General features: G+C 38.8%; 1 non-coding gene across 1 annotated transcript; it reads left to right on the top strand.

Moving 5' to 3' along the window:
* Positions 1–60,166: 60,166 nt before the first annotated feature.
* Positions 60,167–60,337, top strand: LOC138066954 (U1 spliceosomal RNA). Its single transcript, XR_011140663.1, has one exon. It is a non-coding gene; the product is annotated as a U1 spliceosomal RNA (small nuclear RNA).
* The last annotated feature ends 11,752 nt before the right edge of the window (positions 60,338–72,089 follow it).

The following is a 72,089-nucleotide window of genomic DNA, read 5'->3' as shown; positions in this document are numbered from 1 at the left end:
GTGAGGATTAATAGCTATTATTAACAGGATCTCCACTGGATCTCCTAGAGCTATAATTCTGAGTTCCCTCATTCTCTTCCATGAACACAGCTACATATCAGTCAACTCTCCTAAGACAGAATGACATCTCCAAGAAAGGAGGTGCTGCCTCACCAGTGATGTGATGTCGCTGACAAGAACGGCCAGCAGAAGACAATGGGACATACTAAGACATACAGCTCTCCAGTTTGTTCAATAGCCTATACCACCAGGGATGAAGCTTGATGTACATATTTCCCAAATTATAACAATAATTTTAGAAAATGTTTTGTTTTCATCTAAGCTATAGAAATAAAGCAATTTCAAAATGAAAATTTTTCAGATATTTTTCTGATGAATATTTTCCTATATTAGGCTTGATCATGTCCCAGTTTGGGACATGATCGTATGTTAGTTTTGGAATATCCACCAGAAGGGAAATCTTATTTTTCATTCAGCAGTACGTCATTGTAAACTTAATATACAGTGAGGAAGTAATTTTGTATCTCTAACAAGTAGTCTCTACAGTTATGGAATTTAGAAATTTTCCCTGCTGAATTTACACAGAAGATGCATCTTATTCAGTTTAGCTTTTAAAAGGAACTATTTTTCTGAGTCGGCATTTCCTGGTATGAATTTTCAAATGCCCCTTTCTAAAATCCATAGTACTGCTATGCATGAAAAGATCCCATGCACTGTAGCAATATAAGTGCATATCAGCCTATGGACACATTTATCCAACTTTCATTTGTATATATAATGTTGTGAGTCCCAGGTCTGCTTTGGCCTACGATTTTTTTTCAATTTTATTTTTCTTGTTTGCTCCTAACAAATAAGAAAGTCAAAGACTAATTAAAGTGCAGAGCAGAACAGAAATAACCTCATAGTAAACAAGTGTGCTTGAGTAATATAAATGATCATTTATTTTACAAGCATAGATTAAAAGAGCTTGGCTTGCTCAGCTCCTCAAAACAATGGCTGAGAGGGAATATTACTGTTTCCCTATAAATGTATCTGGGTATGTAAACATGAAGAAAGAGAAAAATTATTTAAGCAATACTAAAATATTGCCACAAGAACAACGAATATAAACTACCAATGAATTAATTATGCCTAGAAATTAGGATAAGTACCTAAAAGTAGAAGTACCTGTGCTTTCAAGTTGGGATTTTTTTTTTTTTAAGGAATGAATCACCCAGTTGTTCTGTATCAAGCCTGAAAAGGAATATGTTAGTTCTATGCCTGCTATCAAAGTATGTGTGCATGCTTGTGAAAGCACAAATAAGCGTACATGTGTCTCTCAACATTTACTAGATAACTATAAAAGCTTACTTCACCCTGCTTGTGGAAAAGTGAATCTCCTTATATCATCTATTGTTTTAGAAATAATTTTGAATTTTTTGGGGTAAGACACTTGCCAGCCTTCCCATAATGGAATCATGAATAAGGAATCTGTCACTATATTCATGCAGCCAATGGAGTAAAACCCTACTCTGTTAACACTCTTCCCCAAAGCTGAGAGAATTTCCTTCCCCAATGTAGAAAACTTGCGCCATTGAAAAAAAAAAAAAAAAGGGTAAAAAATGTATCTTGGCATACCTGAGAAAATTTTAGAGATATTGTGTTGCCCTAAGATAGTGCAAATCCTTATTTCCGCTTTCATGAAGCATGTTTGAGCCTCCTTCAATAACTAGAAAAATCATTTTTCTCAACAAATATTTCTTGAGCTTGATTATCTATTCCCCATTTATTTTTAAACTGTATGTAAACAGATTTTAAAATGTCTGAGTTCATCCTATACTTGAAATTATTCACAGAAATGTCTAATAAATAATTCTTGTTCTGCAGACTGTTTGTAAAATGCATATTTATCTGGAATTGAAAAATTCATACTATGCAGCTAATCAGCCTTCACAGACGGCTTAAGTAGGCCTGAAGGGTGCCTAGGGCTTGTGCTAACTTTCTGCGCAGGGATGCATTTCTCCTAGTAAAATTTACATTTCTAAATTTCTTGGACCCTTTTATCTGGAAATCAAATCATTCCCCCTCCCCCCTCCAACTTCCTACTTGGATCTCAGTACAATACATGTTTGTTTTTAGCAAGTCTTTTCTAGAACAAGTGAAATATACTCATGCTCCCTCACTAAGTTGAAGCATACTCAAAAATGTACTTTCACGACAGTTTAGAGACAAGTTAGCCAGTAGTGAAGAACATGTCTTCCACTTGGATTTCTTGTCAGAGATTCATCTTCTATTTTTTTCCTGTGAATTTGATTTTCTCCATACTTACCACTTTTAGCTTGGATTTTTTTATTTCTAAGTGTATTGTGCATTGTTTAACTGTGTAATATTTAGACCTCTCCAAATGCAGAGACACTTAGCCGATATTTAGCACGACTATTCTTTTTCCTATACTAATCCCATTTCCAGATAATACCACATTAGGTTACAATGAAAACAAGACAGATAACATATTAAAAAATGAAAGGAAGTTTTTTGGCACCGTAACCTCACTGATCACTCTCTGCCTTCAGACAACCATTGCCATTTTTGCTTGCTAGTAGATAACACACATATAAAAATGAATTTCAGGTTGTGTCTCCTTCACCACTCTCATCAATATTTAGATAATTCCTTTGTCAACTGCTTTTACTTTTCATGAAAATGTAAATACTTTCGATAGTCAAAATCCTGGTAGAACAATTTTGGCTGGAATATTTTTGAAAAGCCCTGGATGGTGTTTGAGTTCAAAGATCTGGAACTTGTCAGATCGTCTGATTGTGTTGTACTTCCATAGTGTGCCAGTATCATGAAAATCTGAGTGACAGTACTGAAATAGGTCTCCACTGCACTAGATTTTGGACACTTTCAAAATTACTGGCTGATATTTAGAAGCAACCATGCTCAGTGGGGCATGCAAATAAGAACTATTAGTGTTCAGAGAAATCAGAGGCCACATTAAACAAATGGCCATATACACATCTAACTAATCTAATAAAAGGTATCAAAAATGTGGAAATACAGACATAATCAGCACAGCATGCAGTGCTTAATTATATATTTAAAAAAAATAACCTTCATCAAGTGAACCTATATTGAAACACATTACTATTAAATCTGAGTTCTACTCTCCTGAGTAGGGTCAGATACATTTAGAAAGCCATAGGTAAATCTAGATTTAGGATCACCTTTTCAGCAGTGTGTGTTAATTGATATTCCTAGAAGTACTGAGTTGCCTGTGAAAACATAACTTTTCAAGACAGAATTGCTGACTAGTAAATCTTGTGTAGGCATGCCTAGAATTAAACACCTGCTTTTAAAGTGGCACTTTTAAGGAATGAGTCACAACATGGAAGCTTAGAACACCTGAATAATGTAATTACTAAGAAAGGGCATGTCAGGTAGAGAGAGTCTTGACTTTACCTCATTCTGTTTCTGGGTCTGATGAAGGCTGCAGTTTGTTACTTAGTTAAACCTAACAGATTAATGACATATGAAATTAGAGATGCTGTGCACTGCCTCAAAGTCACAGCTAGATTATTCAGATCCCTCACCTTTTAAATCAAATCTGTAATTGAGTGAACAATATCACTACTGAAAGCATTCCCTAATGTTGGGATATTAATCAATATCATCATCCCAATCAAGGATTTCATTACACTGAAATTCTGTTCACACAGAATAGCTATGACAGTGCAAAGCCTTATAGGTGGATAATTGCTTTGGTATAAATATGCTCCATAAATATACTCGATTTGGTATAAATATGTGATAATCTGTTACGCTACTTAAAGAGACTGGGAAATAATCTGAAACTCATGACAATGACCTACTCAGAATATTAGAATACTAATTATGAACTCCACAAAAACCCTCAGTACCCTCATCCCAAGGTACCAAAGTTGTAAAATGCAATCAACAAATTATGCTCTCTTCTGTATAGCAGAGGTGCACGGAGTTTGGGACAGCTGTTTTGAGACACCTACTTTTACCTTCCAGAGAAAGAAGTGCCAATTTTTGTGTAGTTCCATGTTTTATACTTCTCACAAGGAGAACAAGTCACTGACTTCCCACACAGATATCCTAGTAGTCAAGGTAGAAGATGGAGTCATACTGAGTTATCTTGGATACTTTTCTGGTCTTCTTATGATAGTGCCTGAACACCCTATAGCCTTTCAGATCTCTTTATTTTAAACCACTTGGGTAAGGTAGAGAAGATTTAGTATTCCTTTAGTACATATGGTCATGATGCTCGGTAAGCAATGGGATATTTTTCCCCTAAGTTAGTTCAAGAAGTCTGCTGTGGAGTAGTTGAATCCATTCAGAGCCTGGTCAGCACTCACCACACCTGATTATACATAAACATGTATAAAAGATAGGTGTAGATCTTGGAATAAAAGGAATAATAGAACAAGGATGACAGAAATAAGGCAGAAGTAATAGGAGTTTACAGCCACTTAACTATACAAGAACATGCAGAATGTTACGTAACTTCTTCATGAATCATTGCACTGCTATTATCTGTACTATATCTGCCAATGGTTAGATGCTGGTATCTATAATCAGAGATGAAAGTGAAGCACAATGATATTTGGACTCCCCAGCTAGACTACCACAAGGACATGGGTAAAGGCCGGTGTTGGAACCAAGAAATAGACAACCAGATGTGTAATCAGAAAAAGGACTTGATTAAAATTTTTCCCTATAAATGAAAAGCCTGAAAAGCATTCATGTTCTGAGTAACTTTGCTAAAAGTCCTTAGAGATTACAGTATGAAATGCTTAGTTCCGAGTTTCAGTAACCATTATGTTTCTTCTTCGTAGACACTAATTCAGAACTCAGACAGGAGGAGCCAGTATGAGCAGCCACAACCCAAAAAGCCCCAAGTATTTCTGTGAGTTGGTGGCTCTATGCTAATTCACTAGGAACAAGTCCCCTTCATTTCTCTTCCCCATGTCTCAGGGAAATAACCTACAACGAAACTCATTTCCAGAACACACAAGCTTTTTGCATATGTTAAATAATTGCTGCTGCAGTGTACTTGCTGCAGCTCTGCTACATGTTTCTTCCCATGAGCTCTAGAAATGCATTTAGATGATAGGGCTACTCGACTTGGGACTGCATATATCTGTGAGTAAAACCACACTGTCTCTATCAAAGGACCGAGATTATGCAGATCAAACATATTTGAGAGAAAATAAGGCTCTGCTGTGAAAGTCGTTTTGTGTGGGGAAGGGAAAGATGAATCTGTAGTTCACTTCCCATAAGGGATGATGCTGAAGTGAGGAGAAGGTAGGGGTTTTTTTCTTTGAAAATACGACCTGCACAGAACCTTATAACAAGCGTATTTGGAAGGAGAGTTCTGGAAGAACAATTTCCAGGATTTAATAGTTAGATACAATATTAATACTATGGGCTTAGTCTGATTCCTAATTTTTGACTTGGACTTACAGATAGGCAATTAATTTAAATTAGATTGTATCAGAAAGGATGCTATTGTAGCAGATTTCTCTTTTGTTAATTCAGAAGTAGCAGCAACGGTACCCAGTCAAGTTTATTTTAATTTATGGGGCATAGTCAATCTTCTGCTCAGAAAGATCAGTATAGATATATATATTTTATCCTTTTAATTCTGGGACCCTTGCTCCCAAATATCTGGCACACAAATAAAAATTAATGGCAAAAATTAAAAAAAAAAAATTCCCAGATTTTTAAAATTGATCAAAAACTCCTAGACATAGGCAGAGTTTCTGCCCCTTAACTAATGAGTTTTCTACAGTCTACAGGTAGGGATCTGATTTGAATACTGCTTAGAATAAGTACGTTCTGCTGCGTATAAGGATATGTCCCATTATTTGAATAGTACTTGAATTTTTTTTCAAACCTACGTATCATTTCAGCAAAAAAAGTAACGTTAGAGGTGAAAAGTGGATAGTGCTATCATATTTATTTTGCAGAGAGTCACATCTACTCCTAAGGATTCATTCTACCAAGGAAAAAAGTGTCCTGCCTTTGCACCTCAATCCAAAAGACCAATTCACTTAATTTACTTCAGCATCTTCAATGCAGAACAAAAAACTTATCCTAGCAGCCTGCCACGTTAAGAAGGGATCTTCCTATCTTGCACTTCATTTTTGAAAAACTGTGTTGAATCCTGACTGTGGAACAGCTTTTAATTTGCAACATTCTAACTCCCCTTACTAACCCACAGAATCACAGAATCACAGAATGGTTGAGGTTGGAAGGGACCTCTGGAGATCATCTAGTCCAACCTCCCTGCTCAAGCAGGGTCACCTAGAGCATATTGCCCAGGATCACATCCAGACGGGTTTTGAATATCTCCAGGGAAGGAGACTCCACCACCTCTCTGGGCAACCTGTTCCAATGCTCTGTCACCCTCACAGTGAAGAAGTTTTTCCTCAGGTTCAGATGGAACTTCCTGTGGTTCAGGTTCTGCCCATTGCCTCTTGTCCTGTCGCTGGGCACCACGGAGAAGAGGCTGGCCTCATCCTCTTGACACTCCCCCTTCAGATACTTGTACACGTTGATGAGATCCCCTCTCAATCTTCTCTTCTCCAGGCTGAACAGGCCCAGCTCTTGCAGTCTTTCTTCCTAGGAGAGGTGCTCCAGCCCTCTAATCATCTTGGTAGCCCTCCGCTGGACTCTCTCCAGGAGTGCCATGTCTCTCTTGGACTGGGGAGCCCAGAACTGGACACAGTACTCCAGGGGAGGCCTCCCCAGGGCTGAGGAGAGGGGCAGGATCACCTCCCTCGACCTGCTGGCAGCACTCTGCCTAATGCACCCCAGGAGACCATTGGCCGCCTTGGCCACAAGGGCACACTGCTGGCTCATGCTTAACTTGTTGTCCACCAGCACTCCCAGGTCCTTCTCGGCAGAGCTACTTTCCAACAGGTCAACCCCCAGCCTGTACTGGTGCATGGGATTATTCCTGCCTAGGTGCAGGACCTTGCACTTGCCTTTGCTGAACTTCAGGAGGTTCCTCTCCACCCAGCTCTCCAGCCTGTCCAGGTCCCTCGGGAATGGCAGCACAGTCTTCTGCTGTGTTAGCCTCTCCCCCCAGTTTAGGATCATCAGCAAACTTGCTGAGGGTGCACTCTGTCCCTTCCTCCAGGTCATTGATGAATATATTGAACAAGACTGGACCCAGGACTGACCCCTGGGGGACACCACTAGCCACAGGCCTCCAACTTGACTCTGCGCCATTCACCACAACCCTCTGAGCTCGGCCATCCAGCCAGTTCTCAATGCACCTCACTGTCCACTCGTCTAGCCCACACTTCCTGAGCTTACCTAGGAGGATGGGATGGGAGACAGTGTCAAAAGCCTTGCTGAAGTCCAGGGAGACAACATCCACTGCTCTGCCCTCATCTACCCAGCCAGGCATTCCGTCAGAGAAGGCTATCAGATTGGTCAAGCATGATTTCCCTTGGGTGAAGCCGTGCTGACTACTCCTGATCCCCTTCTTGTCCTCCACATGCTTAGTGAGGACCTCCAGGAGGAGCTGTTCCATCACCTTGCCAGGGCTGGAGGTGAGGCTGACAGGCCTGGAGTTCCCTGGCTCCTCCTTCTTGCCCTTTTTGAAGACTGGCGTGACATTGGCTTTCTCCCAGTCCTCAGGCACCTCTCCTGATCTCCAGGACCTTTCAAAGATGATGGAGAGTGGCCTAGCGATAACATCCGCCAGCTCCCTCAGCACTCGTGGGTGCATCCCATCGGGGCCCATGGATTTATGGATGTCAAGTTTGGACAAAAGATCTCTAACTCGATCCTCCTCCACCAAGGGAGAGTCTTCCTTTCTCCAGCCTTCCTCTCTTGTCTCCAAGGTCTGGAATTCCTCAGGACAGGCCTTAGCAGTGAAGACGGAAGCAAAGGCAGCATTCAATAACTCTGCCTTCTCTGTATCCTTTGTCACCAGGGCACCCGCCCCATTCAGCAGCGGGCCCACGTTTTCCCTAGTCTTCCTTTTGCTATTGATGTATTTGAAGAAGCCCTTCTTGTGGTCCCTGACATCCCTTGCCAGATTTAATTCCAACTGGGCCTTAGCCTTCCTTGTCGCATCCCTGCACACTCTGACAACGTCCCTATGTTCCTCCCAAGTGGCCTGTGCCCTTTGCCACATTTTGTGTACTTCCTTTTTCTGTTGGAGTTTTGCCAGGAGTTCCTTGCTCATCCAGGCAGGTCTCCTGCCCGCTTTGCTGGACTTCTTCCTCAGAGGGATGCACTGATCCTGAGCCTGGAGGAAGTGACGCTTGAATATTAACCAGCTTTCTTGGACCCCTCTTCCTTCTAGGGCCCTACCCCAGGAGATTCCCCTAAGTAGGTCCCTGAAGAGGCCAAAGTCAGCTCTCCTGAAGTCCAGCGTTGCAATCTTACTCATTGCCCTGCTCCCTCCTCGTAGGATCCTGAACTCCACCATCTCATGGTCACTGCAGCCAAGGCTGCCCCCAACCTTCACATCTCCAGCGAGACCGTCTTTGTTTGTTAGTACAAGGTCTAGCATTGCACCTCTCCTCGTTGGCGTCTCCACCACCCGAGTCAAGAAATTATCATCAGTGCTCTGCAGGAACCTCTTTGACTGGTTGTGCCTGGCTGTGCTGTCTTGCCAACAGATGTCAGGGTGGTTGAAGTCTCCCATGAGAACCAGGGCCTGTGATCGTGAGGCTACTTCCAGCTGTCTGTAGAAGGCCTCATTGACAACTTCCTCCTGGTCAGGTGGCCTGTAGTAGACCCCCAACAGTGTCGCCCATGTTAGCCTGCCCTTTAATCCTTACTCATAGGCTCTCAACTTGCTCTTCATCCACCCCTAGGCAGAGCTCCACACATTCTAGTTGCTCCCTCACATAAAGAGCAACTCCACCACCTCGCCTGCCTGGCCTGTCTTTCCAAAAAAGCACATAGCCATCCATGACAGCATCCCAGTCATGTGAACTATCCCACCATGTCTCTGTCACTGCAATGAGATCATGGCCCTGCGACCGCACACAGATCTCTAACTCTTCCTGCTTATTCCCCATGCTGCGTGCATTGGTATACAGGCATTTCAGAGAGCCAGTCAAGCACGCAGGCTTCCCAGAAGAGGTGCAAGAGGATCCTCCATAGCCATGTTGCATGCTGTCTCCCCTGGTTGTATGCACCCGCTGGAGGCATCCTGACTTGAGCGGTGTTTTACTGACTCCCCTGCCACTATACCACTCCCCTTCCCCCATCTTGCCTAGTTTAAAGCCCTCCTTACCAGGCTGGCCAATCTGTTGGCAAAGACACGCGTGCCCCGCTTGGTAAGGTGGATCCCATCTCTCCCCATCAGCTGTTGATCTTCAAACAGGGTCCCATGGTCATAGAAACCAAAGCCCTGTTGCCAACACCAGCGGCGCAGCCAGCTGTTAACTTGGAAAATTCGCCTACTCCTCCTCCTGTCCTTTCCCCTCACAGGCAAGATTGAGGAGAAAACCACCTGGGCTCCCAGACCCTTCACCACCATTCCCAGAGCTCTGAAGTCCCGTTTGATGGTTTCCAGTTTGCCTTTCGTGTCATTAGCACCCACATGGAAGATCAGCAGAGGGTAGTAGTCTGATGCATGGACAAGCCTTGGCAGTCTTTCCACGACGTCTCTTATTCGAGCCCCTGGCAGGCAGCAAACCTCTCTGGACAAGAGGTCAGGTCGGCAGATAGGTGCCTCTGTCCCCTGCAGCAGGCAGTCACCCACAACAATCACTCACCGCTTCTTCCGGGGGTTCCTGCACGGCACAGGGTCTGCAAGGCCAGTTGCCTCCCTTGGAGCCATGCCCAGCTCCTCCTCGGCTTGGAGGGCGCTAAACTTGTTCTTCAAGGGTAAGTCTTGAGGAGGAGCAAGAGCCTTTCTCCTTCTACGAGAGGTCACCAGCTTCCAGCCCTCTTCAACAGCGTTATGATGCACCTTTACACACGGTGCTGAGCCCTCTGACAACTCCGCTGCAGTGGGGGCAGGGGACTCCCGGAGCTGAACAGTCTCCGAGAACACCCTGTCAATCTCCCGCTCATCCTCTCGGATGCTACGCAGCCTACTAACCTCCTCCCGTAACTCCTTTATCTGGTGACGCAACTGGTCAACCACAGCACACCTCACACAGGAGAGCTGTCTGTCAGCCCAGGCCTCGCGGAGAGGCCCCAGGCACTGCCTGCAGCCTGACACCTGCAGAGCTGCATCTGCTGTCTGAGGGTCTGAGGGTCTGTCTGGGTTGAACCCAGACCCTTGAATTCTCTTGTATATATCTTACACCTCCCACTCATATGAAATTTATGGACTTTGTTAGAATAAAGTCAGAGCACCTCCGCAATGTTAGCACATAAAAAATAAAACTTGTCAAAAGTAAAGCACTAACGTCACAAAATTAATCATTGTAAAGTTAGCTAAGACTGCAGTTTTAATTCAGCCCCCTAAGGCTGTTTATGCCGTGATCATATCCTCCCTTTTTCCCTGTAGGAGTTCTGGTCTCATTCACTAAGCAATGGTCACTCTGTTGTGGTGTGTAGTTGTTCGTAGTGTGGCTCTACACAGTCTGCTCCTAACTTCCGACACTCTGTTTTCCTTCAGTGCTCAGTAGTGTGTTGCCCCAGGACTTCTCAAGTGCTAATAAGCCTTCCTGTGTGTGCAGGGAGTATCACTTCCCCTTTTTTTCGGAGGCAGAGGAACAGAAAATCAGGACTTCCAGTTGCAGTGATCACGGTCATGACAGCTTATAGTTAATGAACCCAGCCATCTCTACAGCCTTCCTACAGACTCCTGCACAACTTACGTTAAGCGTAGAGGTCAGGATCAGGTTCGCTACTTAGGAAAACAGAGACAAAGCCAGGGAGAGTCAGGACTTCTGAAGCATGATCCACAGAGATGCACGTTGAGTTGGAAGCTGCTTATAGCCATCCAGTGAAATGCTATGTGTACAGTATGTATACCCTCTCCTGCTTTCTGGAGTGTAAGATCTCAGTTAAAGTGCTGTAGAGCAAGTACTTCTGTCCAGTCAGGAGTCAGTTTGCTAAGTTTTCTGCTAAAGTGAATTGCTAGCAGAATTGGTGCATCTTTGTAGCATTTACATAGCATCTCACTTACATTAACAAATAAATAGGAAGAGTGTTTACCATCACATTTCTGCACTTGAACATCTCTGTTATTCCTATGTTCCATATTAGGCACCTTACTTTATTTCTGATCTTACCCCTAAGATCTAAGGTATGAACTATCTTCTAGAATTGAGTGGAAACTTATCTATTTGTCAGACCACCTGCTCATGCATCTGGAAATGCTCTGCATTGTATCTCCAGGTAGTTTAGATGGCTACTCAAGTGGCAGGCAACAATATGCACTGTTAAACTGTAGAGAGAAAAAGAGAAATCAGGCTGAAGGAATGGGACTCAAACTCTCCTGACTCCAATTCAAAAGTATTCCAAGGCCACACACCTTGCCTATAAGGAAACATGTGACAGAAATGCTGAGAAACTGTGTGTCCAGTTTCAACTCATTTAACAGAGTCTAATTCAGAAGAAGTAGAATTAAACTTTCTCTGCAAATATGTTTCTGCTTTTTATTCTGAAATAAAAGAATATTGAATGTCAGTCAGAGAGTTACTAACACCTCCTGTAAAGAAGTATTTTGATTTTATATGAAGGGAGTAAAGATATCACAGGACACTAATTTGGACACTAATTTTCATCTGCAACCTTCAGTGCTATTTTAGTCTTTAGTAGAGGAGAAGTTACATTTGGCTATGCCCCTTAAATTGATTAAGATTTATCACCTTCTCTCAGCATTCCTCTAAAGCACATTCAGAGCATTAGGTAAAAATTGGATAGGCAAAAGAGTCTGCTGCAGAGCTGTAAGCAAACAGATGTCTTGCAGTATCTTTCCAAACCCCTATGCCCTGTTGGAAATATCAAAGCAGCAATGTCCACTCAACAAGACTGTCAAAGTCACCTGTCATCATTACGGACAGTAGGACTCAGCTTTCACAGACCAGCTCCAATAATAGTATCAGACCCCAAATGAGGTTCTCCAGTAGCAGGGCAAACAGCCTAGTGAATGTCAGCAATAGGGAAACAAAATTCCACAATCATGACCTGTTGCTAGTTTCAGAACAGGAAGAGATCTGCATCCAAGATTTCTGTGAGAGTTTTAATTATATGCAAAGTTTAAAGAATCTACTTTATGTTTTTTACTTAGCCCATTAGGTACTAAAAAGGAAATTTTCTGAAAGAGCACTGAATTACTTAAAGGACTAATTTTTAATGATTTTTAACCTAAATTAGTTATTAGTTGAACCTATTTCAAAAATACATCCTGTACTCTAATATTCTACACGTCATATTTCATAGTCTAAAGAATGGCAGAACATGATCCTACATGCAGATGATGGGAAGAATATATTTGATACAAGATGAAATGCATTTGTTTCATAATGTTATCAGGTAGCAGGTAGAGAAGGTGTACTTTAATGAAAAATAATATAAGGAATTCACATAGTTAAAAATGTCAAATTTACAAATCAAAGAAAGAATAAAGGATTCATATTACATTTCATATTCTTAAGAGAAAGTTACCATCAAGTTAGGTAATAAATAGATAATGGATGTATATACTTCATTCCCCAAATATTTGGGACTTCTGTGTGTTTTAATTGGCTTTGGGAGATGAATTGATCATGTGAGAGTTACTTAGAAACTCCGTTATATATCATATTCTGCATCAATCTTACTTTATTAATATCTTGTTTTTACTATTTCAAAAGGGAGCTATGACATTAAAAAAACAATCTGTCACAGTCCCAGCTCTTCACAACTTTATTTTCTAATAAAAGTCTAGTGGGGAAAGGAAGAAAAATAGTATTAATATTTTTAAAGAAAACATTGAAATATATATATATTTTAAATTTATTCAACCATGGGTGTAGTTAACCACTGAAACAAGGCTGCCCAATGAGGAAATCTGGAATCTCAAACTTTGAAGATATTCAACACTTGTGTGGCGAAGGCCTCAAGCATCTTGCTGTTGCTGGCCCACCTTTGAATCAGGGTGTTGGACTGGGGATCTGCAGAAGTCCCTCCCAATCTGAATTATTCTGTTAAACATGGAGTGGGACTGCGTGAATAACTAACTCCCTGGATTTCAGAGTAGAAAGAACATTTAGTAGCACTACCCCATAGGTGGCTGTAAGAGATACACTCAGGTATGTAAGTATTAATGCTTTATTAGCCTCCAAGCACCCAGGGCCTCCCTTCTGTCCTCACCTTTCAGTTTCTCTCCATTTATCTGTCAGGCTAGTGAGTTAGAGCCAAACAAATTTAAAGCCAAACTGTCTTCTGCTCCCTCTTCTCTGCCCATTTCCCAGTTTTTTGCACCTGTTTGTTCAGAAGTTTGAAAGAAAGCAGCCTTTGTGGTCCACTCTGAGGCTAGAACAAGTTTAACCTGGCTCGTCCTCTAAGTGAAGAAGAAGAGAGCCTTGACACCCACTGTGGCACTGCAAGAATGAGGACAGCCGAGCACACAGTTCAGGGTAAAAAGCTGGATAAATAGTGGATATGCTGTGTTTCATAAAGGTTCTTAAGATATTAAATATATAATAAGGAATATAAAAGGATTCCTTTGTGACATATGTCTCAGTTTAATAACCTACATAATACCAGAAATTTTTTTCTCTCTCTGTTTTAACAAAAGTTTTGTTACTTATCTTTTTTCTCCTTCTTTCTCTTTTCCCTAAACAATTTTAGATAAAAGTTAACAGCCAGGAAAAATAAGCGTATGAGTTTATTTTAGGGTCCAACAAATAGCAGCATGTACAACTCATGTGAGGGCTAGATTCAGCCAGTTTTTACTCTGTGTACGATAATGACAAGGCATTTATTTAATATGTTGTATACACTGTATACAACATAATGCAAAGATATGGAGACATCAGAGCCAGCTCTGAAGGATTTAACTAGACATCTAAACAAGTGTAAGAACTTCAGCACAGCTTTCTGTGCAGATAAATGTACTGATCTCCCCATTAAAATCAACTGATGATGGCAGAGCCCAGTAAGAGAGTACTGCTTATTGTGACAGAGTTATGGCCTTTCGCATCTAATTCAGGTATTTCTACTACATTTCTGCATAGAGAAGTGTGTCTTTAGCCTCACAGCCATTTCAGAAGGTCTTAAAGCTCAGTAAGAATGATAGCTAGGTCAGCATTCTTTTCAAATTTAACCAATTAAATATGCCTAAACCAATATGCCTAAAAAAAAAGAAAAAAGCTTCTCATAGAATTCAGCCTTAAATGGAGATGCTACATGCAATTTAAAAATGTCTTCTAGACCTAAGTGAAATTTTGATCCGAAAATTAAACGTCTGCATTATATTTTCTCTGAAACCAAATAAAAAGTTATGAAGAAACCTCCTAATGCAGAAATACAGAGCAGAAGAAAAGATTTATAATGTTCTTGTGTGTATCTGTTTAAGAAACTGCTATATTATCTTTGTTAGCTAAAACTGAACAAGTAAATATGTTGAGTTTTTTTCAGTATTCTTATTCAAACTATACTGTTACCTGAAGTGTTTAAAAAGAAATATAAGATAGTCTTAGAGCCTAGCTAAGCTGATTTTGGTTATCTCTAGAGGCAACTGAAAAATAAATGAGTGTTAATTTTTTAGCATAAGCACATATGTAAACAAATGCATACATTTATCTCTGGGTATTAAAAGCTCAATATTTGAACAAGCATGGAGCTTAAAAGCAGAAAAGATTGCTTCTGAATGTATTTGATTTAATATTGATTTGATTTTCTAGGTAATGTACTTGATTCACTAGTTTTTGCATGTGATTTAGCAGATGGTAATTTTGATTCTGTATATGAAGTACATGGCATGGTAGGTGAAATGTCTGATAAACAGAGATTTCAACTGAATAGAGAATACATTTCATTTTGTAGTTGACTTTCCATTTAAAGTATTCTTATTCAAAAAAAGTGCTTTAACCTGGCATGTCGACCTTACTGTTAACTGCCCTTTACAGATATTATAATGTACAGTGAATATTTTTAACTAACATATATTTCCTCAGATTTTATGGATTTGTATAATTTGTGTATTTATTTCAATGTCTTATGCAGTCAATAAAATTTTAAATTTCTGAATCAAATATCATGTCTTTTCTGATTCTCAGTCCTGACCTTCCTATACAAAGGAATCCCTCTTTCCTTCTTTGCTTTCTGTCTATTCCAGGCCTCTAGAGTCAGAATAGAGAGAACTCTCTGGTCCTCCAGCATTAATCACTGATTTTTAGTTCTCATCTAGATTGCATCTCTGACTTTCTTCTCCTGATTGTACTTTCTTCTATTTAGGAAAAGTCATTTCCACTGTTATATAACTTTACCTTTCCTTCCTTACTGACAGGTTCATACAAGTCTCAGCACTGCTCCTGTTTTTAATGCTCTGTGCATGTTTTCTTTTCTTCCTTCACTTCCACATTCACCCACTTTTTCTGAGTTTATAATTTCTCCTTTTATCACATCTTCTTATCATTTGCACCAGTTCAGATAAACTCTGCTTTTGCCAGTATCACCCTAATCTTGTATCTGCTACTCTACTTTTGCCTTGGTGGACCTCATTAATAATTTGTTAAATACCTTGTATTCATCCCTCTGCCTCAGTTAAATGGTTGAAATAGGAGTAGCAGATGAATCAGAAATTTCTCACCAGTTACTTCTCACCACATTTCTTCCTCTTGAAGCTACATATGCTTTTGTTAATTTTTGGCCTCCATCTGTATACCAGCATAAACCTTGAGTCAGATGTAACTGGATCCCACCTCCATGGAAGGGAAGGGATTCAAGGATTACAGAGGGAATAGAGGGAGACATTCTCTGTCCTGAAGCCTGGAACACACTGAAAAAGAGGGGGTGTTGCCCAGGACTTTAGAGAAAAAGGAGGGAGTCTTAGGGAGGAAAAACTTGACCAAAAATAAGTGGAAGAACAAAATAAGCACGGTAGAATACCTCTTTTAAGAGACAGCTCTGACAATGTTGGATCAAAGGCTACAAACCCACCAGCTGCAATGAGACCATCCAGACTGAGAGATCTCTCCACAGGAATAGTGAGAAGAAAAATCATTTTATAAGCCCAGAGGCAGTTAAAAACATAGCAAAGTGTTTGCAAATAAACAACAGAGAAGGATTAAGTGTTTCCTTTAACCTCCTCAAACTATATTAACACTCCTGCTGACAAAAATTAGACTGGACAAAATGGACCAGGTCACTTTAACCACTTCATGAGCAACTGTTAATAATAATAAAGTCCACAGTTTTCCAAGTCATCTTTAATAATATCTACTAAAAAATATGAGGAGTTCATATTCTGATATCTGGTTTATCTCTAAACCAGAAAAAAAAAGTTTGAAAGAGCAAAGGAACTGTTTGATACGTATTGCTCTGCGAAACCTGAGGAAACCCCAGGGGAGCACAGAGAGACAGTGAAGACAAGAACCGCATACAGTTATTGTTGAATAGCACACCAAAGCTGTTTAAGAAGCCAAGTAAAATTTACAGCAGAGGTGCATAGAGGTTATGATGGGAGCCTTGATCCTTGAAAATACATTTTCTATGAAGCTCCAAGACCAAATAGCCTAAGCTGGAGGCCAAACAAAGCCTGTGGAGAAGAAAAGGAAGAAAATTACCTCAAAATAAATGGAGATTTGGTCCTTTCAGATCAAATGCTATGTTTATAACATCCACATCCCCATCTACACTATCATTTCGTAGAGGGGCAAAAATAAAACATTTCACTAGATAATTTGAGTGAAAATCTGAAAAAATGCCTCAAATCCAGGTTTTCAAAGGTATCTAAAAACAGGATAGGTGCATTAAAAAAATCAAGAATAAGTGCTTTCATATCTCCCTTTGAAATTCATATATGGCATCTAGGTGATTTTCAAAGGCTCACTAAAAGCCTTTCTGCAGTTTTAAGTATTGAAATACCTTGGAGATCATTGGGCAACATTTCTTAAGGCTCTTTTCAAAAGACATACAATTTCTCATGCTCATGGATTAACAATTTTAATCCTGTCTGCACTGAAGTAAAGACAGGGTTAAAAACAGGGTTTAAAATAATAGTAATATATCCCAGTTACAGTATTCTGCATAAACAAATGGAAATCAAGAAATTAAGTAAACCAGACCAGATCAAAATAGGATAAATAAAAAAGTACATTTGATCCACTTATATTTTCCTTGTGTAAAATTATGCAGGGTGATAATAGAATTACAGGAGCACACATTTGGAGTCTGTCTTTTGGAATTCCATGATTATTCCATCACTAGACTACATACACATGGTCTAAATGAGGGATGGTTCTCCACTATCATTTTGTGATATACTTTTCTTAATAATGAATTTTAAAAGCAACTGCTGTGTTTTGAAGGTTAATATTTACATAAATCTATAGATAATGTGAAAAGCAAATATGTAACTGTCTTGCCAGTATAGAGCTTTGTACAGGTAGGAGTCACATGTACTTTGACTGAAAAATTACTTAACTTTGTTTCTTTACTGTATTCATATTCTAAAAAGTGGCTATATAGAGAAATATTTTAACTAGAACAAATATAAATAGATGCACATTCACACATATACATTACTTTCGTATTATTTAAAAAGATTGGAAGTCTTTATTATTATGCTATCACGCCCTTCACAGCAATGATACTACAGTAGAGTGTATATAAGTTTGCAGAGATTCAAGTTTGGAATTACCTCTCTCAGCACACTCAAGAACATAGCAGTGAGGTCAGATAAGTTTTCAGCTTAAATACCACCCTTCCACATTTCTGACTGATGAATTTCACTTTAGCGTTCACTCTGTCAACTACCTAAAGTTTTAACCTGCTATTAAATTAATAAAACCCTTCTAGTGTTCTACCCCTCAAATGCTTTTCTTTCCTTACCTTTCTCTCCCTCCCACCTTTCTTATGCACATAAAGGACTATGGAGAAGATACGAGTCTTGTCATACGCTATAAAGCCCCTAGTATAAGATAGGAGCTACTTATAAGGTTTATGCTTAAATTACCTCTCTTCACAATACAAGTCAAGTTCCTTAGACTTGCAAATGACAACTTACTAGTATGGCATTAATTCAGATAACCTATATCTCCAGCTTAGATGAACTGGGTCCCCTACAGATTGTATTATCCCATAAACACTTTCTGTAACCCTATAAGAGGTTATGTTACACATTTCTGTTTTGGGTCACTGCTTCAGCTTGTAGGTTGTCATTATGCTCCACTCATACCCTGTAACCAGTTTAAAGGAGCCATAACAATTTCATCCCTGCAGAAAACATTTCATCTAAAATAGATTACCTTGCAGCAACATTAAAATTTAAAAGATAAATATATAGTGTGTGTGTTTGTGTGTGTGTCTACACATACACACACACTATACACACACACACACATATATATAAACCTAATAACAAGAGGGTATACCACATCTCTATGATGATTAATGGCTCTGCCAGACCTGGTGTTGGGTTTTGGCACAAAAACACTGCTTGAATACCTTCAGTTAGCAAGGCACACTACATTTAGCCTCATTTATCATAATGAGTTTAAGCAATTTCCTGGGTCCAGTCTTGTTGAATATATTCATCAATGACCTGGAGGAAGGGACAGAGTGCACCCTCAGCAAGTTTGCTGATGATACTAAACTGGGGGGAGAGGCTAACACAGCAGAAGGCTGTGCTGCCATTCCGAGGGACCTGGACAGGCTGGAGAGCTGGGTGGAGAGGAACCTCCTGAAGTTCAGCAAAGGCAAGTGCAAGGTCCTGCACCTAGGCAGGAATAATCCCATGCACCAGTACAGGCTGGGGGTTGACCTGTTGGAAAGTAGCTCTGCCGAGAAGGACCTGGGAGTGCTGGTGGACAACAAGTTAAGCATGAGCCAGCAGTGTGCCCTTGTGGCCAAGAAGGCTAATGGTCTCCTGGGGTGCATTAGGCAGAGTGCTGCCAGCAGGTCGAGGGAGGTGATCCTGCCCCTCTATTCAGCCCTGGGGAGGCCTCCCCTGGAGTACTGTGTCCAGTTCTGGGCTCCCCAGTCCAAGAGAGACATGGCACTCCTGGAGAGAGTCCAGCGGAGGGCTACCAAGATGATTAGAGGGCTGGAGCACCTCTCCTAGGAAGAAAGACTGCAAGAGCTGGGCCTGTTCAGCCTGGAGAAGAGAAGATTGAGAGGGGATCTCATCAACGTGTACAAGTATCTGAAGGGGGAGTGTCAAGAGGATGAGGCCAGCCTCTTCTCCGTGGTGCCCAGCGACAGGACAAGAGGCAATGGGCAGAAACTGAACCACAGGAAGTTCCATCTGAACCTGAGAAAGAACTTCTTCACTGTGAGGGTGACAGAGCATTGGAACAGGTTGCCCAGAGAGGTGGTGGAGTCTCCTTCCCTGGAGATATTCAAAACCCGTCTGGATGTGATCCTGGGCAATATGCTCTAGAGGTCCCTGCTTGAGCAGGGAGGTTGGACTAGATGATCTCCAGAGGTCCCTTCCAACCTCAACCATTCTGTGATTCTGTGATTCTGTGATTCTGTAATTTCAATGTTATAATAAAGGTGATGAAATCGATTTTATTTATTTGTTTATTTTAGAGAAAATATTTTTCATTTGTCATCATCATTTCTGCTTTGCACTTGACCTTTTAATCAAAACATGTACAATCAGTCCTTTTCGTCCTATGCTTATTCATTGATTACTTTTGCTCATGGTTTATGTGTTACCCAAGTGCTGAGTAACCAACAGTCAGAAGGATGACTTATTAACATGGCACACAGCTATTACGTTGTCTTAGGAGATGACTTTTATTGAAAAAAAAGATGTAGGACTGCCTTTTAGCACCCTCTCTTAGGCTTTGGAACTGCATATTGTAATCAGAGTGATACAAAAGAAATTGCAATTTTTTGCTGCCCAAGGAACTGCTGAGGGAGTGGCTGAGCACGTGTCAGAGATAATTAATATTGCAGTTATGCTGTAAAAATTTTTTGTGTTAGTTATGGAAATTAAGCTATACAAAACCACATGATCTATCCAGAAATTTAAAAACATTCTTAAAAAAAAGAGCTCACCTAATACAGAGCAAGTTATCTGTTGTGCAGCTATCATTTAAAAGCTATCATTAATCAGGACAAATATGTCAAATATAATGCAGAATAGAATAAAATTTGCACAAAATGTTCATCAATACAGGATGTAAAGTCATAAAAAATCTAAGTATGCCAATAGGTATTTTGCAAAAAGAAGCAAATAACTCCTTGACAAAACTGATCAGAGTTGACCTGTGAGTCCTCTTTACTAGGTCAAAACCAAAAATTAGATGACTTCTCATTGAATAAACATTTTTACCACTGACAAAAATTAAATGAAAAAAAATCTCTGTAAAGTTGTTTAAAGGCTTTCCAAAGGAAACTTCCAAAGACTGGCTTGAAACATGGTCCCCTACAAACAGAGATAGTTACAAAAGCACCACATACAATATAATCTAGCTCTTACTCAATATATATGAAGAATATTGATGGTGGAACTCTATTATAAACGACAGAAAAATGTACTGAAAATTAATCTGAATAAAACGAAGGCCATTGACCACTGTCAACCATTCTGAAAAGACAACAAAATCTCAGCGCAGCATATTTGGGAAGATAATTGAAAAGTAGAACAATAAATCTGTTTTAATAGCCATTTGTGTCAAACAGAAATAAGACAATGGAAGTCAGGCAGCAAAGATCCAGTATTAACACAATTGGTTTTGTAAATATAAAAGTTAACAGGAGAGTATTCTTCTCCAATTCTGATAAGTAATAGGGTCCACAGTCAAGACATCCATCAAGTAACACATGGCTCGGGGAAGGCATGCAGAATTGGAAGGAGCAAGAGTTATATTATGTAATAAAAAAAAATTGAAAACGAGCAGACTAGAAACAAAGTAATGACATTAAAAAAGGAAAAATAGTGAAACTTCCCTCTAAAAGGAAAAACAGTATAATTAGTTTCTAGCTATTGAATAGTACAATCAAATAGTATTGTTTGAAGTCTATGCCTGAAGAATTAACATATCAGCCATTGATACAGATGCTGAACAGAGGAAATAATAATGAAGTAGAAATTAACAATGTTGCATATATTTAGAAGAATAGCACTCCTAATATTTTTCTTACGTCTTTGGCTTTCAGCCCTTTGTCCTAAAATATATAACCTGGAAGGCTGAAGGAGATATGCCAGGCAGTTGAAATCACTAAATAAGCAAAATGCTTTTCAACTGTTTAAAATTACATTCTGATGAATTAAACATATTAGTCCTCTTACTATGAAAGGGTAGAACTTCTTCACATTTTAAAATTATTAATGAACTTCAAATAAAATGGTTAATAGCACCTAACCAGGCAAGAATACAACTGTTAAATTTACACAAACTATTTCTAAAAGTGTTTAAAATTTTAATCACTACTTAACCCTTCAACTCCACATTTTCAAGGAAATTATAGACTTAAATGATACTGATTTTAAGAGTAAGGTTAGTCTTAAATAGATTTGCTTACAATGACTGGAGTTTATCCTTTAGCTCGCCATCCCTCTATGAGGCATATGTTTGACTTTGCAAATCAAGAGATAACTTTGATAATACAAATATTTGTTAAAATATATCTGTGCTTTGTTTTTAGTGTTTTTAGCTTCATTCCTGTGCAAAACAATTTGTACATGTCTTTTAATAATTTCCTCAGGAAAAACTCATTAGCTCTCCTCGTTTCGCTCTTTTTTTTTTTTTTTTGGATTAGTTCTACATCTTGCACAACTAGCCTTTTTCCCATCAACCTCCTCTTAGAATTTAGGAAGAGAGGATTGTTAAGTTATGGGCATTTTCTACTTTCAAGAATAAAAAAAAAAAGTCATATTCTCAACAGAACCTAAAGACAAATAAGAGAAGAATTTATTTGGAATTATCTCTAATCTAAGGAAGAGGGCCAGATTTGCTAGAGGTATAAATATGTACTGCTGTCTAAATGCAAATGAACCTACAAATCTCTTTGCAGCTCCATGGGAAATTTGGTCTTGAGTACAAACTTAGCTCTAGATAATTCCAAAACAAGAGCTAATAACCGAATTTCTGTGGAGCTTTCCTATGAGGACTATTTTTAGAGTGGTCAATATCAGGGAAAGTTTGAGTAAAAATATGTGTTATAAAATGTATCAATATAGATATATAGTTATAGAATAGCAATACGTAAATGATAAAGCCATAAGTAGAAGTAAAAATCATAAAATACGCTCACAAATAGGCATAAATAAAATCTTAATACCATGCCAAATTCCCAAGCATTCTACCACAGAAAAATGTATGTTTCCTTCCCCACTCTCCTTTCTTCCTCCTACAAACAGGTATCAGGCCATTGCGGCAACCCTGCATTTCAAAGAAAAGCAAAGAAAATGAAAATATGTTACCCAAGGTGATTCAGAGGGTCATTGGCAGGGAAAAAAGAACATGACCTAGATTTGCCACATTTCAGTTTACCTGATGACACTGTTTGCTCCTAAACGGTAACAAAAAATATTTCTCCAAAATCATTTATTGAACGTAATATTTGTGTGCTTCTAGTAGTTTAAACATCCCAGGATACAGAGAATAAAATCTCCCAATTTTTCTCACTTCTGAAAATAACCTTAAAACACTCTCCATAAGTAATACACAAACGCAATAGCAGATGCATCAATTCAGAGAGAGTTAAAGGGGACTGTGGAGTATGACTGGCTGGTATCAGTCAGCCTTTTCACCTGGTATATGGGATGCATTTTTTACCGTGCTACTTAACCAACTTCAGTCTACAGATTTTCAAATATTGAATGCTATCCTTTCCCTATCCCAGATTGAGGAGAAATATATACTCTACACATGAAAAAGGAAAACTTATCCGAACTATTGTTTCCTCTTGTAAATAGCAGCTTTCAGAAGCTGCTCTGAAGCACAGTTCAGAGGAGTTGCTACCATAAATTTAGCATCTCACTGAGACAATGAATGGATGTACAATTCCATTTGTCAATTGTTTTCTCATAGCTGCTACGTGAGATTTCTGCAGGAAGAGTTGATAACCAGCCAGTCCACAAATTTCCAACACTTTCATTGCCCCTTTTGGAAGCTACTAATGTCCAATATGCAGGCAGCCCAGATAACCACGAAAATCTAATCCGCAGCCTTCCTGAAGCTGAAGCCCAATTAAGCAAGGAATACTGCATGTGTCCTCAGTATGCATTCTAATCTCTTCTTCTTCATGAAATAACAGAATTTGCTGAAAACACTATGACAAAGAACTCAGTCATCCTCTGTCATATTTATTCTTCTACTTCTACACCTGCTTTCCTCAAAGCTCCTGATAGGGTTGCAAAATAAGACTGCAGAATTAACATACATTTTGACTTTGGAAAATGTTTTGACTTCTGTTTTTGATTCATTGTCCTCGAAATTTTCTCTTTAGTTTTCATGCTGTTAATCACCTTGCTTTTGTTTTTATGGAATGGAAGCTCGTCTAGTTCTAACTCTATCACCATTGAGCAGAGTCCTGGCATAGAAGGCTGACCTTGATTTTTTGCTCATTTTGTAAAAACCAAAATACCAGGGCTTGATTCCAACCCCACTTCTACTTGTTTTATAGCACAACAATGAAATTGCCTTCATTACTTCTATGCTGTGCCAATGAGATCAGAAAGTTCAGGACACATCATCCTAAGCGGGAGTCTAATTTATTCCTCTAGATTAGTGGGAAACTGATTTTGTTATTAGCTAGTACCTCTGTGGATGGTATATAAGGATGTTCAGTTTTTGCAGAACTGGAATCCTGCCTAGCCATACTAGATGTCTTTCCCTCACACTTGCAGATGCAAGTCCTCTATCCAGTTGGAGTTTATGTCAGGTAAAACATCTCATTTGACCTGATGTTCAGTCTTGTTATTACTTCAGGCAGAGATTATGGTCACAACGCTCACATTGAGACAGCTAGTGTTGCATCAGCACTTTTGTTATAATCCCTGTTTTACAGGGTTTGTACCTTGGTCTAAACATTCATTCCAAGCTGAAACATGATTGGCATGTAAGTTCAAAACTTGAAAGTCTTTTCTTTTATAAAAAAGTTGAAAACATAGTCTGACTATTTCTAAACTGCAAGAAGAAAAGCAAAAGAAAACCAAAGCTAAATTCTCCTTGTTGTCTTCACATATGACCTAAACTATTTTTCTCTTTAAAGATGCCAATCATTTCAGGTAGACTCTGTTCACCAGATTCACTGTAAGTCTTTGCATAGGTGGAATGACAAGTGTTAGGGAATGAAAAATTGCAAATTAGGAAGAAGACACATATATCATTGCAAAGTAAGGAGAAAGCTGAACTCATTTCTCCTCTAAGAGCTTGATATTGTATTGGTTTGAAAAAAAAGTGATGGACAGCAATCTCAGTCATACTTTCTTTTAAGTTTCCTGAGTGGCAAATCCCTTCCATGCCATCAATCAAGTGTTTGTATTCCAGACCACATTTCTGAGTGATGCAGAATATTTTAATGTCCTCAGCATTTCAGGCTGAGTTGATTAACATACAACCCAGGCAGAAGCAACCTGGTAGACTGGGACTACCACAGCAAGACTTCTCATTCCACTATTGCTTTCAGGAGGTAGACAACTTAAAACTGTTAAGTCGGAAGTCTTGGTAGGCTCTCAATTTCACTCAGCCAGGCTTACTAAGAAACTTTCTAGATCATTATAATCAAAGCGAATGTGCATAGGAGGCTCTCTTCTAACTCCAGTCTGCAAGAAAACCACAGTTAAGAGTTACTAGCACTTGCTTTAAAGCATGTTTTCAGAAATGCATCTCTTTCTCTGTTGCTGACAAAAGATCAAACTGTCCCACTTAAAGAACAGCTGAAGAGAGCAGCCTATTTATGCTTTTGATAGCAAACTCTGCCCAAGCAGCATGGCAGGACTGTCTTTCCCTGGCAGGTGAAGATCTGTTGAGGAAATTGATTGACAAATTCTATATTCCCAGAGCAAGGCAAACTCCCCACATAGATGGCTGGATCAGGTTCTTCCTTGACAACTGGCATAAAAAAATATCACTGTGCTGTTTATCATAGATGCCTAGAAAACCTTTCAAGTCAGAGGAATAGCTTCCAGCTTCAGCAAACAGCATGTTTTCTGACTAAGGCATCCAAGCTGCTGACAGAGAACACACTTGTAAAAAGCTTTCAGAGGCTTGTTATTTTAGAGGCTGCAGATGCAATCTTGCTTCAAACATTTGCAGAGTCAGAAGGCTTGGAAATTCACAGAGGCAGCAGCTTTCTGCTGACAAATTGCCTATTGGTAGATGAGGGGGGATTCATAGTCATGGAGCTTATTGGGATCTCCTTTTTGGTTACTCCTGTCTAAGCTTTGGAGCATTTCCTGTTGCAGGATTTATTCTGTTATCTGGAATGTCAGTTTTTATCTTATTGCTATCAGAAATGAGTCTAAGAATCTGTCAGGATTCATTTTTTCATTAGTCATTGTCTATTCTCTGAACATTATTGCCAATAGCATGGACATGCAATGGCCCTCTCTTTTACCTACTTCGTTCTTGATACAAGTTGCATCAATTAACTCACAGACCAATAAACGAATTGCTAGAATATCTGACCTAACAACATCTTGCAAGATTGAGTAGTAGCAATGGAGGGTGCAGTAGGCATAAAAACATGCTTTGCTGTGTTTTAAAATAAAACTAGATAGATTGTGCATAAAGAAATCTCCTTAAGTAATAGACAAAAAAAAAAAAAAACAACACTGCTAGTTAAAAAACATTCAGTCAGACCTTCAATGCTGAGAAAGACCTGATATTTGAGACCTCTTACTAAGATCCCTCAGAACCTTAAATGGAGGGAGGACAGGAGAGTGCCACTTGGCACTGCTTTCTATGAACACAGGAGTACTCTGATTGCATCTCCTGAAAGCAGTGTTAGGAATTTTTGAATGCAAGTAGGGTTGTGTGAATTTTAGAATGGCAAGAAATTTTAGAAGGAAATAAAATCGTATCTTGAAATTTATCAATATGCTTACCACTCTGTAAAGTTTGATATGACGATTAAAAGATATTTTTAGGGTATTTGTATTACATGCACAGTTGAGATCTGTAAAAGGATGCCTTTGTTGTTCTCAAAGATCTTGCCTGCCTGATCTCTGTGTAGTGGCTCCATATGGATTGCCAAGAGAGAGGAATTTGCAGAGGATGAGGAGGACACTTACTTATTTGTTGTTTCTAACTGAAAGCTGCTCTTACGAACACTGGAAACAAAACTTTCTTCCTTATGTTCCCAATATGCTTGCTGGTTCCCACCTAGTACAGAAGACAATGAGTGAAAATCTTACCGTGCTCAAGTGAAAGGGCATGGAGGAAGAAAGAATAAAAAAAAGAAGGCATTCTGGGATGGAGAGGAGCAAACCCTGGCATTCGTACTACAGACATTTAAAGGAGCAAAATGAGATTAGATAAGGGTAGAAGCAAAGGGAGAATAACGAGCTGTGGTAGAGAATGCAAGCAAGTGGGGCACAAGGGAGCATTTGGAACGGAAAACTTCTGTCTGATCAAGGAGTTGAAATGTGGTCAGGCAACAGCTTGACAATTTAGTAGCATAACTGTGTTTCTCACCCCTCTCTAGTGGCCAGTGTGCAGAGAGGACAACAACTTCATGCCACAGGTTTCCCTGTTAATTCAAATGGCTTACATTACATGTTACTGACCTGAAAGCGCTGATTGGAAGGTACTGGCACTAAAATGTTGAGCACTGCAGAAATGCCTGCCCTCCTTTGCATAATCTAATACCAAAGGATCACAAAGCTCCCACTGATATTCAACCTGAATTATGCTATGATCTTAATGAGACTAAAATTTTGTTACAGGTCTCCTGGAAAATGCATTTGCCGATTCTGAAATTTGCACCTCCCTCATATTCCTTCAGCTGAAAGAGTATGCTTATAGTTGGCTGCACACACCTTAAATCTACCAAACAGATGATAGGAAATGGTTACAAATATACAGGGCTCAATTCTGTTGCCTACCTGTAACTCTCCAACTGCCATTTGAGATGTACTTAGGGGCCTACGCTTAGGCAGCAGACGTAATCCCAGAGGCTGAGAGAGTCTGAGACTGCGTTAAAAACCTCTAATAAGCATTTCACAATCAGTGCACACTGACCTACAGAGAAGAACCATTGTGATTCGAATGAAGAAAAAATGAGTCATTTTGTGACTATTTGTTCTGCCAAAACGCCAATATCTAATCTTCTGAAACAGCATCCGGAACCCTGTACTCTAATGTCGGGGGCGATGCGTACCAGAAGACGACTGGGAGCAGCAGCAAAGTATTTTCTCAGTGCCACAAGCCCTGGGAAAGTGCACCGAAGACTTGAGTCAGTGCCAAGACGGACGGGGGCGCGTGAGCTGGGCAAGGACGTGAGAGAGAGAAGAGACTCTCGATGCAGAGCGCGGCTTGTAGCAATGTAGCAAAATAACAAGTAACTTTAATCTGTACACACAACTATATTCTCAGATGATAAGGCGTATGTTCTCACAGTAACTACAGCTATATTCCCACATGACAAGGTGCATGTTCTCACACAATAAGGTATATAAGAGAGGATGGAATATAAAATAAACAATCTTGCTTCACTACACGCAAGGTTCGTGTCTTCAATCCCCACAAATGGCACCCGAACAGGGACTTGAAGAGTAAACAGGGACCTGAACAGAGAATCAGGACTTGAAGAGAGAAATCCGGTGGGGAGCCCAGCTGAACTCGATAGAGGCTGCAGCAAGTTTTTCAATTGCCTTCACGGAAGGTAAGCAGCTGGGAACATGGGGAATTCCGTATCAGCAGAATATAAATCTGTCTACAAGGTTATGCAGAGATGTTTAGAAAAGCCGCAAGTAGCCGTAAAGGCAGAGAAAGTAAGGGAGCTTTTAATTTGGGTCTCAGCGCATGTTGAAGAAGCTGATACAAGTAACATATATAGTAAGGAGACTTGGGATACCATTGGGGTGTGTTTGTGGAACGCTGCAACCTCAGATGATCCCGTCACCCCTTCCTTGTTAACGACCTGGTGACTTATTTTTAATGCGTTAGATCAGAATCAACAGGAAAGTATGCAGAAGGCGGCTGAGACGCCTTCTGCTCCTCCTGTGCAGAGCGGTAAATCTGCGGACTCATTTAACCCTGGCTCTCTAGACTCTGAAACAAAGCCAGATTTATGTCCTCCGCAAACTCTCGGACCTGTTATAACAATGCCGGTTGTTGCGCCTGTACCTGCAGTAGATCAGTGGAAAGACGTGTGAGCACAGGCACTGGCAGAAGGAGACTGTGAATGCCTTCAAGCTCTCACAATGCCTGTCCTCCTACAAGAAGGTCAAGCCCCCACCTGGGAAGGTTTTAATTTTAGTTTAATAAAGGAGCTGCGACATACTATCAAGGACTCAGGACTGAACTCTCCCTATGCTCGAGGTTTAATACAGTCGGTTTTTAATAATATGATTTTAACACCTAACGACTGGCGTACGCTGGCTCAGCTTTTGGTAACCCCCACGCAGTATATGTTATGGCAACAGGTGTGGCGGAATAATTGCAATCAAGTGGCTACAGCTAATTTAGATCGGCAGCCAGGGGATCCACTGTATGCAGTGGGTCCCGCGGTCCTTTTGGGAGAGGGTCCCTATCGGGAACAGACAGTGCAGCTGCATCTTGTTCGAGAGGCGTTGGTGCAAAGCCAAGGAGAGGCATTAAAAGCCCTGTTAAACCTCCCTGATGAAAGTGGGAAAGGATTTAAGTCATTTGCGACAGTCAAGCAGGGCGCTACTGAAAGCTTCATGCAGTTTGTGGACCGCCTTAGTACTGCACTAGAAAGGCAAGTGGACAATTTAGAGGCTCGTGCAATTCTGTTAAAACAAATGGCAATTGCAAATGCTAATGTAGATTGCAAGAAAGTGCTTGATGCTCTGATAGCAGAGAAACCCACTGCAGGAATTCCAGAAATGGTAGAAGCGTGTAATGTTGTGGGAACACAGATTTACCAACTGTCAGCTTTGTCTACAGCCTTTGCAGCGCTGAATGCTGGGATTAGGTGTTTTTCATGTGGTAATGTCAGACATATGAGAAAATTTTGCCCCCAAAGTCCTCTAAAATGCCCTCGATGTAAGAAGGGCCAACATTATGTTAATCAGTGTCGATCTAAATATGATAAAAATGGTATGCCACTCGGAACTCCACAACAATCGGGAAACAGGAGTAGGAGCGCCAGGGGCAGGGGCGCTCCGACAGCAAATCCCTCCTCAGCACCGGGAACCTGGGTCGCCAACAGCAATGTCTTTGCTCCGCCTCACGAGCCGGCACAAGCAGGAGCGCTGGCTGGGACTTGGCAACCTCCCAATCCGTTTACCTCATAGATAGAAAACCTGTAGCAGTTTCTACGGAACTGCGGGGTCCTTTACCAGAAGGGAATGCTCTTCTTTTAGGGCAATCATCCACTACCCTGATGGGAGTTTTTGTCTTGCCAGGGGTTATTGATGCTGATTATACAGGGGAGATTAAAATTATAATGTGGACCCCTAATCCTCCTTGTTTTATTCCTGAAAAAACCCGCATTGCTCAATTAGTGTTTTTTCCCACCATTTATAATTCGGCAAGGCACGAGCTCACTAAAAAAGATAGGGGAACAGCAGGCTTTGGATCCACTGGACTTCCTCAAATTTTCTGGGCTTCTACTATAACATCTCGACAGCCGATAATTCAGTGTCAGATACAGCATTCAGCTACACAGCAAGTGACTTCTATCCAAGGTCTACTTGGCACAGGGGCGGACGTTACTATTATTGCGGAAACCGATTGGCCTACTGATTGGACATTGTCTCCTGCGGTAATGACGGTAAATGGTGTCGGTGGCCCGATAACCCCACAGCAGAGTACTGAATTTGTCACTATATCTGGCCCCGAACAGAGAACGGCAAATGTCAAACCTTATGTGTTACCAGTACCACTTACACTATGGGGTCGGGATATTTTAACACAATGGGGGATGGTTTTGCATAATTTTATTTAGGGGCCACTGACCAGCAGCTTATCCCACAGATGACATAGCTCACGACATCTCCAGTCTGGGTGGATCAGTGGCCCCTAACACGGGAAAAGCTGCACCATTTAAAAGAATTGGTTGATGAGCAATTACGGTTAGGTCATATAGTCCCTTCTCATAGTCCATGGAATACCCTGGTGTTTGTGATAAAAAAGAAATCAGGCAAATGGCGTCTACTCCAGGATTTACGGGCGATTAATGCTGTATTAGAAGATATGGGACCTTTACAACAAGGTGTCCCTTCCCTTGTGACCATTCCAAGAGAATGGCCTTTAATGGTTATCAATTTAAAAGACTGGTTTTTTACCATTCCGATCCATCCTGCCGACGCGGCTCATTTTGCTTTTTCTGTCTCTTCCCTCAATATGAGCGAACCTAGCCAGAGGTTTCATTGGACAGTTTTGCCACAGGGTATGAAAAATAGTCCCACAATCTGTCAGTGGTACGTAGCTCAGGCCCTTGCCCCGGTAAGAAGGAAATTTGGCAACTCCTTTATTTATCATTACATGGATGATATTTTATTGGCAGCTTCAGATGTTACTCTTTTACGTTTATTGTCTCAACAGGTTCAAAAAAGTCTAGCAGAACGCTCTTTGGTTATTGCTCCAGAGAAAATACAAATACTAAGTCTGTGGCACTATTTGGGGTGGATCGTGGATAACACTACTGCTAGGCCTCAACCTGTTAACCTCAAAACCAATATTAATACTCTACATGATTTACAGTGTTTGTTAGGCACGATTAACTGGGTACGCCCGGCTTTAGGAATCTCTATGGCAGATCTTAGTCCATTGTTTAAATTGTTAAAAGGTAATCCCAACCCTGCGTCCACACGAAAGTTGACAGACGAAGCTTATAAATCCTTACAATTAGTTACAACAAAGCTCCAGATAAACACTGTCGATCGCTTCGTATTAAATTTGCCAATTGTGTTCTTTGTTTTCACTAAACAGAAACCCTTTACAGCTCTTATTGGCCAGTTGGCAGAGAATCAACTGTGTAAACTCGAATGGATATTTCTCCCGCATAATGCTACAAAAACCCTTCTCCCATTAGATGAGCAATTAGCTCTGCTCATAGGGAAAGGTCGTGTCCGTACCCAACAACTATTGGGTCAGGATCCTGACAGAATATACTTATGCATGACTGCTGTATATTTAAAACATTTGTTACAGTTCAATGATGCCTTCGCTAGTGTTTGGCGGGTTTTACAGGCCAAATTCAATTACACTGGCCTAAAAATGTTCCTTTGCAGTTTTTTGATTCTGTATCCCTTCTACAACAACCCCTACTCAGTCTAACACCGTTACCATACGCCTTAACGGTCTTCACAGACGGCTCGAGGAAGACCAGCAAGGCTGTTGTTGTATGGCAGGACAATGCACAGTGGCATTCTGATGTGCATCATGTTGAAGGCTCAACTCAAATAGTTGAGCTGTCTGCTGTAGTACGTGCTTTTTCTTTATGGCCCTCACAAGAGTTAAATATTGTGTCTGACAGTCAATATGTGGTCGGCCTCGTTCAACGTGCCGAGCACGCTATCCTTAAGGAGACAATCAATTCTCGTATATACTCCCTTTTCTCCTCTTTACTCAATCTCTTGTTGGGGCGCAAACACTCATATTTTATCATGCATTTGCGGGCCCATACTTCATTGCCGGGTCCTCTTGTTGAAGGAAATCAACAAGCTGACGCCTTGACAGCACCGGCACTAACGCCTAATACTCTACAACAGGCCCAACTTTCACATGATTTTTATCATCAGAATGCCACGGCGTTACAACACCAATTTCACCTTACAAAAGAACAGGCTCACTCTCTTGTTCGGTCCTGTTCTTCTTGTCAAAATCATTTTTTACAGCCCTTGTACGGTATTAACCCTTGAGGTCTATTTTCTCAAGATTTATGGCAGACAGATGTTACTCACATCACAGACTTTGGTGTTTTTCGCTTTGTCCATGTTTCTCTGGATACCTATTCTAATTTACTGTTTGCCAGTGTTCATCGCGGAGAGCGCGCTCGAGATGTCTGCACTCGCTGGACACAAGCTTTTGCTTTTATGGGTGTGCCTCGTACCATTAAGACTGATAATGGTCCCACATATGTCTCTGCGAAAATTCGTTCTTTTCTTCAGGCCTGGGGAATCCAACATCTAACAGGTATTCCACACAACCCTACTGGACAAGCTTTGATTGAACGTGCCCATAGTACTTTGAAACAAATGCTCTCAAAACAAAAAGGGGGACCCGAGGGGTATGGGACTCCTCAAGAGAGAGTGGCAAAGGCCTTGTATGTCCTTAACTTTTTGAATCGGGTCCGTGATGAGCAGACCCCCGTTGCCTCCCATTTTAACTCTTTTTCATGCCTTCTTCCCTCAGGACAAGCACAGGTTATGGTCCGTGATCTGGACTCCGGCCAATGGAAAGGACCTTTTTCTCTGATAACTTGGGGGAGGGGTTATGCTTGTGTTTCTACAGGTACCCAGCTCGAGTGGTTTCCTACTCGATGTGTTAAGCCCTATGACGTACAACGTCAATTTCGTGGAGAAGAATCTGAAGAAGTCGCGGCGCAATTCTGAGAGACGATATGTTACTTTTCGCAATAACATGCTTTTGTGTTATATCTGGAGGAGTAATAGACATAGGCAGAGGGATGTGGCCCTCTGTCTCCGAACGACCTAATCTTTGGGTAACTACAGCCAATGCCACAGGACAGGACACTGTTTGCCTTTCTGTGGCTTCGGCTGCTAACCCTTTTCAAACTTGTCTGGTGGGTCTTCCGACAGACGGAAAAGTATATCAAGTTTGTAATGGTACCCCTGCCACCCTAATGGGCTGTAGTTGGTGGGGCGATGTTTGGGATAGTTGGACACCCTACCTACCGGTGTTACCTGGGGAACCACAAGAAACAGAGTTGTTAGATTCTGTGCAAATGGATCAGTGTATACATTTCCATTATGCAGGACGAAGCTCCTCTCGAAGGGCTATCACTGTTGTTGATGCTACCTTAGCTGTTTATCGCCACACAACTTTATCGTGTAATGTAACTAGTACGAGCATTTCTAAATCCAGTAACGACCCTTTGAAATTACCACAAGGGTTGTTTTTAATCTGCGGCAATCGTGCCTGGCAGGGAATCCCATCTCGCATCGCGGGTGGTCTCTGTACCATAGGAACATTGGGAATGTATCTGCCCGATCCTGCAATGATTCTACAAAAACGACGAAGTTGCACTAGACGATCTACACATCTTTTTCAAAAAGATTGCAGAGATGATTTTACCTTCTGGAACCCAGGAGAGATTATCGCGGCATCTATTTTTACTCCTGGGGTCGCTGCTGCAAAAGCTTTAGCAATTTTAAATAAATTAGGATGTTGGCTTGCTAAGCAAACTAATAATACCGCAACGGCAACTGTCAGAGCTGCTTACTGATGTTAATTCTATAAGACACGCTACACTGCAGAATCACGCAGCTATAGATTTTTTATTATTGGCACATGGCCACGTGTGTGAGATTTTTGAAGGAATGTGTTGTATGAATTTGTCAAATCACTCGGAATCTATTCACGACAGTATATTAAGATTGAAAGAGAGCGTAGCGAAGTTGAGGTTAGATGACAATGACTGGCTGGAACGATTGTTCTCAGGATGGGGAATCACAGGGTGGTTGTTAACTATTGTGAAGAGTGGCTTGATTATGTTATTGATGATCTTAGTCTGTGCCTGTTTCCCTGTCTTCTGCAATGTGTGCAACGAACGATAGAGGGCGCCTTCAAACAACAAGCGTATGCAGCTTTGTTAAAACAAAAAGGGGGAGATGTCCGGGGCGATGCGTACCAGAAGACGACTGGGAGCAGCAGCAAAGTATTTTCTCAGTGCCACAAGCCCTGGGAAAGTGCACCGAAGACTTGAGTCAGTGCCAAGACGGACGGGGGCGCGTGAGCTGGGCAAGGACGTGAGAGAGAGAAGAGACTCTCGATGCAGAGCGCGGCTTGTAGCAATGTAGCAAATCTGTACACACAACTATATTCTCAGATGATAAGGCGTATGTTCTCACAGTAACTACAGCTATATTCCCACATGACAAGGTGCATGTTCTCACACAATAAGGTATATAAGAGAGGATGGAATATAAAATAAACAATCTTGCTTCACTACACGCAAGGTTCGTGTCTTCAATCCCCACACTCTTCACATGCATTTCACACTTAACAATTCATATTTTGTATGTAAAAGTATTACACTTCAATTTTATTTCATAACCTTAAAGAATTTCACAGTCGTTAAGTAATTACTCCTAACAAGACTCCTCTGAGGTAGGTGAGAATGTATAAATTGCATTTTATAGGTGGAGAATCTGAGATAAAAGATTATAGTCCACTCTCACACTGTTGTAAGCCCACTGAAAAATAAATTAGTGCTGACCAAGGCTTAGATACATAAATGACAGAGTTCAGAGTTGAACATTCTGTTCTTTGCCTTGAAATTTATACTCAGTCCAAAACATCATGGTAACGTCTTCTCATTTCTGTATGAAAGGTTCCAGTAGGCATTCATTCTTACCTAGAGTGGTTGCTTGAAGCCCAGTCAAAATAAGCCCTCATGCTAATCAAGGCCTTGGGTAGTAAAAACATGGCAAATACTTTTCAAAAGTTTCCTACTCCATCTGAGACATTGCTGAGGAACACGATTTCTCAACCAGACCTGCAGGCAGGAACTGGGCAGGGAAGACACTCCGGGAGGCACCGAGAATCTGGGATGTCCCTAACTCCCAAGGGAGGCAGGCCAGGGCATCTGTGGTGACCAGCCTCCTCCTGCCAGCTCCTCACTTAGCAAGTTGCTGAGCTCCCAGACTTGTTTAAGTCATCAGTGGTTTGTCTGCTTGGCTCCCTAGGCAGGCAGAGTCCGCTAGGAGCCCCAGAAGAGAACATACAATATATGAAGTACCAGAAATAGAGAAATTACTTATTGAGCAACACAAGGCATTTCACTTTTGTTCTCAAATAATTATTGAATTATTTATAATTATTGAATATATTTATAATATATTGATATTATATATGTATATATAAATAAAATGAATATATTATATGCAATGAATATAATACATTCAAATAATTCTCCAAATTTCCCTACATTAAAATAATTATTAAAAACCCTACAAATATATATTTTTTTCTTTCCTCTCAATTCTTTTTTTTAAATATCTTAGAGTAGAGGGGAAATTACTATTTTACTCAATATTCAATTCAGATGAATCCCTTACTTTTTAATTTTTAACACCTGAAAGTATATTTCAGACTCTACCCACTTCAAACAGATAGCTTACAAAACTTATTGCTGATGAACTTTGGGATCAGACCAACTATTAATGCTGTAAAATAAAGGGTGGGAGAGTATTTAGCAAAAGGGATAGCAAGCAAATATTTCTACTTTTATAAGGAAAAGTCTCAATTTTACTGTTCTTTTAATGAGTAATGAGTGACCAATCTATATTCAATTATATGGATAATTGCTCATCCACATCTACATTCACGCAGTTGAACTTGATGAGGCATTTCTGGGCAAAACTTTTGATATTTCATCATATACTTAAAAGGTTTTAAAGCTATCATGTCAAAACTGTTGCAGTGTCCGTCTTTAAAACCTGATATTAAAAAAAAAATCTAAGAATGATTCTAAAATATACTTATCTGAAAAATAATAACAAACATCAATGTTGTTATTATTATTAAACATTATTGTCCCCCTCCCTGCTGGGAGGGGCAGGTAGGGAAGATGAGTGAGCAGTGGAATTCTACCCAGTATTTAACAATAATTTAAAAATAGAGGTGGATTTTTTTCTTAATTTATGTGCATCAGCAGAACTTAGAACAGACATCTTTACTGAAAGCCCACTTCTCTATGTGACAGTGGTAGTTTACATTCCAAGCAGGCAGCAGTGTAACACAAATGGCTGGAATGCCATGCTGTGATAGTATCTTTGGGGCCTGTTAATAGTGCGATGATGTTTTTTTCCTTCTAGCTTTCTTGAGAGGTCATACAATTGAGGTAAGTGAAAGCTCCCTGGTACATACTTTCTGCAAAAAACAAGGTACGTGGAAAATAGTCACCACGTACATTTGCTTTTCTTGTTTGTATTTTGCAAAGCATGGAATGACAGGCTTATTTACTCGTGAGTCATCCCTCTAGAGTCAAAATGCAAGCAAACTGCTGCCTAGTTTGTGTTCAAAAATGTAAAGATATAACAAGGTAGAGAAATACTTAATGTAAATATTAAAGGGAATAAACCCACGTGACACAGGCATGCTACATCATAACTGACCTGATATGGACTCAGCAATCTAACACAATGCATCAAGAAACAATTCACAATATAGCATACGAAATAACATCCAATTTAAGCAGATGCTTGCTTTGCTACATTCAAACCTTTTACTGTGCCCTGAGATATTTATGGAAGATTCACTTCCACTGTAATCTTGGGTAAGAGGTGATACATAGCAGTAGGAAGTGCAGCACCATAAAAACAGCTCTGCAAGCTGACTAAATTCTGTGAAAAAGACCCACCGGAATAAACATTGTATATGAAAAAAGGTGATAGATGTCAACGAAAGCTGCAAGAAATCTACTATCTGTGTATATCATTCCGTGTGGCTAAATCTACCACTTCCATTGGCACATAAAATGCCTATATTCCGGGGAAAAACGTAATGCATTAAAAAGCTAGTTCAGAAGGATGAAAGACAGCTTCAAAGTTCCTGGGTAAAATAAGACTAAAGCAAGTTTTATCTAGATGACCGAGAATGGATGGAGTAACAGATGTGTTGTGAAAGTTTTCACAGCCTTTACTGAAAAGCACTATATTGCTCTTAGATCACGTTGCATATAGGATATATGGAATCCAGTCCACACTTATGTCTTCAGGTCTAGTTTATTTGAAAATAATAACAATAGTCAAATGGCTTTATACATTAGGATGACAAAAGAGGTGATATGAACGGAAGCTTTGTGATACATTAGAAAATAAGGATGGAGGGGTAAAGAATGACCATATATCAACTCAATTAATAATGTAATGCTAAAATGTGGGGAGAAAAAATAGAAAGTGAATGGCATTTGAAATGAATGAAATTTAATGAAATGAAATTGGAGGTTATTATAAATTAGCAGATAATCTCTAACAAAATTTATAAATGTGATATTGCTTAGATTGATTTTGCTTAATGAAATTACATTAGCTGTCCAGATTAGCAGGGAGTAGGATTCTGTTTCCTTTTTATTTTGTTTTATTTTACTTTTTCAACCAGCAAGAATGTCAGAAGAGACCAGTATTTCTGGCTCTGTGGTTTAAAATCTTATGTTGCTTTAAACTCTTTCAGAATCTCTACATTCGTTCCAATTTTAAACTACCATAGGCTAAACCCAGGCTTGTGAGCGAGCTCCATCTCCTTCCTGTCCCTGTTTCCAGGTGAAGAAAGGCCCATAAGAGAACTAGGGCACATTCCAAAAGATTCCTCAGTCTCAGAAAGATTGGGACCATAGAACAGCATTCATATTTTGCAAAACTAAATGGACAAGATCAGTAATTTTAAAAAACTTTATTAACATCACCAGTTCCTTAAAGGAAGATCCAAAGAAAGCAAAACGTGACAAGGCTCATGTTTTTTTTCATCTTTTATTTCGAATTTGATGACTTATACAGAATCTCCATTGGAAAGAAATGCAAAAGTATTTTTGCTGTACACATACAATCACAATGATCTTGCATCTCAAAAAGTGGATAGGAAGAAATAATAGTAAATTACTTACAACTTAAACCATTCAGGTCTCTCAGACATCATTACAGTTATTGTACCCAAACAGATGTAGACAACTTAATGCTTTGCTCTGATCAGCTATCTTATTTCCCAAAGTCATACTCAGCACTAATCAGTACCTGCATGATACAACGGAACTCGTAATTACTTTTCCTTTAACAAAAACCAGAAAATGTTAATGAGGAGTTTCGAGTATATTACTCACATTTCAATATGCTGCTTTGGGACTCTTAATCAGTCTGTAAGCCTATTTATAGCAATAAAGATAAAACTAAAGATTGCTAAGAATTAGATACTTCTGGTGACCCCTAATTTACAACTTTAAATGAAGTAGTAGGAAAATTTAAAAAAAATAAATAAATATCCACCCGCATGGTATTCTAAATGACAGATGATGATAACAGAACACACAAGTGACAAGGCTAAGGAGAACATTTTCAAATGCTCAGAGAAAAAAGTATATCAGTGAAGAATTTTGAAATTTCATTGAGAAAATGGAGATAGGAGGAAATTATATAAGGAAAAGAAAAGCCAAGATTGATAAAAAGAGATGAAGGAATGAATTAATTTCATTTTAAGACAAGGTATAGTGCTATGAAGAAGGCAAATGAAATGACAGTTGGAAAAGGACATACAGGAAACTGTATACACAAATTGCAAATTATATGTTTCATTAAGTTTTCCCAATTTCCTGACTTCAAAGAGGGAAGAGGGTGAGAAATGTAGGTGAGTGAGATACCAGAATAACAGTAAAGAGACAGTGATTAAGATGAGCTCAAAATCATTCAAGAATTTGGGAAGATTGGAAATGACTGTAAATTATTACCTGATGAATTCTCATTAGTGATCTGTGGAAAATTAGTTGGTGATCTTATACCAGCTCCTAACAGTAGTCAAACCATCATCTTCACCTTGGTAACTTTATAAAAAATGATTTAAAAAAAAAAAAAATCCCAACTGTTAAACAATCTTAAGTAACAACTTCTGAGAGGATTTGTCCTCAAGATCAGCCAGGCAAATAATTTGTTGGAAATTATCTCATCAGGCTTTGCATACTTTTCTTTTTTATCCTTTTGAAATTTTCAGAAATAGGTTATTTTGCAAACTGCATATGAGAGTATTTTCTTGGTAACCCTCCCAACTCCCAAGCTATGGGGCTTATGACATTTTGAGTGTTCAATATTCAAGGCTTGAAAACTGAGTATCATTGACTGTTTTTATTTGCATGCTCAGGATCATGCCTAGCTGAGCATACTCTCAGAAGAGGTCTTTGAAACAAATTCTGTATTGACAAATTAAAATGGCATTTAATAGCCTGATGCCTCAGTTTTCTGTCAGAAAAGCAGAAATATCTATTTCCCTGTTTGTGAGAATATATTTCTTTATAATGCTCAAATTCTGTAGTGACAGTCACCTGGTTAATTTATAGGCAAACATATAATTTCTGCGAGCAATAGTATTATCCAAAGTATTTGCCAAAGAATATCTTTGGCTCAGGTAAAATGCATGGAATTTGAAAATTAACATAATTTATTACAAAGTTCTTCATATGAACTCTAGTTTGTACTGTAGAGGAAGAGAAGGAAGAAGCTGGTTTGGTGAAAAAGTAAATGTAAGACACAAAAACCTAACAGCGCAGTTGTGCTATCCTATACCTGTTCTACCAGTGATCCTTCAGTAACGTAGTGCCATATGGCAAATCAGTAGTGGATAGAAAGATAGGACTGTAAGATGACTGAAAAAGGAGCTAAGGAAATGACTTCAACATACTCATAGGAGCTGTAGGAGGCTATGAGCAGAATCCCTCAAAAACACATCTTAGGATTAGTTTAATTTATCATTTTCATTAAAAGCTTTGGCACAAAACATCAGACTGGGATCCTAAAATTTGCTGAGGACACAAAGTTGGAAGGGGCTATCACTGCAGATGAGGGGTACAGATATCATATGAAAAGCTAAATGACCTTGAAGACAGAAATAAGAAAACAGGATATAATTATAATAATGTAAGTTCATACACTTAGGAACAAATAAAAAATATTAGCCAGGAACACATCAACAGAGGATGACACAGATAAACATGCAACAGCCCAAGAATGCCTGCGAAGCAGTGTGAAGCAGCAACATAAGACGTCTGTAGCTACAGCCAGAGAGGCTGCCTCTCTACTAGTAAATGAAACAGCAGCAGAGCACAGATGGAGTTGGTCTGTGCCATTTAATCTAGCACACTCGGTGGCTCGGTTTCGGCCAGTGAAAACCAGTACCGTCTCTTGTAATGCCCAAGGAAGGCTCTGCAGAACACCATGGGCCAGGGTCTGTTCACCATAGGCAATATTGAGAAATTAATCCCATCCAAGAGGAGAGGAGTGTTGGGTCACAAGTTGTGCCCTGTTACTCAGCTTCAAGGAAAGATAGTGGGTCTGGACTGCTTTTGTTTCTTAGCAGAGTGGCCAAGTGGCCGTTATTTCCAGCAGTGATAGGGACAGTTTCTCTCATTGCACAAGGCACTGATGTTAGGTCCTCATCTGAAGTATATAGACTTCTGGTTCCACAGGTCTAGGAAAGATAAATTCAAGCTGGGACAGTTGCCAAAATGTTTGGAAGGATGGAATCTCCTTTTTCCAGAGAAGATCAGAAGAGCTCAGCTTGCTCAACCGAGCCTCTCAAAGGCAGCAAAGGGCAATAACTCTTGTCAATGAATACCTATGCATAGATATAAGAATTGAGGGTAACTGTAAAAGGCAATGTTGGCAAAAGAACAACTTGGTATGAACTGGCTTCTCATACGTTTAGGCTGAGAAGCAGAAGAAGGTTTTAGGCTGTCAGAAGAGCAAGGTTCAGTGAAATGTCAGAGTGAGCCTTGTGAAATCGCTGCCAGGGAGGCAGAGGGCTCGATTTCACAGTTTACAAGATCTTGTTGATTCTTTTTCACTCGGATTCAGCTTTGAAGCCTAAGAGCATTATAATTTTGGAAAGCAAAGCTGTACTCTGCTTTTGAAATCGTGGTTTACCACTGGCATCTTGATAAAAGCAACAAGGTGAAGATTACTAAAGCTCCAAGATGAGGACCTACGGTTAATAACTTTTTTTCTTGGTTATGGTGGAACTATTCACTGCAAAAATACTGATCATCCAAGCAAGAGACAAATCTCCTCTGAGGCTTCTCCAAGACTGTGCAATGAACTACCACTGGAATTATAGATCACCCCAAGACTTAACTACCCTCTGCTTCAGTGCCCCAAATACAAAGCTCTCTTTTACAAACAGAGAACAGTGTGTACTCATTTTTGCAGTATTAAAAAATAATAATAAAATGTACATAAATCCTCCATGAAAGCATTGATCAAGCAAGACAGAGAAGTATCATTTTATCATGTTGCACTACTGGAAGAGGCTTACTATAACTGTGAATAGGTGGTAAAGGAATTATAAGAGAATAGTTGTAGCTAACCTCCTCTTTGCAATCTAAATATAAATCAAAAATACAAAAGTTGGGTGGTTTTATAAGATGATCATAAATGAGAGGTTCAGAGATATAATCAAATAACATATCAGTAAATCTTCTTAAAAAAATTCATGCAGGCCCTCTGCATAATTACTACAGTCAGTAAGGGAAGATTTCTTCTCGGTTTTTCCGTTTGCATGATTCCTTTAAATAAAAACAAAGAAGTAATTCACAGATGATAATGAGTACTGTGAGCTGTTTTTGTCAAATATATCTTGTTGCACAGCATCTTTCTCAATGAAGGAATGAATAAATAAATTCTAACAAGCAAGAAAAGAATACAGATTAAATCTGGCTACTTCATTTTAATTGTATTACTATTATTTAGTGACTCTCTGTGAAGTAAGCAAACTAAAATGGCAGAGAAGAAAAAAGAAAGAGATGCCTCTGAATTCTGGGGATAAAAGGGAAGAGCAAATATGATATCCTGTTCATCAGTGATAGAATATTAAAGAAAAACAAGGATAGCACCACCACTGCAACAAAGGCAAGGAAATATCTTCAGTGATGCAATTTATCATGGTTTGACAGAAATCAATAGTTTTGAGCATTTATACCAGTTGAGAACCCTGTCCATTGATATCATAGTGCTGGCTAAACACAACTGTTTTTTTTTTTTGTTTGTTTCCAAATTGGTAAGAATGAAGAAGTTCTCTGTGAAACAAATTTTACTGGGGAGGAACTGACTGAAACAGCACAGGTTTGCTTCTGGATAACAATAGCATCTTTCTCTGAGAGCTACTCAAAATGTTTGCAAAATAAATTAAAAGATAGTTTTAAGCTCAATACAGACTGAAGAATAGGATTCTGATAACTCATTATGTTCTTCCTACGGGGTAACTTATTAAGCTGGTACAGAAAACAAATGAAAACCAGAATTCACTGCTTGCAGTGACCAGAAATGTTTTAATCAAATTATGTATTCTCTTTGCATGGGCAGGAATCACTGCAAATGGTGAAGAACTACAGTTGCAAAAAGTTTGGAAAAGTTCTGCTAATTTTTTAGGTGACTTTCAGCCATATTTTCAGGGAGCACAAACTATTGAATCCTTCTGTATGATATGCAAGCTTTCTGTGTGTATATAGACACACACATGTTTTGATATAAATCCTGTGTATTTCATGTTCATTACTCGAGTGGTAGTTATGTTTTTCAAAAGAGCGCAGGCAGGATGAAGATAAAATGCTTTCACTCTAAATAAAGTTTAGATTGAAAATATGATTTTCTTTTTTTATTGATATCTTAAAGTTACTTGAAGAGGGGTTTAATTCACTAAAAGACAGATACAACCACAGAGATCTTTCTAAACCTAATAAAGCTGGAAGAGAATGAAAAAGCCTTGAGGGAAATAATGAGACTACATTAAACTTTGAAGGAAGATTGACTCTGAATTTCACATCAACTGCAATGTAGTAATATGTGTACTTTGGGCTTTTTTGGTCTTGCAGCTTACTCTAAATGAGATGTGCTGCAAGCTCTAACTTGTGTGAACATTATATTAAATTGGAGGGTTACAATACACACTTCAAATGGTATAAGTGTTATATCTTGCAGATACAAATGCTACTCAGGCTTAATAATCAGCCGACCATAGAGAATTCTTGATTCTATACATTTCAACAGGCATGTAATTGTGCCGTCTCTATTGGTATTTGAAGTCATGCTTTCACTTTAAACAACATAAACCCTGAAAATATTATTATAACCTTATTATCTGCTCTGCCTGTTTGTTTTCCATCACTTCCAGGACTGCAAGCCTCCCATTAATTCGAGTATAGCAGTGATAGCTCTTGAACAGTGAATACCCTTATGCTATTCCTTATGAAAATGGTATACCCAACTGTTCTCTGCCTGAACATAATGAACTTATTAATGATAATAATCTATTACGAATAGAGAACTCTCTACTTGAATGAAACTTTATGAATATTAAGTGAGACAAATTCCCTACCTGAAAGGACTGACTATTTAAAATAAAAAAGACAATATCCTTCTTACAATCCAGAGAAGGAAAGGAAGAATCAGCTGAAATAAATGCAGTTCAAGTCAATTAAGAATTAACATTTCCCAGTCACACTGTTACCAGTATCTTCGGTTCTGTACACCAAGAGGGAAAAATATTCTCAAATACTGTTGTGGTAATACCTTGTACAAAAGTTCTGATTAAGCAATGGTCAGTAATTCCGATAATTTGGATTTCTACCTTATTCCAGTACCTTTCATTGTTTACTGAAGAAATAATCCCATTGATTTCAAGGAAAATTCTCATTAGAGCAAACAGAAGCTATTGTACTATTTGCGCTAAGAGAATCAAAACGTGTTTCATAATTATTTCCAGTTCAGAAGCATTTGCAAACAGAACTTTACTTCAGCTGAATATAGAAAGGATATTAAGTATTCACTTAATAGATCAGAGAAATAGTTTTTCACTTTCAGGTGTCAGAACGGTTTGTCTCTTGGACTACTTGCTGCTCAAGATTTATAGGTGACCAGTCAACAACACATCATCAGGATATTATATAATCGCAAAAGACAGGAGAAGAGAGAAAGCAGAGGAGATGAGAGTGATTATCTTTGTCAAAAGCAGCAGTGAAATCAAGAAGAATAAGCTAGAAGCATGCACCTTCAACTGATCAAGGAGTAGCTCATTAAGAACCTTGCTTCATGCAGCTTCTGAGGTAGGGAGAGGGCAAAAGTCAGACAAGAAAGACTCAAGGAGAGAGATGGAGTACAAATCTATGCAGCACAGGGGTTTTAGAGATAAAGGAAAGGAAAAGAAATAGGTAAAAAAATAACCTGAGAAGCAGGTTAGAGCTAGATAAGTTTTATTAACATAAGAGAGCACAAGAACATGTTTTTGGGCAATATACAGTACAATCCAAGAGAAAAGTAAAGGCTTCAAAAACAGGCAGCAGATTCTAATTCTGAATCTGAAGAAGAATTCTTTATTCTTCTAATAAAGAACTCTATTCTGAGACTGTAGAGAGAAGTAACACAGGGGAAGAGATTAAGAAAGAACACCAAAGAAAGATTCAAAGATGACTCTGTGTACAGGAGCTGGAAAATAGAAAGGGAGGACTAAAACGCTTCATACAAATTTCCTGTGCAGAGATCAGCTTTATGACCTGGGGTGGAAGGGAAGGGAGGGAAATCTCTCTTTTATGTGGTTTGTTATTCTAACATGTAATTGTGCTGCCTCAGAAGGACAATGACAGCCCCTGAAAACAGGTATGGAAAGGTTTCTCTTCATGCATTGCTTTCTTGCTGACTAGAAGCAGGATCTTCTTCCCAGCTTAAGTTAGGAAATAAACAAGTAAAGCTACTTAACACATACTAACAACCTTTGTGGCCTTGAGGTTCTGCAACAGTGCAAATGAAGAAATCATATTTCCTGTGAAATATAGAATTGTGCTAATATTAAAACCAAGAAGTGGGCACAGAACCCTGAATTTTAAAATACAATTTCTGTTTGTTTTTAATAAAAATCCTTTGTGGCTTTCCTTGTTTCAGGAAAATGAGTCCTACTAGCAATGACTTCATTAGAAATGCTCCCAGTGGGGCAGGAAACCTGAAGTGACCTCCACTCATCACAAGGCAGAACAAATAGAACTATTTTCATGTCTAGATCTAGGATAATTATATCCAAAGCAAGTAAGGATTTGGGACACACATCTTGAAGGGCCTTGCTCTCATCAGGCAAATACTGAATACTTCCCAAACCCACATCCTGTCAGTTTGATTATGCCACATCCAAGGTCAGAATTTACAGTTTAATAACAATTGCTCTTGTCTGCAAAAATATATCTCTTTGCCTTCTGTCCCTATCAGGAACAATCAGTTTCTCACTCGTACGTAGAAATTTTGTCCATAGTGAAAGAAATCTATACATAGTTTCATAGCCACAATCATAAAACGACCCCATAAATCGGAGACCTTTGATCAAATACTTTAAAAAAGTAAATAACCACTACAGTACCAAATCAGCATCAATTTCAATTTTGATATTATAGTGTAAAAAGTAGCTGCTATTGTTTGCAACAACAATGCTTTACTCTAAAGAGATTATTTCCAAGTCTTGTTTGTGACAAAGACAGTCTTCATCTCTGCCTTATATAGTCTTATATTAAAAAATGGATGATGATCTTTGAATCAATACCCTTATTGTTTTTAATTATAATATAAACAAATAAATAGAAAGAACTAAATACAAAGACACTTGGGAACTCATTTAAATAACATCTTAATTACCTATTAAAGAGTAATATACAGTTCTTACAAGTGGCACTTGTATTGCAGACAAAGTTTTGCAGAATTGGTTAAAACAGTGGGGTCTAGGGCTTACCAAGGGTGTCCAAGATGATGCTTGGCATCTTTATTTCTAAAAAAGGTTGAAAGACAGCTTTGCCTAGAAGCCACTTCAAATAAATATGGACACTCTCACCAAAAGTGTATTTGAAGAGAAACAACTCTTATCTAACAATAAACAGCTATCAACTGATACAATACTGAAGTGGCTAGAGAACTCTTCCAGAAGCTAGGTATAATTTCACCTTGCTAACAGTTTTTCTGAATTTTATCCATTTTGTAAGAGAAGCATCTGTGAAAAGTTCAAAAATAAATATTCCCACTAGATTGACTTAAGGCTTGTATGGGTATCACCACACCCATACCATACCCCAGGTAAGGACTGCTGTTTGCTGGATAAAGTTAAGGCACAATGCAGCATGGCATGGACCCCTGGAGAGCACGTAGCTGCTCATGCAACAGGTATGCTGTATAGCACAAATGGGCTTCCAGGGACAGCTTGAGTTAGAGCAAGGAAGTAGGCAAAAATCTCCTGCCTATATAAATCCGTGCACAGAGGCTACTACACGCTGAGGCTACTACAGTCCATCAGCTGAGCCTGTGGTCACAAGACCTCTGCGCAGCTTAAGGAACAGCAGTTCCCTCCTCTGAACCTCACAGTAAACATCCACCTATACATCCATGTGCTGTACTCGGCACTACACGCCTCCTGGTAGACTATCTAGCAGTACCAGAACCACAAACTCTTCTTCAGGCAACCATTAGTACTCCAGCCACTTCTAGTGCAACAGGAAAAAAAAACCTCGTAAGACAAAAATTAGTTGACTCTTATTTATACGTTGCCACTACCATTTCAGATCAAATGGGAAAACCAATAATCTTATAGGTGACGTTCTGCCACCTGTCAAAACCAGGCCACACGAAAGCCTTAATTTTATTGTTCCTGTTGTAGAAGCATTAATTAAAACAATCACAGGACACTGGCCTTTAATTATATAACCCTTTACCTGGTTTGGTTGGATTTTTTTTTCTTTCCATTCTGCACCCGCAATGGTCAGCTGAAAATGGGTGAAATGAAACACTGGAATGTTTCAAGAAAGAATGAAACAGAGAAACAATGTCCTCTACAAAGTTTTGACACTTTTTTCATCACTTCATCAACAGGATCTCCAAAGGGACACATTTCATGCATTTTATTTGCCGAAATAGCAGTGGTAACAACAGTGAATTTCAGAAGCTGAAACAACTTCCAGAAAAATTGAGAAATCTTCTAAAAAAGAAAGTAGCACATACAAAATGTCATCTTACAACTGCCTAGTATATATGGTACTGCAAACTTCGTTCCAGTTTAGCTGGAAGGCGGACTGCACGCAAAAGATGATAAGCAACAGTGACATGAAGGCTAACACCATGTCACAACAGAGGTACCTTTCCATACTGTGTCAAAATAAGGCGTTTGTCCTTGGGAAAATAGGGTGGTCTAATTTTATATAAATATATCTCTGTATTTCTAGATATCTTTGCATATATATATATATATATATATAGTGTATATTTATATACACTGGATACACATACACTCCTGAATAAATATACCACATCTGTAAGCACACCATATGATCTCTATCAAGCACTTTAAAACAGCCCAGAGAAACGTGGATGCCATCGGAAAGACAAGAAGTTAAACGCTTTTCTTTCAGAATTCCTTAGAAAACATAAAGCATGGACACGTTGCACAACATATTGAAACCCACGTGACACTAAAAATCTGCTTTTACTATCAACATTATAGCATCTCAAAAAGTTTGCGGGAGAGGCCTTTCACTGTGCACGCAGTCCCTTTCACTGGCTGGCTGACAGAAGCTATCAGCAGCCAGTGTCTGCCAGCCTCTGTTTGTGTGCTCCTTACCTCCTAGTCACACCTACCCGCATCAGGGCTCTGTTACAGCTATTTTGTTTTTAAGTTCCCTTAAGCTGCCTGAATTTCTCACTCTACCAGAACCAAGATTAAATTTAAAGGCTAGCTAACAGGCTTTTTCTTAAAAGTGTCGCTATCACTTGCTATCACTTGCATTTATAGTTTAATCCATCAACAGACTATTGTTTCTGCCTTCTCATTTAATACCAAGCTTCTTGCTGAGAAAAATAAATCACAGCTAGAGCTATGAGTTTTGTAAAGATATTCCAAAATACTATTAAAGAAAACAAAATCAAACCATCTATATGTTTTATTATGCATATTTCATTAGCACTAGTTCACTGAGGCTCATAAAGCTTTCAGAGATGGAAAATACAGGATTTTCTCCTACTGAAACAGAGAAGTCACAATATTGTTGGCACAGGCTTTTCTTAAAGCTGGAAAACTGGAACACACATGATTAAGCTCATCATTATTCTGAAGAGCTCACTTTAAATTTGTGCTTAGGGGCTATCCTCAACTGGGGTGTTTTTCTGAGCCACAATCTGGAAGCCAAACTTATAAAGGATATTTAAGCTTTTAAGATGATTATAGGTGACCATGAAGATTTATGAAAGGGTCTAATGGAGTTAGGCACCTTATTTCCCTTGATGTTCAATAGTATTTAGGCACCTATCTCCTTATTAGATGCCACAATTTAATTTATCCTCCAGTTATACTTTCCTCGGAATACCAAAATAAAACACTTTCACTTATTCAGTTGCTGCCTCAAATATTGCATATATCCACTTTTTGAAAAATTAAAATAACACAAGCGTTTTGTCACATATGCTTACTTATTTATGTACGATTTTACCTCTGTCTTAGACACTTTCAAATCCCACATCCTTTAATAGTTACAGAAATAAACAAAAAGCAGGTTATATTCCTGGGTAAAAAAAATCCCAAACAGCTCACAGCCCTCTAAAAAGGCAATGGCTGTGAAAACTAGAAGCAACACACACACTTGTTTATTCTTACAAAGTAATAACAAACTCAGAGCTCTTCTCCTGGATGAACTGTCTGCTATGAACTATCAACTAAATATAAATCTGTCATCATCTTATGCATCCATGCTATAGACTTTCCCCACAACCTCTGGGAAACATACGTTCTTTCCCAACCCCTAAACAAATAAAACAGATTTGTACCAGCCAGCTGTAAAATGTTTATGCTTGGTTAAAATGTTGTGGTCCCTGAGAACACAGAAAACACAGGAATTGCCATTTCTGATCAGCTCAATGATCCATCTCACCCAGTATCTTGCCTGTAGCCCTTGCCAGTACCTGAAGGGAGCATAATGAAGCTATTTTAAAAAGGGTGCTTGTTATCACTGTGCACAGTACGCCCAATACATCATTACCAAGGAAGTAAACAGGCTCTTCATCTTATTCAGATTACAGACAGAAGATATAGCTATTATTTAAAATCTGCAGAATGTCATGAGTTAAAAAAGGGGTTGGCAAAAAAATAGATTAAGTAAAATGGCGCAGATCCTTGGCTGACTGATCAGTGGAGTTCCACTGAGCTGAGGATCTGCCCCAAAGCCCTGAACTTGGAAGCTTCAAAAGCCATTCTTGTTTTCTTTTCCCCTAATTAATGTTTTTAATATAGACAGCCATCTATTAAATTAGTAATATTTTAAGCTAAGTTTTTAAGTATACTGTCACCTCTGACGAGTAAGTTAGAAGTCTCAGGAAGATAAAATATCATAAAAATTTTCTAGATACAGACACAAAGATGTAGGGAGGAGTTCATACTAGGAAGTTGCAGCAAAGCATTAAGAGCCCTATTTTTTCAAACATAAGATATTTCCTCTGCATTTCTTACTGAATGTCTATTTTGCAACACAAGTAGGACATCAGGTAGGGACTCGTTCAGATTTTATGCATGGTTTGGCTATGACAAATAAGTCATTACTCTGTAACAACATTTAAAAGAAAAAAATAGTAAAATAGGCATATATTTAAAAGTTTTTGTTACTCTAACACGTAGCATAGGTTTCAGCTCTCAGAATGGCAGAATTTGCCAAGAGTACGCATTTCTAGAGCCATGTAAGAAAACATTATATAATCCAAAGTTTGTTTAAATAATTCCAAGAGCCACAGAATCTTGCTAACTCTCCTCTGAGTCACCTTGGAGACCACAATATGCACATTAATCTAGGCTAAAGTAAGGCTGGAAATAGAAATCCTGCGCCTTCCATCCCCCTTCTCCTGTCCCAGTCCGTGCAAAAAGGTAAAGAAAAAGAAAATACTAAAAGAGAAGAGTGAGGCCATCCTTCACTCCATCCTCCTCTCCATCCTTAGCTGTTGAAATGGCCTCTAGGCCCTTGACAGAAGATGAAATATTTACAGATAGGCTGAATTGCACCTCAGGCCTCTCATTTCAGGATGACAAGGTATAAATACAGCTATCTGCTTAAAACAGTTTATTAAAACTTCTGTCTAAAATCTAAACAGTAAAACTAGGTTTTCAAGCTTACTAAAACTAGTTAAGACATTTTCAGAAGAGATTGCTATCATGAACTGTGATGGCTTCCATTAATTCCCATCACTAGGGACTAATAGCCAGAAGTTATGCTCCCACATCTCCATAAATCCAACTCAGGGAAGATCACGCCCACCCCACAGCCCCAACCAGGGCCTTGATGGTCAGTGGGGGCCACCCTCACCCTGCTTCTTCCCTAGTGCCTTGGAGCCCTTCAGGCAACCCGTGCCAGGGCAGCTGTCACACACTTTGTGTGCATATACCACTTAATGAATCAAGGTCTTGCTCTCAGGATGGGCATCTAGCCAGTTGTGTAATAAGTCACCCCCATCTGTTCTGACAGTTCTCACAGGACAAAAGAGACCTTGCCACCACATCCAACTTACACTTCAAAGTCTTCAGCCATTACAGCTACCACTTGAGGTGCCAGACAATCTCAATAAGATATCTGAAGAACTCTGTTAATGCCTACAAAAGAGCTAAAATCTTTGTCATTATTATCTGCTGGCTCTTGTAAGAGGAAAAAAAAAACCCTTCAACAATGCTCACAGTGCTAAATCACACAACAATAAATGCTTCTATACAGGTTAAATAAACTGTGATTTGAGCAACACTAGCATGAAACTGAGATCAGAATCGAGCAAATGGAGTAATAGTTGTGTTTGCGCTTTAGAGAGAGCAGTCAAACAAACCTAATAGCAACTCTTAGGCACAAAGACCTTAATAAGATCATTCTTTAGTAGATTTGGTGGCAGGGTTCATATGCAGTATTAACTGTTTAGTAGAGAAGTGAACTGGTTTTGCAGCCTTTTTTCCTTTTTTTCGCCATTCACCTGTGAAGGCACTTTGAAGCTTTGTGTACATGATTTAAAATGATTTCTAGTATATACAGGAAAGTCTGTTGTGATTCATTCGGAGTTATTTATGTCTTTGTGGAATGAAGGGAGGAAGTGAATTTAAGAATAACTTGTCATTTTCTTAACTGTTGATAGAACAGAGTTATAGAGAAATAGCTGCATTTCTGTATTAGATCGAGGGGAAGATATCCCACAAATAAATTAAAATTTAGAGTGAAGAATTTTAAAATTTGTGCAATTTCAGACATCTTAAAGTGGAATAACAGTCTCCTCTGTTTGTAAAGCAGATATTCTTTAAATACCTCTGACTGAGCATTTCAAAACCAGAAGCATTCAAGACCTGTTACCACTTCAAAAAAGGCTGAAATAAGGGACAGTAACATTTTACTTTGCCGGGGTACCATATTTGCTTCCAGTACTTCCAGTTTTGATCCATCAGTTATTTTAAGAAACTGGTAAGGCAATTATTGAATACAACTGTTGAAAGAGATGCTGTCCACTCTGTAAATCCACTTTTTGAAGACAGATCCATGGTATGAATAGAACTTAAATTTTCCTATTCAAAAAGAATTGTACTGCATATTCCCTACATTATAGAAACTTGTTATCACAGAGTGGCAACCTCCATCTGGAAAAAAATGGCTGTAGGAGAATCATATCTTTAGAAGAATCTCTAAGGGGACTAAATTTCCCCAAACTAATCTAGACCTAACAATTTAAAGATTAAAAATGCACACAGCATCTTGAACAGAACCAAGCAGCAGATGGGAAAGCATTATGAATCATAAGGGCAGCTAACCATTGCAACTGCCAGAAGGAGGTAAGCAACCATAACAACAACCCAGTATGTTTTCCTTATCTCAAGCCTTAAAAGTAAGCTGAGTCAAGAAAACCAGACAAATCCAGAACTGAAGTACTTAGGGATTATGTTTCAAACACCTACACCTTCTAGACAGAATCTCAAATTTTGAAGGGAGTTGTTAACATTCTGTTCATTCTTTAACCTGTGTTTTCAAATGGGCTTTCACAATCACAGGGAATAGTGAATCAATAAAAGAAATAACAGAAAACCCAAAACAGTAGAATAATAATAGAAATAACAGAAACCAATAATAGAAAACCCCAAATCCATAATTAAATAGGTGGTAAATCTCAATTTAACAGTTAGCTGACCAAAATGAACTTCTCTTCTGGTCTAGACTTTACAGATACTAAAATTGAAAAAAAAAGAAACTTGTTTCTTATGTCATGGACTAGCATTGTTATAAAGCAAACAAAACCCATGTGTATTTCCCATTTAGTGAATCAATTCTGTCAGGAAGAGCTTGAAGTCATCTGTGACTCGTTTGCCTACAAAATATTTGAAAGTGAGTTAGACTCCTGAGAGTAGCATGAGTTTTTTCAGTTGTTTTCATATACTTGAAGATAGAGTCTTGAAAGAGGCTGAGAAGTCCCTACTTTAATTAAGTCATTGGATTTCTTGGTCATGACTGTCACCAATAGTTCATGGCCCTCTTCTGTTCAGACTCTTGGAAAGGGCTTGAACTATTTTGAGAAGTCAAGACTACTGATTAATTGTCATTTATTTTATTAAAATCCATTAAAAGTGATTTTATCCTGACTTACCTTTTATTACAGACTATGGAGTCAATGGTAATGCACTCTGTCTAAATCAGGAGTCTAATATTACAAACTTAAGTCTTAAAGGTTTTATTACGTCTATCACTCTAAACTTAGCATAACGGAGAAGGAAGACATTCTCGTACACTTGTTCTGAGAGACAACTGAAATCTGTTGTTCATACTAATCCCCTCCATACCTCCTACTACAACAGAGGCACTTACCTGCTGGGAGTTTTACTCAACTTACAGTTGCAGCTTGGACCCTAGCTTGGATTATCTGCTGTGATTTAATATGATATATTCTTTACCTAATAAACCATATAATTTAAATAATTATTGGATTATTCAACTAAAATTGGAGCAATAATAGCATGTGGATTCCTCCACTGAACTCATTCTCTCTATAACAGTTTCACAGCGCAATGTCATTTGAAGTAATCACTTTTTAGTGTAATAGCTCTGTAACCATAAATTATTAAAAACTACATTAAATGAATTAAACTGACATGAAACAATCTGCACTGACAGAGGAGGGTTTTGGTTTTTTTTCAAGAAAGAAAAGGCAAGAATACTACCTCATTCACAAAGCTAGTTAGGTAGTATAGTCACCAGTGGGACAGAGTACCCAACTTTGCAAAAAGTGAAGTGAAACATACCAAATACCAACAACAGCTCTAAAATTAGCTTTTAAGCCAAATCAATGTGCGCTTAAGGCAGCAAAGACAACAGAAGAAAGACCTGAGCTAGTAACTTTTCCTTCTCATATGCACGATAGGTGTACAAATTAGTTTGCTGGAGATCATACAGGCTAAAGGCAACTACCAAGCACAGGAACTAGCAGCATGCTTTTGTTTCATTTTCCTTGCTTTAGTCCTATGAATTTCTGTGTTCTCTAAAATGTTAAAAATCAACAGCATCATCACTCACTACTTCTGAAGCAGTATTTGGAAGGATTTTTGTGAAGAATAGGGCTTCAATGCAGGAAATAATACATGTTCAACACTAAAATGGCTTCTACCACAGCAGAAGGAACCTGCCAATGTTTTCTTTAGGAACTGCTGCTTACAAAGTAATTTTCCCTCTATCTCAAGATTCCCCAAACTTGGTCACAGCTGGTATTGTTGCCCCAACGTTCTATTTCAATCTTATTGTTGGCCTTAGTTTTTCATTTAATTCCTGGTGTCTGCAAAATAGCCATCTGCAACATCAATCACGAGGAAGCTGTAGCAAGGGTAGGATAGAACCACTGCACTACAGCATCATCTTGCAGACATCCACGTTAACAATGAAAGCCAAGTACGCCAAGGAATTACAGTACTCCAAAACATAAACAGCATCACAGAACTAAAAAGAGAAAGTAGTTGAAAATAATTACTTTAGAGTAAAACATCTCAAGTGACTGAAAAGCAAAACCCGTTATGGTATTTCCTCATTGAAGCAGACTGTAACAAACATATGAGTGGGAGATTAGAGCTCACGTACGCACAGCAACCAAACAGAGAACAGAAGAATTGGAAGTGGATTACTGATTGATCTTCCAGAAATCTAGTGTCTGCATGAAATATATCCAGAAGTATGATACACATCCAACACTTCTCCCTTCCCTGAGAAGAGAACATAACTAGAAAAAGAAAAAAGCATTCAGGCAAACAAATCATATCCTAGAGCGGACAATAATCTCTCTGCACTCAAATCAGGCTTTCAAAAAAAAGTTGCAAGGCTTAGGCACAGAGGAAAGTCATGCATTTTTAGGCCAGAAGGGACCATCAGTCCGATCTGACGTTCCACATAATACAGGCATAGTATTTTACACACCGCTGAAAGGTTTGCCTTGGTACTGCAAGACAAGAAATAACCTCTCCAGAGTGCCAGTGGATGTTTGGCTCTTACAAACAAAAATCGGCTTTTCCTAGCACATGGCAGCCACTGCCAATTTATGGCTGTTATAGGAATAAAGATCTGTGCATTTACTTGACAGAAGTGCAACATTTGTGAATTTTCTTGATATACCAGCATTTAGAAACACTATTACAGCCTTTACAGAGAGAGATAGAAAATGCCTATGAATATTTTTAAAGTGTCCTTCTGAGGCTGGCTGTTGTTTTCACAATACAGTAAAAATAAACAAACAAACAAACAAACCAACCCATTGATCCATCTGTCCTATCACCAGCCCTCTTTTTCTGTTTGACATTAGAATTATTTTGCAAATTTGGAAGCTTCAAGTAAAAATGCCACACTAGAAAAGGGGGTTCATAATTGGAAAAGTAATGACATAGAAATGCCTCTAACAAAGTCCAAATTAACAGACTGGCATAAAAGAAGAAAGGAGATATGTTCATTTTAGGTGCTATCTAACAGAAGTCAACGGCCAATTCCATTATATAGAAGATGAATTTGACTTATGAATTTGACCTTGGGAAAGCATCTAGTCATAGGTCATCTTCATTTGAAGAAAAAATAAGAAATAGTAGGAAGGAAAAGCTTTCATCATTCCTCCCCACCCTCGTAAATCTAATTTTTAAGTACACATGAACAATGACACATTAAAAGTTCAATTTGTTTCAGCTAAGTGGAAAGGGAGAAATCAGAGATTCCTGATTGTTATAACTCATCCATCTTTTGTGCTTGTCTCTTATGGGAGGGAAAACTCATAGCTTTTGAATGATGTGGTATGTTAATTGCCTAATTTACAGGTTAGTTCTTACAGTTTTCTTGGATTAAAGCATCTTTAGACTTCTTTAGCAGAAAAGAATGCCATTGCTAGAACTAGATATTGTAAAGATTTTTTTTTAATCACTTTAGGTTTAGTTTTTTTGACAAAAATAATGTGCAAAAGTTTAACTGTTGCCTTCCAAACCAATAAAATTGGTAATTTCTTAGTAGAGTGTAAACTGTGGGTACCAGGCCAAAATAATTCTACAAAGTGAATGAATGCTTACATGAAGAGTAACTGGGCTGAAACTCTCACCTAAAAACCAACTGCTGTGAATTGGTAAAATGAGGGACTTCCCTAACAATACTCACAAAGAAATCACAAGATATTTCTGACTACTTTAAATACAACTAAACAAAAGAAAAGCCAAGCACTAAGGAAGCTGTTATGTGATAAGGAAATATCAGACTGGGGGATCAGCTCCGGTTGCACAGGTCATTCCCATGCTGACTTGCTATCACTTTTTGCCAAATAGTTTATTACATGCACCCCAATTTCCTCAAAAAATGGACATCATTTTATTTGTCTTTGAAATGTTATTTTTTAGATATTGAATTGACCTTTTGTGAAGATAGGAGGGAAGCACTGTCCAGTGAGCTAGGTAATCACTGTTGACTAAGAAGATGTAGTGTCATAGCTTTAATCTGCTAGTTATTTTCCAGTTAATCCTGAGAAAGTCACTTTAGCCCTTCTACTTCTCAGTTTCCCAGGCAATATAATAGTGCTGGAAAAATAAATAGCTACAGATAATTATTCCTGCTTAGATCTGTGTCCACTACTGCCTGTAATCTGACAGTGTTGCAGGTGCATGCTGTTTTCTCTTTGTAGGATGATGACATTAGGATGATGTATTGAGAACTCATGTAACAAATTAACTGAGCATTTTACTTTCATGATATGCCTTACGTTTGAAGTAGAGGACAGTCCTCCTGGATTCATTTCTTTCTTTATTCTTGCAGCCTAAGAGAAGTATCATGTGATCATCTCACTACTTGCTATCAGTTACAGCATAAATACAAAAGAGTTACCAGAGGTCTAGCTATTAATGTTAAGCTGGCTATTCATGACCTCTTAGGATGGGCAGGTTACCTGAGTTTCTCTTCAGCATTCAAATAAGTAGTTATCCCTGTCTATAGAGTGCACCTTTTCAGGCAAAGTTTTCCCATACATCTTCCTATGATATTGACTTAATTTATGGACTATTTCCTGCTATGCCCCAATATAAATTAATACTGTTAATTTTCACACAAATTTGTAATAACAATAGCAGCTTCACTGTCATAGTACTTTGCATTCTTAAGTATGCCTCTCCTATCTTTCAGGGATAAGGAAAATATATGATTCAGCACTCACCTAAAAGTATATCATTTTCACCATAAAGCGATTACTGTTTTCTTTTCTTAAACAGATGTACATTTACAATTACTCTTATTGGAATGAGGAGAAGATAATTTGGAGCTTTGAGAACTTTTTCTGTATTACGGGAAGACATTCTTACAGAATAAAGGTGTTTTTGACAAAGACAGAATTTGACCTAACAATGGCTGATGCCTTTTAGGAAAACTGCATGCACCCATAAATAAGACCTGTCAACTTAGCCTACATTGATAAGGTCAGATAGAATTCGTACCTTTTTTTTTTTTTAAACTATCTTTGCAATTTGGAAGCTATTCTGATCATAAAAAGTGTAACTTTAGGAAATAATCACTTTTAAAGAAGTATTTTATCTCCAACACTAATCAACTTAGCATATTTACAGTGATGTGGACAACAGTTTCCTCAGCAGCTTCAAAACAAATCAACATAGTCGTAAAGTGTAGATGATGAATGAATAGTACCAAATATATAGTAAACTAAATCAAGTATTCGACCCAAATCACAAGTTATTCTTGCGATCTTCTGGGAACTTTCTTCTGGAAAGAAATTTCACAAGCTCCTAGCAGTATTACTCAAATTACTACTCTCAGTCCAAAAGTAACTGGAAGGATCTATTGTGGTGGCCATTATGCAGATGAAACAAGTGCATTCACCTTCTGCTCTCCTCCCTTACGCTGTCCTCATTGTAGAAAGAAAGAATTCTTATGCCCCCTAAAAATGTTTGATGCCAAATTCCTGTTGAAAAAGAATGGTCCCTCAAAATGCCAGATGTTTAACTTGCACAGTTTTCAGTTTAAACTGCGCTGTCTACTTCAGGCATCTTGGAAGCCGGACTTTATTAGATAGCTATCCTTGTGAAAGCAAGCAAGATAAATGCAGCCTGGCATAGATCTAGTTATGCAAGTGAGCATGACATTGTGTCAGTAACCATCCCCTTCCTGTCATCACTTTGAAGTGAGAGCTATTATATTGTTACTATAGAAGTAGGTTTAGCATCTCAATATTTTTTCCTTATTTATACTGTGGAATTCAGTATAGCCAGGTACACTTTCACATAAAAATGCGTAAATTTCTCTCTAGATAAAAGGCCAGCTCTACTGGTAAAATGTGTACCATTCTAAAAACATCTAAAAGCACTGCAAAAGAAAGCTCTGGCATCACTAACCTCCAGGAAAAGCATGAACTAGCAAATCTGTAAAAATTAAGAGCATATGGTCAGGAAAGTATTTGAAAAGAACAAGTATAATCATCAGCAGAGAGCCAAAAATGGCCTAATTTGCATGCTGTGGTACTCTCTGATCTATAAATAAAAGCAATTCAATCAGAATACTGCTAGTGGCTGAATATTGTTTTTCAGGCAATTGTCCAGAGTTTCCTAGTTCCACTAGGCCCAAAAGAGCACAGATGTTCGACTGTCCTCAGTTTTGTTTGCATGTTTGCTGAAGTCTTTCCTTACCCTGCAGAAAACAGTGTATCAAGAAGATTTCTGCTCAGGAATGAGAAATACAAACAGTTGACTCAGGCCACCATGGAAATCCACCACAGATATTTTATATTTTAGCAGAAATCTCTCCTAGATATGCAAGTCACTGACACAGTAGGATCCAATGTTTCTGTGGAGACCACAACACAGGACTTAAAGTCAAAGGGTTTTGTTCATTTTGGCAGAATAGGGGAAAAAAAAAAAAAGAAAAGATGCATTCACAGAACTCAAAGTCCTCCAAAACCCCAAAAATATTCTGACTAGATGACCCTAATTTACGCATACAGAGAGTACAGAGAAACAGTAGCTTTATGTGATGCTTACAAAAATTAAATTTTGAACGTTTTGCCCAGCCTGATCAACAACTCTTTTCCTGAAGCCAAGTCAAAAATTGCTTCTAATCCTTACTTAAAGTTTGGTAGGAAAGAGTCAGTCCCATTCTTTTTCAATAGATACATTTCTCAACTCTCCCCAGTCATTTCTCAACTTGCATGCCTTTCAGGTTAAGAGAACTGCCATGAGACCTATAATGCTTCTTAAAGATTTGGGTTTTACCTAAGTAAATATTTCCTTATAGGTCATCTCATTTTATCCTGGAGGTATAGGATTTCTTCAATAATTTTTATTTAGCCATTTAAATTAGCCATGCAACTCTGTACAGATTCAGATGTTGCTCTTTGCTACTCTTCCGGCTATTGCAGCATCTGCTCCCCTGTCCACGTTTCTTACTTTTCTTATCACTGTATTTCAATGAAATTTCTGTGAAATGCAATGCAAGGAGAGCTACACCCAGTTCTCCTGAAACGTTTCTGTGTACTTTCAAGAGGTAGATTACCATGGATCCTATAAAGCCTGTATTTGATGAAATCTTCACCTGGAAAAATCATACATTTCACTTTTGTATATAGTTTCACACATACATATGAATGAAATATATATGGATAAATAGACAGATACAAAATAGCAAACTCATAATGTTTTATTTTCTCCACGCCTGCCTTAATGACAGAAATGCTTTTCTGAAAGCAGAAATTGCTTTTCACTGCAATTAGTTAAGCTCTCCCTTGGGTGTAAACCCTATCATCTTGCTAGAGTTTGTATCCTGCCCTCTAGCTTGAAAACACAGAGATTCACCAAAAAACAATCTATAAAAGCAATATTTAGGTTCTTCTTTCTTCCTGCCTTGCCTGTTTTTCTGCTCTTCACTTTCATTAATCACAAACAATCTTTATGTACATTCTTCCCTAAGTTTCCTCTCCAAAGGCCTCATGTTATTCGCAAAGATCTCCTTTTCCTATGATTGCATTTTCATGTACCATGCCACAGTCAGAGCTATTATCCTTAATGAATCTCACTTTTTCTCTTTTTGGTGCTTCCTTCAGATCACTCAACTTCAGTGAAAAAGCAGACAAACTTTTATTTTACTGCTGGTCATCTTATCATTATCAACAACATTTTTCTCCTCTCTCCTTCCACCAGTCTCCATGATACACCATTTGATGAGCTCTGTTCTTGAATCACAGTTAAATAAATTGCCATGTTCCATTATAATTTGCAAGGAAATATAACTTACACAGAAAATAGCATCTTTTAAAAATTATAATTCACTTTATATAGTAGTTATTAAAGCAGGCTTTTTTTTCTCCTACCGTCCTTCTATTTTCAGGCTGTCACTTTTCTGTTATATGTATGTTATATGTATATATACCTGTACTGAAAAATTGTTAAATATAAATCTAAAAACACCCACAGACAAAAACAAAAAAGACCTGTTTGCAAAGTCTCCAGGCAGCTGAGGACTATCCATAGCAGTATGAATACTTACCTGGCAGGGGAGACACCATGATCAGGCAGGTGGTTTTCCCAGGGCAAGGCTCATCCCTTGCTCCCGTGCACTCCAGGTGTGCTGACCCCTGCGATTTCCCCAAATGCAGGAAACTCGATAGAATAATTTGTGGGAGTGGGGGACTGTGTAATTTATTTCTTTTTTTTTAAGAAAATAATTTTTTGGTGCAAAGTCTAGTTGGAGGCCTGTAGCTAGCCGGTGTCCCCTAGGGGTCAGTACTGGCTCCAGCCTTGTTCAATGCATTCATCAATGACCTGGATGAAGGCAGACAGTGCACTCTCATCAAGTTTGCACTGACACACCAGAAGACTGTGCTGCCATTCAGAGGGACCTGCTGGAGAGCTGGGCAGAGAGGAACCTCCTGAAGTTCAGCAAAGGCAAGGGCAGGATCCTCCCCACCTGGAGAGGAAGAACCCCATGCACCAGGACAGGCTGGGGGGTTGACCTGCTTGAAAAGCAGCTCTGCAGAAAAGGACCTGGGAGTCCTGGTGGACAGCAAGTTAAGCATGAGCCAGCAGTGTGCCTTTGTGGCCAAGAAGGCCAATGGTCTCCTGGGGTGCATTAGGCAGAGTGCTGCCAGCAGGTTGAGGGAGGTGATCCTGCCCCTCTCCTCAGCCCTGGGGAGGCCTCCCCTGGAGTACTGTGTCCGGTTCTGGGCTCCCCAGTCCAAGAGAGACATGGCATTATTGGAGAGAGCCCAGCAGAGGGCTACAAAGAGGATGAGGGGACTGGAGCATCTCTCCTAGGAAGAAAGGCTGAGAGAGCTGGGCCTGTTCAGCCTGGAGAAGAGAAGATTGAGGGATGATCTCATTAATGTGTACAAGCATCTGAAGGGAGGGTGTCAAGAGCATAGGGTCAGACTCTTCTCCGTGGTGCCCAGTGACAGGACAAGAGGCAACGGGCACAAACTGAACCACAGGAAGTTCCACCTAAACCTGAGGAAAAACTTCTTCACTGTGAGGGTGACAGAGCATTGGAACAGGTTGCCCAGAGAGGTGGTGGAGTCTCCTTCCCTGGAGATATTCAAAACCCGTCTGGATGTGATCCTCGGCAATATGCTCTAGAGGACCCTGCTTGAGTAGGGGGGGTTGGACTAGAGGATCTCCAGAGTTCCCTTCCAACCTCAACCATTCTGTGATTCTGTGAATAACGTGACTGAGTATTCTGTCATTGTTGAAGCTTACTAATGCCAGGACATTTTCTCCAAAACAATGAACCATTAAAAATACAGCGATGAATGTACAGAAGAGCAAATTCATCCCAATGTAGTGTTTTCAAAGGTATTAAGGGAATAGCAGTTGTCTCTTCCTTGCCTCCCTTGTGTATTTCCTTGCCAACCTTGCAGATAGTGTTCTGAGTCCTTTAACAGTGGAAGTACACTTGTCTCAGGTATTTGGCCCCTGAGCCATGTTGTAGAAAGAACACAGGTTATTATAGCGGAGTACACTGATTTGTGTATATTGCTATAAACATCAAGAATGCTTTTGTTTCTGCAAGCAAGGCGCAGTCATCAGATATAAAAAGCTACAGAATAGTAGATTTATTTATTTTTTAGACTGCTTCCATCATCTCCACTTCAGCAAAGCCCTGTTTCCCAAAACTCTGGAACTGCAGTGAGCTCATTTTATCTAATCCATTCACGTCTGCACTGAGTAGGGCAGGATGTATTTCTACAAACAGACAATCCATAGTTTTGTTTTTTTTTAATGAAAGGGCAAAATAGCTTGAGAGAGTTACTCAACAAGTCCTGAAAATCACATAATTTTATATCCAAGATGTTTCATACTTTTATATATATTCTGAAGCAGATGGTAAGCTTTGGAAGAGTGTGAAGAACTGACTTTCAGCCACAGTTGAGTGTTCTGGAAAAATGAATGTAGATTATAATGCAAAAAAATATAAAGGGTGGGGGAGACTGATGTAACAGTCCTATTTATTTCTAAGTGAACTCAAGCGAGAGCTACACAAACATAAGGCTACAACTGCACAGTTACAAAGAAGGTATCATTTCAAAAAGTTGTAAGGGTTCTTCAGATATTTAAATGAATGGAATTCAACTCCTGCTTAGACAATACAGTACTACTAATGGTTACCAAGCACAGTAATAACTGGAGTTCAGGTTCTAAGGCAGTTTCTTCGCATCCTCTTCCCCTCAAAATTAAATTCCTAGAAGCTTGCTCAAGTGTCAACACCGAGAAGATATGGCCTAATGTCCCACTGAAATTATCAAGCAAAGCTCAGGTTTCTCTATCTGAAAGTTTCAAGTACATTCTCACTAATGACCTATACAAAACCTCGAGAACTCTAATTAAATTACTGATGATCCATAATTGAGAAGCACCATCAATACAGAGAGTTTGAGTACCACAGAGAATGGAATGAGATTGAACCTGCAGTCACAGGAAAAAAATGACATTCAACTGGAAAAATGTAAGTTTTTGCATCATAAGTAATAAACAGAATTACTGCTACATGTTTGAAGCTCATTAGGTGGCCACTACAGAGAGGGAGAAAGTGGTGGTGCAGGCCTGAATCCCTGCTATGGTAATAACAGATTCTAAAATCCTTGCAGAGGGCCTGCAACAGCTCCAGCAAAGAAAACAATACTCCAAATTCCACAAGGGAATATTCTTGCCAAGTATATCATTATAAAGAGGTAGTCATTATCTCCTAAAGCATGATTTTTACACTACCACTAGCAATTACTGCAATGTCCTAAAATGTCCTGCGTGGTAGTAGGTACAGAGAAGGTCTTCTAGCTTTCCTCAGTATTTAATGATCCAAATATTTGCAATACAAACTTCTATACACACTTCAAGGTAAAGATGATAATAAACTTGACAAATAAAAAGGTGCAACTTTACCTGATTTCGTACGTCTTCAAGATCTTTATACCTGTTTGAAATAGGTTTATTTCTGCAAAGCATACCAAATTTTTATTGTTTTATCAAACATTCCTTAATAAATTTTGTTACCCATTTTAGATAAAAACAGAAAAACAACATAGCCTTAACATTCAACATTTACAGTGTAACTTATTCTAAGCATTTTATTCTATCCATTATGTTTTTAAAACTGAGGTGGAAATATGTGACAAATGTGAAGCTGTAAAAGCCAGCCACTTTTAAGTCAAAACTGACAAAAAGTAAATGCAAGCATATTTTATAAAATCATACCTTGCTAGCGTTTAACAATCTGTCATCACTCAAAAAACTGCTAGTAGGTTGTTTCAAAACATTAGAAAAATGATTCTGAGTACCAGTAATGAGCACTGAGATCCCTCAGTCCAACACGACACCGGCAGGAGGACAGAGCTGGAGCAGAAAACAAGGGTTCTGGCTCTTACACAGGGGAGCATCTTTATTAAGGAGGACATGTAAGTGTAAACGCTCACTTGGAAAGGGATGGGTTTAAGCACAATCTTGAGCACCATGCTGAACTGGAGTCTGCGCAGGCTGGGGGCTGCCAGTGGAGCCAGGCTGGGCCGGTGCTGACCGCCAGGGCCCGTGTCCCCCCACCTCAGGCCAGCCCCAGGCCCAGGGGGCGTCAGGCTGGGCAGAGGCCCGGGCAGTGTCAGGGGGCCCATGGCTGGGCCGGCAGCAACTGACAGCCCCAGCTGGGCTGAAATGGCGGCCGGCGGGGGGAGGCCCTGTGGAGTCAGGCCTGGGGGTGCTCCTGCCAGGCTGCTCGGGCAAGGCTGAAGCGGACATTGAAATGGGAGCTCAAGAGCTTTCCTGTGTTAGCATTCAAAAAGGAAATGATTCAGTGAAGTCCAGCTGAGTAACCCATTGTGTGAATTTAGCCTTATGATGTGCATGAAACCACACAAGTCAGGTCCACACAATTAGGCCTTTTTTTCCTTTTTTTTTTTTCCCCCCCCTTTCTTTCTTTTTTTTTTTTGGCGCCTGGTAATAGTAAGAAGACTTCATAATATTTACATCTTATAATTAGCTTGGACACCTTCCTAATGGCTCTATCAGGTAGAAAGAAAAGGGCTTTTGTTCACAGCCACTGTTAAACTAGGTACTTTTTTTTTCCCCCACAAGGGAGGAGAAGAACGTGCATCGAATCAGACACACACGTTTTTAGCTCAACATCAAGTCGAAATACTAAACTAAAACAATTCAGGAATTTGTTATTTTTTCATTATTCATATGCTTGTTTAGTTTCTTAGGCTTTTGCATGGTAGGTAAACACACACAAGATATTTCATTAAGAAGAAGGGCAAGACACAGTACATCAGCAGTGGAACAGGGATTCAAATGCTCTTCTTGAACTTGAACATACATAATTCAAGTCAAATACAACTCATTTGTCTTAAAGAGACAATTTAACCTGAAACTTTCTGTTTCCTACCACACCAGTTACCCATCAAGGAGGATTTACCTACTACTGTCAAGAGACACGTGTTCAGTCTCACTAATTTTACTGGAAATTTTAATGACTCAGATAGACCTCAGAAAAACCCACTGAACCTGTTTGCCTTTTTCTAAAAAATTTCATTCAAGTGAGTGTTCCTTCAAAAGGAAATTATTTTGTTCACTTCTTCCACAAAGAAACTTGCAGACTCCTAACTCCATGTTCGTCCTCCTTGCATTCTGCGTTGTTTTTCAGCATTGCTGTTTGTACAACAATATATGCCCTCAAAGCTTTTTCAGTACTAATCTCCCAACTCCTCTCCTGATTGTCTCTCTGATCACTTTCTCAGGCTTTCCTGTGGTGGATCAGTTTTCTATCTGAGCATTTCTACAGTGCGGTGTAGACATTGTCAACCTTCCTTTAAACAAGCTAGCTCATACACAATAAACAATCTTGCCAAAACAGCATAGAGCTCTGCCCAGGCTAACTTCCTCCTCTTTTCCTCACTTCATGTTTTCATACCTGCCATGCACTGGGATTTTGGATAAAAAAAAGAAATTGTTGTTAAAGAACTGTAATTTGCTTTGGCAATACTACCCTTGATTTCCATTCCTCTTTTGATTGATGATTTGTTTTTAAAACCCTAAAGACTCCTTTCTACAAGCTATCCACAAACAAGTTAAGAGGAGAAATAAATGAGAATAAACAATATGTAATGTATAAATAATGTTTTTTTCATTTCCTTTCAATTATGTGTGCGAAATATTTTATACAATTTTAATTATTATTTGTGTAAAGAGGTGAGGATGCACACGGGGCTGTTTGCATTACAGATGGAAAGCATTTGATTTAGGGTAATAAAATAGAATTCCTGATACTTTCTATAACACCATTATTCCTCTATGCTCATCAAAAAAGGTGAAGACCATTTTTTTTACTGCCAGCTTAATTCCACATTTAAGGTTATTTGAAACAAAGCCTCAAGTTTCAGTTTTGCATCTTGAGACAAATTTTATCTGTATTAATGAGCTCTATAACTATCTTTTCTAACATGTCTTTCAAACCTGTAAAACTTTTAAAATTATTTAAATCTCATTTTAAACATACAGAAATATTTTGCGGATTCTGCTTTCACTTATCAGAGAAGACTCCTTGCTAACAGTGCTTAAGTTGTAATTTTTTTAATTAGTGAAATAATTTTAGAAAACAAATATTTGAATCCAAAAAATTAATGTTTATTATGCAATTCTACTTCTCAAAAAAAATAACCTCAGATGTAAACATAACACATTTTTATTCAACACTTCCTCATTCTTATAAATGGGCTCTGAGTCATGCATCTGTTATTTCTGTCACTAGTTTTTCATTCCAACAAATACCAGAATTTAGGGATATGAAAATGAACAAGGCCCGAGATTGTGCATGGTAGTCGGAACTTAGATCACTTGAGTTCAGACACAGACACTTTAGTTCCAGTGTTCTCTCTGGTGGTACATAAGTGAGAAAGGAAAAAAAAACTCAAAACAATCTATCTTGATTTTGAAAACACACTTGCAAGTTAATTATATATGTGTATCTATCTATAGATACACGTATATATATATCTCTATATACATGCACACATATACTGCTTTTGAAAAACACGTTACTCGGAATGCCATGTGCAATGTTTAACAATTGCACACAACGATCCCGTCAGCTGGTCCAAAACCAAAACTGCTCACAGATCATCTTGTTTTTAAAATGCAGGTGCTAACTGGTTAATCAAGATATTTATGTAGTATCCCTCTGTGAGATCCTTTTCTTTTCCACAAAACATATCCTTATGCCTCTGTGCAATCAAAGTATTTTTCCCCAATTGACTACACTCATTATCTAAATCAAAGTATTTGATCTCTACTCACAAAATAGAGTGACTTTAAAGAAGCTTGATTCCCACATAAAGCAGCCAATAGCTCAGATCATTACTCCTTTTTCTCTTCCTGTAGTCTCATTCAACCATCTTCAACAGCTCTGGCTATAACCTAGCAAAAATTCACTGAAAGCAAAACAGCCATTCACAGAAAACCTAAATTCCTATCGCATTAGACATTTTTCAAAGTGCTACTTGACATTTTATATTTTCTAGCAAAAATAGGAAAGGGTCAAGTTCTGTTCTTAACTATACTGATGAAATCTAGGAGAAATTTATGTCAGAGGAATTTCTCTGGAATTGGCTAGGAAGCTCTCTGAAATTTTGCTTCAAGGTTTATTCCTAGTGAATTCCTAGTCATCCACATGACATAAGATGCTGCTGGGGAGAGAAAACCCTATAAATTGGTATAGGAGCATCTGAAACTTCAGCTGCTGTTTTTGAAATAACTCAGCACGTAAGCAAACACAGCAATATTCCTCTGAGACTGTCCACCTTGAGAAGTTAAGAAGGATCTCAACTTCTTTTGTTCTGATCCATTCTAATATAGATGTTCTGGCTTCATTTTTTATGTACACTCCCATAATGCCTTTCTATTCCTTTTGTCTTGGCTATTTATGTGCATATCCAGAGCACCAGACAGGTACACTCTGTATATGATATTAAAATAATGCTGTTTTTGACTTTTATCTTACTTAATCAAGAGATATTGAAGCGGTTAATCTATAAAAGTCAGTCGCAAGAAAAATAACAAAACAAACCAGGCACAAGTGCACTTTAGAATTATCACTAATTCTAAAGTATCCTCCTCAAATCCTTTAAAGTCATATATAAGTCTGCTTGCTATGTACAGCTGTAACTTTCCGGCACTGATTAAAAAAAAACGAATTGCTGTAAGAGGTTACGAACCTTTACACCTAAATGAGTTAGTATTCTTCATCCTCACAACTACTTCATAAAATTCAGAGTTCAAGAACACTGAAGTTAAAGTTGGTTCTCAGAAAGTTGCAAAACTTACAGGGAAGTTTTAATTAAATCAATACCTCTAACGATGCCTATTCAAGGTCAAAATCTGGCTCACAGCAGATCCAGGATTTCTTTCATTCTGTAAACCAGAGGCCTTATTTCTACATCTTCTTGCACCATATACTTTTATTTGCCCAAAATGAGAAAATGTTAGCAGTATATTTTGCAGGCAGAAAGGGTTCAGAGATGCACAGTAATGAAGGTTCACATTGAAGTCAAGGGATGACGAGGGAATTTCCTTAGTAGAACATAACAGAAAAGCCTAGTTTCTTCCACTATGACCTTCCAAATAAATTCAAATTGTACATTATCATCACTTACAGGCCACTCGTATGTTCTCAGTGCACTCTAAACCCTATGGCAAGTCCTTGAGATTAAAACGTAAGATTCATCCTTTTCCCTTCAAATCTTTGTTTATATCTTTTGATGAGAAACACTGGGAATGGAAAGTAAAACAAGGGCCTTACTAGAATACTACATTTTTTTAGATTAGCCTCTTTTACAGTGGGCAAAGGATTTTTCAAATTGTTGTTTTATCTCTAACCCTTTTTCCAGTAAAACATCAGAAAGTGAGTCACAGCCATATCGAGGAAATACTTAAGACATCCTCTGTTGCACTGCAGTCACACTTCTGTTTTCCTCCCCAGGAGGAGCAGCACTGCCCCTTAGAGCACACAAATACACTGCATGTGCCCCACATACATGCTTACAACTTGGTAACTATAACGTAATTCATCCCCCACCTGCTAAGAGATAACTAAATTATATGATTTTGGCTTTAACAACAGTGTCCTCCAAATAGGAAGGATTGAGACTATAGCACTCGTGATTTTTTTGTCTTTTTTTTTCCTCACCTTTGAGAGGCTGGCTTCTCTCTTGACAGGCAACGTTTTCAACAAATGCAAGCATCAAAACTCTGTTAACAGAGCAAGAAAACCAGGTCCTGTTCACCACTCCTTCCCCTGATACACAAATCTCACCCAGTAAAATCTCTGTCATTTGCTGGCATCCATGAATGTGAAGAAGAGATTGCTTCATGTATTCACTGATTCTTAGCAAAGCCTCTGACTACCTTCAGATACAAGGTACCCGTGCTAGGAGCTGTTATTACTGTTCAGCATCAAAAACACTCACCTCCGGCTGGGACTTATTAGCCACAGAAATAAGCTTTGGTCATGGCAAGGCTGACCTGCATGGGCTGGGAATAAATGTTTTCCTGCTTGTAGCAGCATAGGCTAAGAAATAAGTCTAAATATATGATGGAAGTAGGAGGTGGGAGTGTGTGTGAGAGAAAGAGATAGGCTTCTTGAGGATAGATCTTACTGGAGCAGAGAACTTCATGTTTCGGAGCAGGAAAAACATCTGATGGTTGTTTCTCTTGTATTCTGAAGAGCGGGACTTGCAAAACAAGCACACTGAGTTTGTACCAAAAATACGGTGTGCTCATACTACCAATTTCTCCACTTACACAAAGTACTATTGCAAGGCCTTTAATTTTGACTAAGTACTCAGACTAGTGGAGCAGTGCTAGTAAATTCATCTTCTATTGGTATTTACAGTCTATCTAGAACATTATGAGTTTGTGATGACAATATCAAGTAGGATTTTAATTATTTGTCAGTTTTTTCCTCCCTACTGCAAGAGATTTCCTCCAGAAATTCTGAGCTTAAAAAAAAAAACAAAGCTACCAAAACATAAGCAGTATTTTCTAAAGTCTTTGTTAAGTTTACATTATTGCATTAGCAAATCAGCACAGGTTTGCATAGATATTTCAATACTTTCTTGTGCAGGAAGCTAAGCATTTTGTCTGCTCCCATACACAGAGACAATATCTCGCTTTAAGGAGTTAAATATGTTCTTCTTCAAAACTAAAGATGATGTAGTAAATGTCAGTAAATTAGATGTGACCTGCACAGGGTGTGCAAACTGTATGAGAAGAAAAATAATGATCAGGTAAGTTCTCTAACACTGAATGAAAACATACATTCTGGCTTAAAGGTATGATTAAATTCATGGAGGGCTTTTTTTGTTTTGTTTTTACTCCTTTGATCTCTTTCTTTACTAAATCTGGATATGTAGGATGTTAAAAAAAAAGCATATGTTATAAATAAAGAACTGAAGTTAGGAGAGCTGATAAAATATGAATACCATTTCAAGGAGCTTAATGTGTCATAGCTGTATAACAGAAAAGGGAGTAAAGTCCATATGTACCCCTGCTGCTTAACAGTAGGTTTGAAAGAGGCTGCAAAGGCAGCACAAGTAGAAAATTCCCTTGTTGGCTGCTTTCCAAGGCATCTATTCAGTTTATGAAAAATATGATGTTATTTGATATCGAGTGTATGGATTGGGCTAGTTGCTGTATTTCTACAGAGAAACAAGAGAAACAATTGCAAAACACTATTCAGAATGGGACTCTGGAACACCATATGTTCTGCCTTTCCCCTGCCCCCTTAAGTCTAGTCATTTATTTATTTTTAAACCTCTCATCACACCTGTAAAATGCCTTCTTCATGCAACACAGACAGTAGCATACATGACAGATAACATGAAAACGCATTTCTCTGATCATCTTTTCTGTTCTCAGAGGTGAACAAGTAGCCTAGAAATCAGGGGCCATTAAATACTGATGCCTCAATTCAGTATAGCTCTCGTAAGCCAGTCATCTTCAATCTCCAAGGGAATCACTGTATTAAATTTACATTAAAGACGGCTGCATGACTGACCCAAGGGTCCTATTAGCATTTTTACTCCAGTAAGTTGGTCAGTGGAACATTTCTGTACCACAAAAATTATTCCAGTACTCTATTGTTAGGAATTAAATATTTATGAGAAATTTTGTAGAGCATATTAGGAAGAATGAGCTGGTAAGAAGTACAGTAAGGGCAGAGCAGTATCAATATGTAGATCTGAGAAAGAAAATCAAATTGGCTCCTTTTCATCTCAAAATGAAAGTGGATATCAGGAAATCAGCAAGAACATGGGTAAAAGGAATATTCGAATTGCATGAGACGGCAAAGGTAATTGTGACAAGTGTCCAATGTGTCACCTTTAATCACACCTGCTCATTCTGCGCTTACCAGGCTCTATTGTCCCACCCTTCATCACAGTCAAACTTTGCCAATATACAGCAGATAAATATTACAGGCCAGAATCTCCATTTTCTAGATGAGCATAACAAGCAGAGCTATTTGGATTTCACGCTCTTGAGATTCAAAGCCAGGGCCCGAGCTGCTGTTTTATAATCAGATGATGGATTAATTGATGTTTATTCTGTGCTTGAAAAGAAACTAACTCGTGTTAAAAAAGAATCAGTTGGGAAAAGATAATACGTAGAAAGTGCTACCTCACAGCATGCCGAGGGGATGAAGAAGAACCAGCACAAACCGACATTCAGAATGGAATAACAATGGTTCTCACAACTCATTAATATCTATTTGTCACTAAGCTGGATAATTCCATATGGATGAGAATGACCAAAGGAAACCATTTAACAATCTAATAAGCACTAATAAGCACATTTCTTTGCACCGAACAGTAAATATAAAACCAGTCCAGCAGTGAATTCTAACATATTTAAAGGAGATTTTGCTACCATATGCCTTTTTTTCTTTCTCAGAAGACTGGCTTCTAGGAAAAAAAGCTTTTATTGGCAAAGTGACATCAACAAGCTAAGGTAATTTCAAGCATTTCTCTTCTCCATTCTAGAAAAAAAGAGTGACCGGGTGATGTTAAACCTGGGGATGTGACCCAACGGACAACAGCTCCTAGCCTGTTCTTTTGTTTCAGATGCTCATTTATAAAATGGGATGAGAAGAGCTTTTTGCTACTTCCGAGTTTTAAGAAAATAACTCATACAAAGAATGTGAGATATTACAGTATTTGGAAATGTGATGAGAATTTTCTCAGACAGGTCCTGGCTGGAACTTGAAGGGAAAGGATGACTTCTGACAACAGGAGAGACAGAAAAGAGCAAATGTTTTCAGATGTAAAGCAAGGAAATTGAAATACAGCTATTCCCATCAGATATACAGTGCCAGTTACTGGAATATCTCCTACATTATTCAATCATTCAGTCAAAAAACAATCATTAAATAATGTGCTAACACACAAACGTGGAAGAATCATCTGTAACTGCTTAAAAAAATTTCAGAAAAAAAACTTTCTAATCTCTTTTTAGCAGTAATGTGCCAACTTTCAAACTAAATGATATATTTGAAATGAATGACTTACTTGAACTAAACCTCTATGTTCTTGAAGGAGTACAAAGACCACACAATGATCCTGTACCTATCTCTTTAGTTAGCTTTGAAAAAGCACTCTTTATCAGAAAATTTCATTTAGCTTACAACATATTCCTTTTCTCCTAGATTTGGGTGTGGGGTTTTTTTGGTCTTATTCTCTGTTGTGTTCCCTTGAAGATTCATCCATGGCTTATCTCAGGATATTCATACCTTTTTTTCCTCTGGGGGGTGGTCACTTTATTGTAATTTTCTCTGTTTAGCATCCACAAGGCATCACTCCACTCCTGTGTTATCAATGTACGTTTGCATCTATTCAGACCATCGATGGTCTAAAATCTGATACAGATCGGAATATA

Source organism: Struthio camelus, chromosome 3 (assembly GCF_040807025.1).
Source record: "Struthio camelus isolate bStrCam1 chromosome 3, bStrCam1.hap1, whole genome shotgun sequence".
Lineage (NCBI taxonomy): Eukaryota > Metazoa > Chordata > Aves > Struthioniformes > Struthionidae > Struthio > Struthio camelus.
The sequence above is the reverse complement of the archived record's forward strand: the minus strand, read 5'-3'. Positions and strand labels throughout refer to the sequence as shown.